At 44.8% G+C, this 65,609-nt stretch overlaps 1 protein-coding gene across 1 annotated transcript; it reads right to left on the bottom strand.

The window, feature by feature from the left end:
• Nucleotides 1-22,044: 22,044 nt before the first annotated feature.
• LOC123999506 (protein sprouty homolog 4-like) lies at nucleotides 22,045-27,939 on the bottom strand. Its single transcript, XM_046305366.1, has 2 exons — nucleotides 27,792-27,939; nucleotides 22,045-25,722 (listed from the first exon to the last, which is right to left on the bottom strand). The coding sequence occupies exon 2, from the start codon at nucleotides 25,688-25,690 to the stop codon at nucleotides 24,734-24,736; it is 957 nt and encodes a 318-aa protein (XP_046161322.1). The 5' UTR covers nucleotides 25,691-25,722; nucleotides 27,792-27,939; the 3' UTR covers nucleotides 22,045-24,733.
• Between the last annotated feature and the right edge of the window lie 37,670 nt (nucleotides 27,940-65,609).

Below are 65,609 nucleotides of genomic sequence, written 5' to 3'. Positions count from 1 at the left end.
GCGCAAAGAGGAGATGACCTGTTTGGACAGAACTCCAGTGTTTTCTCCCCCCCCTCTCTCTCTTTCTGTCCTTCTGTAGCGGAAACAGTGTAAAGTTAAAAAGGGAATAGTAAAATTACTCAATGAAACATCTCTTGGTGTGTGTTGGCTACATGGTGTTTATGCCTAGTGAGGGAGGCCTGTTCTGCTCTCTTCAGCTCTGTGCTGTGCTGGTCTGACCGTGTTTGCTCTGGTTCAGAACCTGCTCAGGCCTCCTCTGGGACCACAGCCATGTGCTTTGGAGGCCCTCAATAAGGAAACCACACAAGAGAGCATTGCAGGGGGGAGAATGTTCCTGAAAAAGCCCTGCTGCTCCCAGCCAGGACACCAGTGAGAAAACCAAACTGGATGTGGTGAAAATGTCAAATTACTAAAGGAAACTAAAGGGAAACCTCAGGCGAGTGAAAAAAGACGAACGTGTTTGTGTTTTACAACATGCTGTTCAAAGCAGTGGAGGAGAAGTAAGCAAGAGGGGATGAGAGAGGAGGAGATACACTGAAGTGGGGGGAAATAACATTGAACACAAACAAAAATGGACTAGGAGCCTGTGTCTTCATACCATGTTAAATAAAGTGTTTCAGTAGTACTGAGGAAGGGTTAAAAGTGTCTGGTGTTTGCTGCATGTGTTTGAAGAAAACAGTGTCTGCCTCTGCACTGGGCTGGCTCCACAAAGGCTCCATTCCCAGCAGTTATGGAGGACAGAGACCGCTAACAGCTTCCTCCTCACTTCATAACAAACAGTGCGAGGCCAGGCCCCCGAGGCTTCCTGTGTCCCACACACAGCCCACAAATAAACACAATCACGTTAATTTACCTCTAGCCTCAACCCCCCCCCCTCCCCCAACCCCTCGATCCACGCCGCTGCACGGAAAATAACTCAAATTGCTATAACTATTTTTTTTCTCTCATTAGAAGGGAGATTCTCCATATCCCCGTGTTTCATGCAGCTGCCAAGGCTGCAAATGTCTGCTAATTGGATCAGAGAAGTAGAGTTTCATTCTTCTTACAAGATAATCAAGAACACAAAGATAAAGAAAACACTGTACAGGTTCTTTATCCATACCCTTCATCCATATCTTCACTTCATAAACATTTGTTCACTTTCCTCTATGGGGAACAGAGGGGTAACTTGAGCCACCCTTGTTTCTGGGAAACCATACACAAAAGGAATCATTTCACCAAATATTTAGGAAGATGTCATCATTTAATGGAGTCTGTCAAGGAAGAAACCACATGGAAAAAGTGGTATGCAAGTTAGGTCCAAAAAATGATTTTCATCAAGTCAAATGAATGTATTGTGTTAGAGGTTTCATGATGCTTGTATCTAAACCAAAGTAGATCATTTTAAGATTGTTCTATACATCAGTTGGGGTCTCTATAAGCTTCAATAATGATGTCTGAAACCTAGCATGAAAGTGCATCCTTGTAGCTGTGTGGGTTAATATTGTCAAAATGTTTGCCTTGGGGTAAATTGAGCCAATGGCCATGGGGTAAATTGAGCCAATGGCCATGGGGTAAATTGAGCCAATGGCCATGGGGTAAATTGAGCCAATGGCCATGGGGTAAATTGAGCCAATGGCCATGGATAAGTTGAGCCAATAGCAAGTGTCTTCTTCCCAAGTGTATTGCAGGGCATTATCGCTGGAATATGAGGTAAAATGTGGCCTATGTAAAAAAAAAAAGTACAAAGTGTTTTTTTAGGTGTTACGCCTATGTTTAAAATATATTTAAAATTATTAAAATACAAAAAAGCGATTGTGATTGTGTTTGGGAAATAGATAGGCATGGTTTTAAAAAGGTAGTGGTAATATTTCAATCAGTACAGAAATGTCTAGGCGGCTTAATTTACCCTTTCCCTTGGCTCAACTTACCCCATACGTAAACATAGACAGTATGTACATAGTAAGTCGTGCCAAGAGACTACATTTTTGAACAGGCTATGTTTTCAAAACTGTAATGTTTGGCATTAGTTCTGATTAATTCCAGTTACACACAACATGCTGAAACATATGTAAATATCTTGGTTAGAGAGAATACTATATTTTCCTTGACAGAGTGATGCTGAACGTAAAAAATGTCTCAACTTACCCCACTCTCCCCTATGACCAATGGAAAGGCTGGAATTTAAACATAGCAAGTGATAAATCACATCCTGCATCGGTAAGGATACAAGTCTCATTTAAGTGATTTAATAAATTGGACAATTTTTTTATTTTACCTTCATTTAATTAGGAAAGTCAGTTAAGAACAAATTCTCATTTTCAATGACGGCCTAGGAACTGGCTGTTCAGGGGCAGAACGGCAGATTTGTACCTTGTCAGCTCGGGATTTGAACTTGCAACCTTTCGGTTACTAGTCCAACACTCTAACCACTAGGATACCCTGCCGCCCCAACAATGTTTACTGGGTCAAACATAACGAGTGCAAACTTTTTCACACATTTCCTTTATCGTACAAACACAGCCGTTGAGACTGGCGTAAGGTAATGTATTCTAATCCAATAGGTTGTACTGACTGAGCCATAGACTCGATCAAAGAGAGCCCTCAGTGTGCAATAACAGCAAATAAGATTCAATGGGTTAATCAGTCACTGGTGCCATATTCAGGAGGAATTTGGCTGCCATGCGGTGAGCTCTAGAGGCTCTAATGTGGTGGACGGACAAGTCTGAAAACTCTGCAGGGAATCACTGCAGATAGCTAGCAAGAGCACAGAGGGAAAGAGAGAGAGCCATACTGCCATTATCATTCAGCACATCAAAGTTTTACTTAATGACTATGATATGTGGTTGTCTTACCTACTTTATTTTAATGCACTGACTGTGAGTCGATCTGGAAAAGAGTGTCTGCTCAATGTGCCCCACAAGACCGTGAGGAGCTAGCGCAAGTCTTAGGCAAATGATGCATCACGCGAGCGAGTTTCCCTGAACCACCTCTGTTACATGGACCAGATCCAGTCTGACGCAGGGAAAGTACAGTAGTGCACACTCCAGAGAGGGGGCCAGAAGTCCTACACGGCTATGACTGTTCATTTTCCATCCCGCACGCTACCACAACGAACCATTACTTACCCTGTGCTCTTGTGTTCACACTGCGTTGTACTGTGTTCATAATTGAATTACACCTCCTCTCTCCCGTTGAGAGCTCAAGCCAAGTCCTTGATGTAAAACAAAACCGCATACGGCCACATCAGCACACATAAATAATATCTGCTCCATGAGGCACTATGGTTTCATACAGAAAAGAAAAACTGCGGATATACTGTACACTCGCACATAAATCAGCCTCAACTTTCCACAAACTCCAATGAACTATGCAACACTTTCTAGACATTATTCAGCCAACCGTGGTTGACCGCCAACCCGAGTAGGCCAATGTAGACACAATTTTAAACACCTTCATCATTGAGAGAGAGAGAGAGAGAACATGACCAGCACTAGCTTATTGGCTAAACTGCGCATTTGTGTTGGCATGGCGTGCATCACCTTCAACCAGCGTGGATTGTCTTTTTGGAGACGATTTTATTGATGATAGAAGACGAGACAGTGCACGTGAGCTAAGCTATGTACATACTGTCTATGTTTACCCTTATAGATGCATGTGAGCCTTCCTAGAGCCACCCCTCCCTTCCCCCCTTCCCCACCCTCCCGACCCCCTCCTCTTCTTCCCTGGGTCGGATGAAAGACAGAGGCACCGGTTTAGGAAACCTAGTAGGCGCATAATTAGCAGACAGGATCAAGCGCTGCTTACAATCCCTCCCCCGATTAGCAATCACATTGTATACACCTCCGCTAATTAAACCAATCATCTGGCATGTCCATGTAACGTTCACTTCCTTGTTTCCGTTCGCTATTCATTTCCAGCAGAACCTCATCTGGGTGCCATTTGAGCAGGCAGGGGGAGAGTAATACCCAGTGTCACCCAGCTCAGGGGGAAAGGAAAGAGAGAGACGCTAATATTAATTCATTCGGGGGACTCTCTCGCTCTCTCTCAAAGCTGATTGACAGACATGGTTCTGTTTGCAGGAAAGACTGCTGGAAAGACATTGAAAAATGTGGTGATATACAGGTGCTGCAATAGGGATATGGGACCTATTGGACCTCCTGCATGTGTTTGGCCTTTGCCTCAACTTCATGCACTGTTATGGGAGGACTATTATGAATGGAATATACCATAAAGCCAAGGACAGAGAAAAGTTAGTCCCTCAGAGTATACCCTTACAAAAAAAAAACTTTTTAAAAAACCACATGGTTTTTGGACATGCGTGAATATATCACGTGAGAAATCGATTGGGTTTAATTCCAGAACGCGATAAACGTCAATTTTTCACATTTACATAAAAATACATCTTAAACAAACGTTCATGGGTCCCTTTCGATGTGTATTAATTGTGGCTGTTCTCATACTTTCAAACATTTACTTGACTTCGTCTGGGGCCGCACAACACCCGTGCCAATATATCCTCCAAATACGGACTTCTCGGGCATTATCACTTAATTATTCCCAAATACATTTATAACTGTAACTTTAGTGTTCGTTTCCTTACATTTTGCATCATTCCATTACTTCGTTAGTTTACCTTTCGTTCCTCACTGACGTTTGTGTGGTTGTTCCTGAGGTTCGCTAGCAATGGTGGATCATATTAGGCTAACGTATTACAAGTTGTGCAATAATTTGGGACATGTAGCTTATTTGAATCATTATTGAAGGCAGACCATACAGAGCCATTTAAACCTGGAGCCTGGCACACAGTTGACGAGGACTGGACCGTTGTCGTCGCAGTTCCATGATTAGTGAGGATTATTAGGGTAGATTTATAGGACTGCTGTTCAACACCTATTGTACACTTTTCACCTTCCAATATTTAATGGACTGAACAAGTGAATATGTCAACTTTCAGGATGAATCAAACCACTGTATTTTTGATTCACCAATATATTTAGGGCGTAAAGGCTCCACAAACCTGTAGGGCCTTAATACTTTCCTAACCCGAAATAATATACGTGATCAGAGTATTTTTTAATCTACCAAATTTTAAATGAGTGGAGTTATTGTCTTACTGAAAAATCCACTTGCGGACAAGTTTCAGCCTCCTGGCAGAGGCAACCAGGGCTAAAATGTCCTGGTACTGGGTAAAGTTCACGATGCCATTGATCTTAACAAGGGACCCGAAAACATCAAAGATCCACCACCATACTTTACCGTTTAGTATGAAGTACTTTTCTGCTGATCATAGCTTCCGGGTTCCAATCCAAGTGCCAATGCCGTTTAGCAAACTCCAGGCGGTGCTATGGTCAGATGACATGAAAATAGAGCTCTTTGGTGGGTTTGGCATTGAAACAATGAAATATGTGCAGAAAAGTTCCTCATACGTATGGTAAGATATGGTGGTGGATCTAGGATGTTATGGGGCTATTTTGTTCCACTGGTCTTGGGGCCCTTGTTAAGGTCAATAGCATCATTCATTTGACCAAGTACTAGGACATTTTAGACAAAAATCTGGTTGCCTCTGCCAGGATGCTGACACTTGGCAGCAAGTAGATCTTCCGGCAAGACAATAACCCCAAGCACGAATCAAAATCCACAGAGAAATTGTTACTCGACCACAAAATCTAAATTTCGCAATGGCCATCTCAGTCTCCGGACTTGAACCCCATTGGAAACCTGTGGTTTGAATTGAAGAGGGCAGTCCATAAGCGCAGACAAAGGATATCAAGGATCAGGAAAGATTCTGTATGGAGGAATGGTCTAAGATCATTGTGACCTGCCTACTTTTGCCCGTAACAAAAAAAAAATCCTGTCTAAAATTTGAGCAGGCTCTCTGTTTGTGTGTGTGTGTGTTTGTGTGTGTGCGTTTGTTTGTGTGTGAATGTGGAGGTGCTAGGGGGGGTTATGAAACCTTAAACATGAACTCCAGTGAGAGGCAGACCTTGGCTGAGTGAAAATTCCTTCATGCATTATTAGGAGCCGCTGCTCAAGAAGAAGTAATTTCACCACCACTTCAAAACTAGACCCAGTGGCCAGAAATCAATTCCCTGGGCTGCTTCCACCCAGTGGCATCTTTGAATCCAAACAAAGGCCAGAGGGCCAGAGACAGAGAGATATAGTGGTCAGTGCTGCGGCTCCACACTCTCTGCCAGTCACTCAGACCATCAGCTCTCCCTCACGCCGGCCCAAGGCACCATCCTATTGGACAAACTGTGTGGGGTACACCACCAACCATTCACTCGACCAGAGATCAGCCTTTACTATGCTATAAAGGAAGGGTTTCAGGCCAAATATGAGGGACCCTGGGAACAACAGTCAGTCATTGTGCAAGGGCTGTGGAGGGGTTTATACATGAGGACTGTAAGGATGGCTTGCTGTGGGGCTGCCAAAGCAGGCAGGCAGGGGCAGCCATTGTGAGGCCTGGACAGAGGTACCTTTGTCTGGGGCACCGTCGCCTAGCAGGTGCTGTCTTACCCACTCTCCTCTCGCTGTGGGGAGCTCCTGTATCCAGCCCCCCAGGGGCAGGAAAGAACCTTGCGGGTGGGCGGATGAGAGCCCCCTCTCTCCCAGCTGGCCCCCCCCTCTCCCATGGTATAGAGAGAGATGGAGGGAGAGAGCGCGATGGAGAAATTATAAAGAAAGATGGAGAGAGTATGATACAGAATAGAGTAGAGAAAGAGAGAGATGCGCTCTGATCGTCAAACGGGAAGGGCATTATTGATCATCTCTCTCTCACAAATTAAGGAAATCCTCAAGCACATGAACTGGACTTTATTAAACCGACCCCCTCTCCTCTCTCTGCACCCTAATACCAGGAGAGGAAAAGAAGAAGGGGAGGAGGGAGGGATGGGAATGCGGAGTGTGGGTTATTGAAGAGAGAGAGAGAGAGAGAGAGAGAGAGAGAGAGAGAGAGAGAGAGAGAGAGAGAGAGAGAGAGAGAGAGAGAGAGGGCGAGAGAGCGGAGGATGGGCTAAGAGGTTAAGATGGATCAGGGGAGGGGTGATTAGAGGGAAGAAGAGAGAGAAAGACACAGGAAAAAAGAATGTGAGAAAAGAGTAAGGGAGAGATTAACACACTAATCCAATATCCGATGCTCCTGGACGACAGGGCGGGCGCTGAAGGATGTGTCTCGTAAGCATTTCATCGTGACACACCACATCCTACGCTAGGAGCCGCAGGAGCAGCAGCCTAGGCCAGGGAAGCACGCTGCCAGCCCGCCCTTCGGCCAGCTCCAGACCAGGCCACCGCTCGCTCATACGCAACACACACCACCTACCCTACCCCATTCACATCCTGGATTTACAAACCTCTCTGTGTTCTCTGGAAACCAACCACTCTCTCTCTCTCTCTGAGGCATGGTCACTCCCATCCTCAAACAGGGCTGGGGCTATTTTTCAACATTATATGTTATGAGACTTAAGGAAGATTTGTCCTCATGGACCTAGTTACTGTACCCTAAATGGCACCCTATTCACTTTATAGTGCACTACTTTTGACCAGGACCCATAGGGTCCTTTGTATCCCTTACAAAAAAAAAACGTTTTCACGTGTGAAATGGCTGTATTCGCATGTTGAGCTTGAATTTCACATGTATTACAATTTGAATTAATAAGCTAACACCACCTTTTCATGTTAGGAGAATAACATGGTTTCACCTCAAATGTGAATTGTAGTTTCAACTTGTGAAAGATGTTTACACGTGAAAATCACATTTGCATTTGGGTCATTCCACCAATTCGGTGCCGTTTAAGAAATGTATCTTGGTAAAAGAAAACACAAGGTTGACACTGTCATGTTTTGTCTTATATTGTCTTGTCATTTTGCTTTCCCTTCTGTTCGTTTTCCCCCTGCTGGTCTTATTAGGTTCGTTCCCTTTTTTCTCTCTCCCTCCCTCTCTCTCTTCTCTCTATCGTTCCGTTCCTGCTCCCAGCTGTTCCTATTCCCCTACTCAATCATCTAGTCTTTTCACACCTGTTCCTTATCTTGCCCTCTGATTAGAGTCCCTATTTCTCCCCTTGTTTTCCGTTTCTGTCCTGTCGGTTCCTTGTATATTGTTCGCCGTGCTGTGTCTTTGTCTCGCCCTGTCGTGTCTTGTTTCCCTCAGATGCTGCGTGTGAGCAGGTGTCTGAGTCTGCTACGGTCGGTGCCTTCCCGAGACAACCTACAGTTAATGGTCGAGTCTCCAGTCTGTCCTCGTCACTACGAGTGGAATTAAGTTTTTTATGTTTTGTTTTCTGCTCTGATTGTCCAGGAGTATTGCCTATTTCCTTTACTGGAATAAAGACTCTGTTTTCGCCAAGTCGCTTTTGGGTCCTCATTCACCTGCATAACAGACACAGGGTTGACACCGGGTTGACACCGGGTTGACACAGGGTTGACACTGGTTTGACACCGGGTTGACACAGGGTTGACACCGGGTTGACACAGGGTTGACACAGGGTTGACACCGGGTTGACACCGGGTTGACACGGTTGACACCGGGTTGACACAGGGTTGACACCGGGTTGACACAGGGTTGACACCGGGTTGACACAGGCACATGTCAAAATGCTGAATTTTGGCACTTTAGTAAGTCTTTATTCCTATTAAAACACTGATTTATTGAATTCTCCATGTCATCTAAAGTGCCTTCAAAAAGTATTCACACCCCTTGACCTGATCCACATGTTGTTGTGTTACAGACAGAGTGAAAAATGTATTAAATTGGGATTTTTTTGGGGGGTCACTGGCTAACACCTCAATGTCAAAGTGGGATTTCACCATGATACCAATGGTGACTTTAAAACAGTTACATAGTTTAATGGCTGTTACAACATTGTTGTTACTCCACAATACTATCCTAATTGACAGAGTGAAAAGAGAGAAACCTATACAGAATACAAATATTCCAAAACATTCATTCCGTTTGAAACAAGGCACTAATGTAATACTGCAAAATATTTGGCAAAGCCATGAACTTTTTTTCACTGACTACAAAGTGTTATGTTTGCGGCAAATCCAATACAACATGTTTCTGCGTACCACTCTCCATATTGTCAAGCATAGTGGTGTCTGCATCATGTTATGGGTACGCTTTTAATGGTTAAGGACTGGGGAATGTTTCAAGGATAAAAAAAAAACGCAATAGAGCTAAGCACAGGCAAAATCCAAGAGGAACACTTGGTTCAGTCTGCTTTCCACCAGACACTGGGAGTTGAATTCACATTTCAGAGGGATAACAACCTAAAACACAAGGCCAATTCTACACTGGAGTTGCTTACCAAGAAGACAGTGAATGTTCCTGTGTGGCAAAGTTACAGTTTTGACTTAAATCTACTTGAAAATGGATGGCAAGACCTTAAAATGGTCATAGCAATGATCAACAACCAATTTGACAGAGCTTGAATCATTTTGAAAAGAACAATGGGCAAATATTGCCCAATTCAGGTGTTGAAAGCTCTTAGAGACTTACCCAGAAAGACACTGGGTAATCGCTGCCAAAGCTGCTTCTACAAAGTGTTGACTCAGGAGTGTGAATACTTATGGAAATGAGATATTTCTGTATTTAATATTCAATACATTTGCAAACATTTCTAAAAACATGTTTTCACTTTATGGGGTATTGTGTGTAGAGGAGTGCTGCTTTTTTAAAATTTTAATTCAGGCTGTAACACAACAAAATGTGGAATAAGTCAAGGAGTAATAATACTTTCTGAAGGCACTGTATATTAACGTTGGCTTCTCCCGTGGGAGATGCAGGTTTAAATCCCACCGATCACAAGAGTACTCCAATAGAAATCTCTGATCACAGTTATAGATGATGTCATGGCGAAGTTGGCTATTAAAGCTCATGGGTATAACGGTCGTCTCGCTCCAAACTGTGCAAGCTGTCAAATCAAAGGCAATCCTTGGATATTAAGTTGTTTTTTACTCAAATTTAAATGAGTCAGTTTGTCACATTCACAAGGTTGGAGTAATAACATGTTCAACTATTTAAGACATTGGCTCGAATCTAGGTTGTGCCTTTAAATTTCGAGAAAATGAACAACTAAGGAAGAATTTTTCACTTTTTTCATTGACTTCTCAAACACCAAACCCTGGCCTGGTCTGTTTGGTCTGTTTCGCAATCTTTTTTGGGATGTTTTTTACATTTTTTACATACAGGGGTCCTAAAATTCTAATGAAATAGCTAAATGATCCATGGTATGACCATCTTAAAACAATTACATATGTCAGCTTATAACTCTCTCACTCTTGCTTTTCCTGCATTTTTTATTTGTTCAAAACTGTTAAACTATTGTCTTTCTCTTTCTTCCAGTCAACTACTCACCACATTTTATGCAAAGAGTGCTAGCTAGCTACAGCTTATGCTTTCAGTACTAGATTAATTCTCTGATCCTTTGATTGCGTCGACAACATGTCAGTTCATGCTTTAAGAGCTCTGATAGTTTGGAGGACGTCCTCTGGAAGTTGTCATAATTACTGTGTAAGTCTATGGAAGGGGGTGAGAACCATGAGCCATGTACCAAGAGGAGGACAAAAACTAGCTGTCCTCCAGCTACACCATGGTGCTACCCTACAGAGTTGTTGTTGAGGCTACTGTAGACCATCATTGCGAAAGTTTTTAGTATAAAACAGATACATTTTCTATGTTTCACTATTTTTATTTTTATGAAATTCACTGAGGAGGATGGTCCTCCCCTTCCTCCTCTGAGGAGCCTCCACTGGTTGAGATGTTGAGCTGTTTTATATTACACACACACACACACACACACACACACACACACACACACACACACACACACACACACACACACACACACACACACACACACACACACACACACACACACACACACACACACACACACACACACACACACACACACACACACACATAGAACACCTCCTTATCCCCCGGCAGTAGACATCTCAGCCAACTGCAGAGCTACATCTATCTAGGTGAGGAGGACAGACACAACAATGTTGACCATTCACCTCAGGAATCCTCCCCCTTTTGTGTCCTGTTCACAATGCAACCACAGCAGCCAGGCTACATACACCTCCTCAGTCAGGTTTGGTAAAAATAGGAAACACAATAGAGTGCAAGAGACATTAGTAGTGAAGACAATGTGGCTGAGGATCCCATTGTCACGCTCTGACCTTTATTTCCTTTGTTTTGTATTAATTATTTAGTATGGTCAGGGCGTGAGTTGGGGTGGGCAGTCTATGTTTGATTTTCTATGATTTGGGGATTTCTATGTTTCGGCCTAGTATGGTTCTCAATCAGAGGCAGGTGTCATTAGTTGTCTCTGATTGAGAATCATACTTAGGTAGCCTGGGTTGCACTGTTTGTTTGTGGGTGATTGTCTATGTTGATTGCTTGTTTCAGCACAGTTCTCATTAGCTTCACGGTTGTTATTGCATTTATTGTTTTTGTATAGTGTTTCAGTGTTCAGTGTTTTCTTTATTAAAATTCAGGATGAACACATACCACGCCGCATTTTGGTCCTCTTCAGATGAAGAGGAGGAAGACTGTGACACCCATAGTACAGCTGCCGGCTTTCTGAGTAGAGGAGCCACTGAGGGCTGCATAAATAGCAGATCATATCTTCTGACTGGTTATCCTTCTATTTATGGGCCTCATATACAGGACCTCAGGGCAAACTGGAAAACTACACTTCCCATACTCCCTCAGGGTCTAGAGCAAGCAGCTTCCTGAGTCTATGGCCTTGGAGTCTCTAGCCTACTACTATGGTAGGTCTGCAGTGCAGCAGTATGGGAAGAAAGATTAAATAAAAAACTGATTTGCATCATGCAGCCAGGCACATACACTAAATTCCTTTATCCTTATGGAATGTACTGAGAGAGGACAAGAGAACGAGAATCACTAGACTGGTGTCATCACTCCCTTTTTCCATGTTCCCAAACATGGGTTCAAAGTAGTTACCAACATAACGTAATGGAACTAACAACACCTGGGAACAACATAAGAAGAAGTCAGTGAGAGTTGGACTGAGTGTGGGAGGGAGAGGAGAGAGGGGAGGAGAAGAGAGGAGACATGGAGAGGGAAGGTTTTGCAACAGTGTTCTCTGTGAGAAATAAATGTATGAAATGTTATTGCGGTTGTTTTGGCTGAGCTCCAGAGGAAGTGTTGGGCTTTGACAATGCGCTTACAAAGAATTCACTGCAGCTAAGTCCAAGTGGGCGTGTCAGCGCTGTGGGGTCGGAAGCCAAGTTTGGTTGGCTCTGGCCCCTATGGCGCCTCGGGGGACTGCTGCGCTCTATGGAAGAGCTGTTATTCACGCAGCACAGAGAGTGCATAGACAGAGAATTGTGTGTGTGTTTTGAGTATCTGAATGAGTGTGTGTGTGTGTGTGTGTGTGTGTGTGTGTGTGTGTGTGTGTGTGTGTGTGTGTGTGTGTGTGTGTGTGTGTGTGTGTGTGTGTGTGTGTGTGTGTGTGTGTGTGTGTGTGTGTGTGTGCGTGCGTGCGTGTGTGTGAGTGTGTGCATGCGTGTGTGGGTGCGTGCTTGTGTGTGTGCACTTGTGTGTGTGTGTGTGCTTGTGTCACAGAAATGCTCTTTTACACATGTCCTCCTCTCAGGCATAAGACATGCAAGTTGAAAGATTCATCCACGTGACATATACAACAGTTTCAGGTATTAAATAGTCAAACTACATGGTCTGACTACTTATAATGGTGGTGGGCCGAAGAGCCTCATTAAGATTCCTGTCCCCTACCATTCACCTCAATTCACTTTTGTTACCATTCCTTGAGCCATTTAAAAGATGAAAAAAAATCCAGTTTACTGGGCTACGACTTTGATCCACCAGTTTATAGGCTTTGTGTGTGAATATGCTGCATCTCTTTGCACACAAACATTGACTGAAATGGTTGGCTTTCTTGGTATAATGTTTTCCTTCTGCACAAAGTAGTGAATGTAAGAAATCATATAATGGGAACAAGAGGACATATTTATAGGATGAAATGCTCTTGCAAGACACCAGTGCTATGCGTTTTACAACTGTCTGTGTTTTGAGCAGTGCAAATCCATTTGGAATGGGTGTTAGCAGAGTGGAAGCTCTGATACAGGGTCGGCAATAAATGGTGATAAGAAGTGCTGGCCTGACCAGCCTCGGGAAAGGGGAAATGATGCAAGACAGTAGCTCTTTGTTTCAAGTTGCTGCTTGGTCAGATGCCATGGAGTTCGGATAATGAAGGAGTCTGGCTGGTGCACTCTGAAACTTTTGGCCAACTCTGAATTCCATCTCCCGTTCTCTCTATCTCTATCTCCCTCTAGCCCCCCCCAAACCCCCGCACTCTCGCCCCAATTTCCCTCTATTTTCTCTCCCCAACTCGCTCCCCTATTTCCTCTCTCCCACTTACAGTGTTGAAGTGTGTTTCTCTTGCGCTGAAGTCTTCCTGTCACACTTGGTTCGTTGGGCTCTGAATACCAGTAAAAGAATGGTGCAGGATGGCTTTCGCAATCTCCAGGTCTAAATGTCAAAGTTACATTTCCAAACAGCGTGCACTTGCCATTTCCTCCCATCTGAGCGTGCATTCCTGCAGACCTGCACATGTCCCGTAGGAAAACCCAGAATGATCTCTCCTCCAATTCCCTGACCTCACAAATCATTCAGAGGCACTTTGTTTGACTCTCTCTCTCTAGTGCATGTCATTTGTATTCACTACTAGTAGAGAGTGGGAGAGAGAGGGGAAGGGGAGAGGGAGGGAGAGAGGGGAGAGGGAGGGAGAGAGGGGAATGAGTACTACACCAGATGTGGAAAGGACTTTTGCAATATGTCATCCAAACTGCAAGGGGACATTTACTTGAACCAAATCAACATGGATGAGTTTACTTGAGAAATGTGCAGACAGGTCTGTTCCAGTCACAGCACGAACTGGCTGGCTGCACAAAATGGCTGCTGAACATGAGAAACACCAAGCAAAGAAAACAGTCCAAAAAAAGAGAAAGATCAACGGATGTTATGTGGCCAAAGTTGGACAGGGTGATCTGTTTTGACCGTCCAACTGTGTGTCTGCTGTGGCTGTGGCTTTCTCTCTCTGTGACTTCCAGAAAGGTGTGGCCTTACAGTAGGGCACATGTGGCCTGAACAGAACAAAGTCCTCTATAGGTGGAGGACTGGTGACACATTTCTGTTGAAAGGTGGGCTTTGCTATCTCCTAAGCTAACATATGGAATTATTTTAAGATGGTCATACCATGGATCATTAAGCTATTTGATTTAGAATTTTAGGACCCCTGTATGTAAAAACAATATATATATGCAAAAAGTATTTGATAAAATATAGAAATGCACTGAATAACATAAATGTCAAAAAAGACAGTCCTAAAATATTTTACATTTTTTTAATTGAACCCCCTTTTCTCCCCAATTTCGTGGTATCCAATTGTTAGTAGTTACTATCTTGTCTCATCGCTACAACTTCTGTACGGGCTCGGGAGAGACGAAGGTCGAAAGCCATGCGTCCTCCGATACACAACCCAACCAAGCCGCACTGCTTCTTAACACAGCGTGCATCCAACCCGGAAGCCAGCCGCACCAATGTGTCGGAGGAAACACCGTGCACCTGGCGACCTGGTTAGCGTGCACTGCACCCGGCCCTCCACAGGAATCGCTAGTGCGCAATGAGAAAAGGATATCCCTACCGGCCAAGCCCTCCCTAACCCGGACGACACTAGGCCAATTGTCGCCCCATGGACCTCCCGGTTGCGGCCGGCTGCGACAGAGCCTGGGCTCGAACCCTGAGTCTCTGGTGGCACAGCCCTAGACCACTGCGCCACACGGGAGGCCCAAAAATATATTTTAAGGAATAAGGTTTCAAAGTTTCTCTCCTATATCTAAGAGATATGAGAAAGCTCCGGAAATATATAATTCTTCTTCTTTTTTTTTTACCCCTTTCTCTTGTTGGCAAAACTACCTCCATACTTCCATTCATTTGTAATTGTTATTTTCAGACGAGTCCCGTGACACTTGTGGGGTCATAGAGCAAAACGGAGAACACCATCGTGTTCGTGAGTCTCATCTTTCCATAGTGTCATAATAGTTAGTAGGCCAAACTGTTTGAACGCTACAGCTACAGACGTTTTCAGCTACAGACGTCTCCTGGTCTGACAAACTGTGCTGTAGCTCTGCCACTTCCCACTGCAGATGCGGAAGGCCGATAGCGTCTGGGATGGATTGAGTTCAAACTGACAGATTTTGAAGGGAATTTTTTTAATAATGTTAATTAGATTGACGCACAGGATTTAAAATGATTACCCAGACAATCTACATACGCACACACACACACACATGCATACGGACACAACACACACACAGACATACATGCAAACACAAAAACACACGCACACACTTTCACACTCATCATATTACTCTTATTACTCTTCATATTACTCTTATTACTCTTCATATTACTCTTATTACTCTTCTCTTTTACTCTTATTATTTTCTATCCTGGTGCCTAGTCTCTTTGCCCCGGTACCAGTACCCCCTGTATATAGCCTAGTTATTGTTATTCTTATTGTGTTACTTTTTATTATATTTGTTTTACTTTAGTCTATTTGGAAAATATCATCTTAACTCTTCTTGAACTGTACTGTTGGTTAAGGGCTTGTATTTGGCGCATGTGACAAATAAAGTTTGATTTGATTTGATGTACATACAGTGCATTCGGAAAGTATTCAGACCCCTTGACTTTTTCCTCATTTTCTTTACGTTACAGCCTTCTTGTAAAAATGGTTTAAATAAATAAAAATCCTCAGCAATCTACACACAATAGCCCATAATAACACCATTTTTTTGGGGCAAATTTTGAAAACAAAAAAACTAGCATTCAATTCCTATGAGATTCGAAATTGGCGTCAGGTGCATCCTGTTTTCATTGATCATCCTTCAGATGTTTCTACAACTTAATTGGAGTAAGATGGTGCCAACAGAGATGGTCACCTCGCTTTGAGTCCTTAGGAAACTATGCAGTATTTTATTATTTAATGTATTCTTTCTTACATTGTTACCCCAGGAAATGTTTAGTCTTATTACATACAGCCGGGGAAAACTATTCCATATAAGAGTGACGTCAACTTACCAACATTACGACCAGGAATATGACTATCCTGAAGCGGTCCTCTGTTTGGACCACTACCCAGGACAATTGATCTAATCCCAGAAGCCGACCCAAGACAACTGCGCCGGAGAAGGGGCAGACGGAGCGGCCTCTTGGTCAGGCTCCCGTAGACGTGCACATCACCCACCGCTCCCGAGTATACTACTCGCCAATGTCCAATCTCTTGACAGCAAGGTAAACAAAATTCGAGCAAGGTTTGCCTTCCAGAGAGACATCAGAGATTTTAACATTCTCTGTTTCACGGAAACATGGCTCTCTCGGGATATGTTTTCGGAATCAGGTCAGCCACCCGGCTTCTCCATGCATCGCGCCGACAAAGATAAACACCTCTCATGGAAGAGGGGGTGTATGCTTCATGATTAACGACTCATGGTGTAATCATAACAACGTACAGGCACTCGAGTCCTTTTGCTCACCCGACCTAGAATTCCGCTCAATCAAATGCAAGCCATATTACCTTCCAAGAATATTCTCATCAGTTATCATCACATCTGCGTACATCCCCCCTCAAGCAGACACCAAGATGGTCCTAAAGGAACTTCACTGCACTCTTAAGTAAACTGGAAAGCATATATCCTGAGGCTGCATTTATTGTAGCTGGGGATTTTCAAAAAGCTAATTTGAGAACAAGGCTACCTAAATCCTATTACCATATTGATTGCACTACGCGCGGGAGTAATACACTCGACCACTGCTACTCTAACTTCTGCGATGCATACAAAGCCCTCCCCCGCAAGACAAGATTGTTTTGATCACGCGGATTGGGATATGTTCCGGTCAGCCTCAGAGAATAACATCAACCTATACACTGACTCTGTGAGTGAATATATAAGGAAGTGCATTAGAGACTGTGTCTACCCTAACAAGAAACCATAGATGGATGGCGGTATTCGTGCAAAACTGAAAGTGCGAACCATTTAATTTGTTTTGATTTGATTTGATCTAACCATGGAAATAGGTCTGGGAATATGGCTGATTATGAACAGTGTAGTTATTCCCTCTGTGAGGCAATCAAACAAGTAAAATGCCGGTGCAGGGACAAAGTGGAGTCGCAATTCAACGGCTCAGACATGAGACGTATGTGGCAGGGTGTACAGGAAATCACGGCCTACAAAAAGAAAACCAGCCACGTCACGGACACCGACATCACGCTTCCAGACAAACTAAACACCTTCTTTTCCCGATTTGAGGATAATACAGTGCAACCGTCGCAGCACGCTAACAAGAACTGCGCCCCCCTCCCCACTCATTCTCAGCGGCTGACGTGAGTAAAGCAGTTAAATGTGTTAACCCTCGCAAGGCTGCTGGCCCAGACGACATCCCCAGCCGCGTCCTCAGAGCACGCGCAGACCGACTGGCTGGTGTGTTTATGGACATTCAATCGCTCCCTATCGCAGTCTGCTGTCCCCACATGCTTCAAGATGGCCACCATTGGTCCCTTACCCAAGAAGGCAAAGATAACTGAACTAAATAACTACAGCCCGTAGCATTCACTTCTATCATCATGAAGTACTTTGAGAGACTAATCAAGGACCATATCACCTCCACCTTACCGGCCACCCGAGACCTACTTCAGTTTGCACACCGCCCTAATAGGTTCACAGACAATGCAATCTCCATCACACTGCACACTGCCCTATCCCATTTGGACAAGAGGAATACCTATGTAAGAATGCTGTTCATTGACTACAGCTCAACATTCAACACCATAGTACCCTCCAAGCTTATCATCAAGCTGGAGACCCTGGGCCTCAACCCCGCCCTGTGCAATTGGGTCATGGACTTTCTGAGGGCCGCCCCCAGGTGGTGAAGATAAGAAACAACATCTCCACCTCGCTGATCCTCAACACTCGGACCCAACAAGGGTACATGCTCAGCCCCCTCCTGTACCCCCTGTTCACCCACGACTGCATGGCCATGCACGCCTCCAACTCAATCATCAAGTTTGCAGATGACACAACAGTAGTGAGCCTGATTACCAACAACAACAAACAGCCTACAGGGAGAAAGTGAGGGCACTCGGAGTTGGGTGTCAGAAAAACATCCTCTCACTCAACCTCAACAAAACAAAGGAGATGATTGTGGACTTCAGGAAACAGCAGAGGGAGCACCCTATCCACATCAAAGGCACAGCAGTGGAGAAAGTGGAAAGTTTTAAGTTCCTCGGCGTACACATCAACGACAAACTGAAATGGTCCACCCACACAGACAGTGTGGTGAAGAAGGCGCAAGAGCGCCTCTTCAACCTCAGGAGGCTGAAGAAATTTGGACGTCACCCAAAACCCTGACTAACTTTTACATATCCACAATCGAGGGAGAGCATCATGTCATGCTGTATCACAGCCTGGTACGGCAACTGTTCCGCCCCTCAACTGCAACGCTCTCCAGAGGGTGGTGCGGTCTGCGGGGGGAAACTAATCTACCTGCCCTCCATGACATATATAGCACCCAATGTCACAGGAAGGCAAAAAAGATAATTAAAGACAACAACCACCAGGAGCCCACTGCCTGTTCACACCGCTACCATACAGAAGGCGAGGTCAGTACAGGCGCATCAAAGCTGGGACTGAGAGACTGAATTACAGCTTCTATCTCAAGGCCATCAGACTGCTAAACAGCAATCACTAACTCAGAGGCTGCTGCCTACATGGCTACATACATATACAATCACTGGCCACTTTAACCATGTTTACATATCTTACATCACTCATATCATATGTATATAATATATTTTATACCATCTATTGCACCTTGCCTATGCCACATGGCCATCGCTCATCCATATTTTTATATGTACATATTCTCATTCGCCGCTTTTAGATTTTTGTGTATTACGTAGTTGTTGGGGAACTGTTAGATTACTTCTTAGATTTTACTGCACTGTCGGAACCAGAAGCACAAGCATTTTGCTCCACTCGCATTAAACATTTGCTAACCATGTGTATGTGAAAAATAAAATTGTTTTGATTTGAATCCACCTGTGGTAAATTCAATTGATTGGACATGATTTGGAAAGGCACACACCTGTCTACAGTATATAAGGTCCCACAGTTGACAGTGCATGTCAGAGCAAAAACCAAGCCGTCGGGTCGAAGGAATTGTCTTTAGAGCTCCGACACAGGATTGTGTCGAGGCACAGATCTGGGGAAGGGTATCAAAATATTTCTGCAGCATTGAAGGTCCCCAAGAACACAGTGGCCTCCATCATTCTTAAATGGAAATAGTTTAGAACCACCAAGACTCTTCCAAGAGCTGGCTGACCGGCCAAACTAAGCAATCAGGCGAGAAGGGCCTTGGTCAGGAAGGTGACCAAGAACTCGATGGTCACTCTGACAGAGCTCCATAGTTCCTCTGTGGAGATGGGAGAAACTTCCAGAAAGACAACCATCTCTGCAGCACTCCATCAATCAGGCCTTTATGGTAAAGTGGCCAGACGGAAACCACTCCTCAGTAAAAGGCACATGGCAGCCCGCTTGGAGTTTGTCAAAAGGCACCTGAAGACTTTCAGACCATGAGAAACAGGGTTCTCTGGTCTGATGAAACCAAGATTAAACTATTTGACCTGAAGCGTCTCGTCTGGAGGAAACCTGGCACCATCTCTATGGTGAAGCATGGTGGAGGCAGCATCATGCTGTGGGGATGTTTTTCTGTGGCAGGAACTGGGAGACTAGTAAGTATCGATGCAAAGATTACCGGAGCAAAGTACGGAGATCCTTGATGAAAACAACCTGACAGAGCTTGATAGGATCTGCAGGGAAGAATGGGAGAATCTCTCCAAATACAGGTGTGCCAAGAAGACTCGAGGCTGAATAATTCTGTCAATGTGATATAAAGTTCGTTTTTTTTATAAACGTGCAAACATTTCTAAAAACCTTTTTTCGCTTTGTCATTTAGGGGGCTTTGTGTGTAGATTAATGAGGGAAAAAATGATTTAATCAATTTTAGAATAAAGCTGTAAAGTAACAAAGTGTGGAAAAAGTCCAGGGGTCTGAATACTTTCCGAATGCACTGTATTCAGACCCTTTACTCAGTACTTTGTTGAAACACTTTGTTGAACCACTTTCGGCAGCGATTACAGCCTCGAGTCTTTCTCCCATTATTCTCTGCAGATTCTCTTAAGGTCTGAATACTTTCAGGAATGCACTGTATCTACCTCAAATACCCCGTACCCCTGCACACTGATCTGGTACTGGCACTCCCTGTATACAGCTTCATTCTTGTGTATTTCATTCCTCTTGTGTTGATATTTTTCTTTCAATTCATATTTTATTAACACTGCATCATTGGGAAGGGCTTGTAAGCAAGCATTTCAAGATAAAGTCTACACCTGTGCATGTGACAAATAAAACGTAGGATAATTATACTATCAGAGTAAGGACAGACCGGAATAAAAGTTATAGGAACTGGTACTGTATTTGATGAAGTCCGGCATAACTGTTTGTTTTTGTTGTCATGTAACCCCCCTTTTACAGATATTTTCACAGCTTTGATCGTAATGGAATTTAGGAAGTGCTGCACATGGGACCCATCAGCAAGAAAGCACAGGCTCTCTAACCTGCAGGGTGAGAATATGCTGTGTGAAGGGGTGTGACGACCTTATTCTCAAACATTGTGCACTGACCTTAAGCATGAAGCAGCACACTTCCTAACAGCTCAGCCAAGAAACACTGGGGTTACCTAAGATAATAATACTGCCCCTACCAGTATTACGGTTTCACCCTCCTGTATGAGAGAGGTGGGTTTGTTCACTTTACTTGCTGCAATTTAAAATGCCTGAGCTGATGATGTGGTGGAGGTGTGTGGGAGGGAAGGAGGGCGGGAGGGAAGGAGGGCGGGAGGGTATTGCAAGGTGGGGAGATGACAGGCAGGCAGGTAAACAGGCAGGTTTGTCTCAGATCTCACCTGTTCTAACAGACAGGCTCCAGCGCCACAGGCTGCAGCGGAAGCCCCAGCTCAGCCAGGAGGGGAAGTCAATTCAGCTCCTCACTCATCTCCCCCAGGTGCTCACAGGGCCCTGCCTCGCCTTGGGGGGGGGGGGGGGGGGGGGGGGTCGGGAAAAGTCGGCCCAGGGAAAGGGGGTGGAGTGGATATTCCAGCCACGTACGGTGGTGTGCTTGTTGGGAGATAAGGAATGTTTCACATCTAGACAGAGAATACCACCCCTTAATTATGCAGGCAGTCAGCGTTTGCACGCACAACTTGGGAGGATAATACCCTCTCATGTTGTTGTTTTTTTCCAAATTGAGGAAAGGATTTGCTCAGTACGGTTTTTCCTACTTACAGTTACACACAACCAAGACCTTATCTTTGACTTTGATTGAAAATGTGAAATTTGACCAGGGCATGTTCCTGTCTGACTGAGGAAGGAAATATCTGAATTATTAGCTGTAAAATGTAATATTTTCTTGCAGAAAAATGTAGGGACAAACTGCTTTTTCTGGCTTGAATTGGAGTGTGGCTTACCGCTCGTTTATACAAGAATAATACAATTTAAACTAAGAGGAAGGAAATTCAGAAAGTGGAAACATTCAAATGAAACAGTGACTACCACTAAATGTTTTGATTTAAAATTATTAACAGTTTTAATTTGGTCCTCTGAGAATGAGCAGGAAACAGCCTTTTTCCGACCTACGTTTTTATTCCGTAACATTCAACCATAACTCTCCAGCTCCAAATCAACAAAATGACAAACTAAGTCTACTATGGAAACTGAACTCCTTTGTAGCTTTAAACCATCTTCCTCTAACCATGCGCATCTTGGAAAGACATGGCAGAAGGCCAGAGCATGTACTGATATGGTTCCGGTCTGTCTAAGAGTTCAGTTTGTGTATGATTCAAGTAGATGAAGATCAGTAACAAGAGACAAAAACAGACACCACAACTTGTTTATATTTAACAATATATATTTTCAATGTCAATGTACATTCCGTTTCGACATAAGCTTTCTTCAAACAAAAGTTGGCATCTAAATAAATACTATATAAAATAGAACTTCAAAATAAATATATCTATAAAAGGGAAAATGTTATATGTGAGAATTTTTCTTTTTGTTATATTTTAACAAAACAAAAGCTCTTTTTCAATCAACATTGACATGGCAAAGGCAAAGAAATTGAATAGCAGAAGCCAGCCGTTTAAAAGGTTATTTTGATTGAGTTGAAGAAAATTCTAGTGGCCACAGTGAACCACAAAATGGAGTTTAAGTCACAGCATTCTAATAGAAAAAAAGTTTAATCATTGAGTTGTCATGGTTGGTCATCATTCAATACCTTAACAGGCCAGCAAACACATGGCATAAACATAAAGCTAACGCGGTTTGGAGCTAAGGGTTTTACCCTAGCCACAGTGAGAGACAGACATAAAACAAATAAGCAGAAAAGCAAAAGACGACCACTATTAAACAAGATGGAATGTAGCTTGAGAGAGTTCTCTTTCCCTACCGGTGGTTTTGACAATTTATGCACAGCAGCTGTATTTGTCAATCAAGGCAAGGGTATTTGTCGGACAACTTGGGAAGGGAAAAAATAAAAAAGTTGTGACACCGAGCACAAAAAGGACCAAATGGGTTGATCCGGATAGGCCGAAATTGTATTCCTTCAGTGGATTCAATGAGTCCACAGTTTCAGGGGCACTGGGGGACTGGGAATTAGCTTCGCCTCTCTCCTGCTAATGAGGCATGAATAGCATAAACAGAGGTATTTTTATTGCAGGGCACACTTCCCCTCAACCTCAACATTACCCCCAAAATATATATCTACATTACTCTATATATTTTGTACTGAATTGTAGTTATAATGTACCATGCAATTTTTCGAGGACATTTAAAACTCTTCTAAAGAACACGTGTCTTGAAACTATTTACAACAGCATGTCACCTGCATAGGTCTATTTCTATAACATATTGTCAACACATTTGCAATTTTTTCCCCCTGGCTTTGCCAGCCACATAATCATTCCCAATTTTGGCACCTTTTCCTTGGATTGAATTGCAAACGTTTGAAAGTAATATTGCCTTATACATTCAAGACTAAGAACAGTGTTTTTTCCTGTACGTTTTATGCTTTGTGCAACAAGACAAGTACAAACATGAGAAGGTGACAGGTCCTAATGTTATTAGGGGACCTTAGAACAAACGTGACAGAATTATGCCAAACTGAAGCAAACTGCAAAAAGGGCACCGTACCTTTAAGAACAATTGCCTTCCGACCATTTGGCAAGTGCATAACACATAAGATCCATTAGACAGCTAAACAAGCTATGCTAAACTCCTTTTGGCAAAGTCATTGGAACTCCATGCAAGACACAAAAAATAGATTGAGAAAATAAAAGGTCAAGAATATTTCTAACATAAGACAAACTCTACTTTTTTTTTAGTAGTGGGGTATACAATGTAGACTCAAAGTAGTTCACAGAGTAATGCAAAATACATTAAGCCTTTATATACTTAATACTGTGCTTTAGTCCATCATAAGAGGTTTGCTTCATCTAAAAAGGTTGTGCAAGTGGCAGATTGCATTGAACTAAGGCTGGCTAGATACGCTACAACTTCGCTCTACCTTCTCCCTCTTCCTGAAAATGCTATTTTTCCAGCCATTTCCTCTCACTCTTCCTAAATAATTCACAATTGCCCTTTTGCCCTTTTTAAAATGGTTCTTCGCCCCTTGTGCAAAGTGAAGTCAACTGGGCTCTCAAGCAGTTCTTACGTGCTAGACCAAATTCTACGGATGAGGAACAATCCCTGAGGAGGTTTTTCTACAACACATCCACATCTAGCACTGGGGTTAAGCACTAAGTTACATCATGCAGTGCATGACATGCCATTTCTGAAGTGATTGGTAAAAGCTAGGTTAAAATCCATATTACGTTTCCCCTTAAGGAAATAGAAAGTGATCAAGTCAGGCAATCCTAAACACAGTTTTTCACTCACTTGTGGCATGACCTTACATATCGTACGAGCACACAAACAAGAATATAAAAAACAGACTATCGCTCCAAAGCCACATGACTACCTCTCACTTTGTCACCTTGACCTAAAGAGCTCAACGTCAAGCTAGCAACAGGAAAGCTGGTGTGGGACTGAAACCTCAAGAATGTTCATATATAGGGGAGAGTGGGTGGTAGTTCCACTTCAAGTATCTTAAACTACCGAAAAGGAAAACCAACAGTTTGCAAAGAAAAATAGAGGGAAACTGCTTTGGAACAGGCTTATTTTCTCAAACATATATCTTTATGTTAGGGGAAAAACAACTGGTGTCCAATTTGTCATGGAGTAGCTAGCTATCATGAAGCTATAAATTCAGAGCCGTATAGGAGGGGAGTATGACTTGTGCCTTCGGCCATTTTATAAAACAAAATCCACCAGTCTGTTACACTCATAAGGATGGGTTCTGAGGCAAGCAGTTGTCTAGGCCAACAGATCTATCAGACAGACCTATTTTAACTTGCGTGGCATAACATCACTAGAATTGAAAAGGACAGGTGTGAACACTTCTGTAAGTACCATAGTTTTTGGGAAGTCTTTTAGCGGGTGGGGGGCTTGGTCTATCCAAAGGGTATTGATAAGGCAACAGCCAGTTAGTATCATGAGGACGGTTTCCCCTGGCCTCCAGCCTTGGCTTCCATACTCTTACAGGCCTGCTGGGAGTTCTTGCAGCGGCAGCCCGGGCGGCTGGTTTTATCGTAGCACTTCTGCGACAGTTTGACACAGCCCATGGCGGGCAGGTAGCACATCATACAGGGCAGCACCAGGGACATGGCCGTCATGAAGGACCAGCGTGCGCAGCAGTTAGACTGTTGGCAGGAGCATGGGCGGTCGGCGCAAGAGCCCTCGTCGTCCTCATCCTCGGTGCAATGGTAGAAAATGCCCTTGACCAGGCACATGCAGGTGGCCGAGTCCACCAGGCTCTGCACCGAGCACAGGCACTCCTGGTTGCACACCCAGCAGGAAGGCAGGGTTCGGGGCAGGGTGCATTCTGTGCAGCGGCACTTACCACATGTCTCACACAGCAGTATGTGCTTCTTGTCCACCGCCATGGCCCCCTGGGCAGCAGCCTTTAGGTCCAGAGGCTTGGAGGTGAGCACCTTGGGCTCGCAACAGGGGGTCCTGGTGGTGACTACTGTGGACCTGTGGTCCACCACAGGGGTAGGGGCTGCGTGGTCCAGCAGCCTCTGGTCTGACGAGGTGCTGCTGCTACTGCTGATGGAGCTGGGTCGCCCGCTGAAGGAGATCCAGGGGTGTGTGGTGGCGTCGTTGGGGTCGCAGCGTGCCAGCTGGGGGGCTCCTAGCAGTGGCTCGTGGGGCCCCCTTTTGGCAACCTTCTGGCTGGGGGGTTGCTGGGAGACCACAGCCGGACTGTCAATATAGTCGTTCTCCATGTGAGAGGACTTAATCTGGTCAATGGGGAAGATGGTGAGCGGGTGCTGTAGCCTTCCATAGGGGACACTACTGTCCAGCAACGGCTGGGATATAATGGAGGAAGACACTCCAGGGATGTGGTGGGGAACCCTTGACTCCATCTGTGCAGTTGTGTCCCTCATACAGCAAACAGAGAGCTCAACGTCTAGCAGTCCTGAGGAAACAGAGAGATAACAGTCAGCCTCCTGGAATGGCTACCCTACTTACGCAAACCCATATCTAACACGAGGCTCTCAGTCGGTGGTTGTACAAGATATGAGTCAGCATAAAATCTATATTCTCAACAATGACTCATAGCAGTAGATGGTACTGATGAAAGTTACATTCAGAGAACGTCCTGTATCGGTTTCTGACTAATATTCACAAGCACGCCATTTCAAATGAATTCTAAATAATACATTGTTTTCGAATGCAATTACAATCAACATTAATATGTCATTTACTCAATTCACATTGCACACTTTCTCATGAGACAAAAATACCACAAGGCCAATATTAATTGGAAGACTTGTATTACAACCAAGGCCAAATTAGACCAAGACCAAGAGGGGCCCCATAGACCAGATTGAGACTAACACATGACTTCAAGTGCTATAAATACATTCACCAAAGGACCAGTCATAGATTCAATAGATATAGCTTTTTTTTTAAATGTATTTTTAAAGATGATTGGTGAGAAGACATAAATCCATGTGCAATGTTGATTTTATTGCATTTGATCTGTGTTCATTTTTCCTGAAAAGGTTGTAAGTTATTCTTAATGTACTGATTGCATGAAGTAGGACTATGGTATTTCACAGGGCTAGACAATGTGTGCAGTTAAAAAACGAACAAGTATTCATGGTAGTAAAAACAAAATAACAAATGTACCCATCTGATCTTCACAAAAGGCAGACACTGGTGTTTGGAGATGATCTCTTTTGGCGCATGCAGACTACAGTTCCATATGACAACGAGCCAGTGCGCAGAAACTAGAAAACTAGAATGAGTAAGTAGACTAGACAATAACTACAACTATTTAACTATTTAACAACAACAGTTGCTACTCAGTAATTACTCTATAGTAGCCACTACAAGGAAGTAGGAATGCAGTTAAGCATGAAGTAATTAAAGAGTTGTTTGAAAATCAACCTATATCCTATATGTCAAGAATGATGGAGTATGCTATGTAGAGAAAATAGCATGTATAAGGGAATTCTATCAACTTTATAATATTTCATATAGTGTTGACCAATGCATATCTCAATAGATTATTTCATTGAAATAATTATGTGATTGTCAGATCATTTGCCAGAGAAATACTCACAGAACCTGATTATAGCCTAAGTGTGACTATAATGCTGTGTCTCTCAGATCTGCCAAAACCAGCGTATGAAGAACAAACCTGAACAACTGAACAAACCTGTTGCGACATTGCTGGCAGGGGGACAAATGCTCCTGATCAAACGTAGGACCCTAGTGAATCCACAGAAGGTACACGTGTCCCCCTCCCCTCAATGCGGGTGAATATGAGTGATTGTAATCGGAGGCGACGCGGCACCACAGTCGCTCGAAATATTAAATGAATGTAAAATCGGATTAAATATTAATCGAGACACGATGATAGCATTTCATTCGACAAGTAACGTTAATTCACAATAATAGCCAAATCGCATACAGAACATAGGCTTTTTTTTAAACGCGCAAGTCGCTATTGGTTTATAAAAGGAGGGTGGCAGTTTAGACCAAAACACTGCTTCATTTTATTGGACAAACGGTTTCTTTTAAAACGTTGAGTTATTTAAAGGAATAGATGACACAACCACCTGACATATGATGTGCCAGCCCAAACGCTGCAGAGAAGCGTCACGCAAAGATCCTCAATAATGCGAATGGTGAGCAGTCCGTTACTTACACCTTAGACTGTTTGTTTTTAAACACAACATCACAACATCATTTCTCAGATGTGTATAAACGGTTTACAACCTAGCCTATAATAATGAACGATTATTCGTATTATCATTCATCTCTCGCCCACAACCTTGTAGGGTCCATGGTTAAATATTGACAAAGTGTAAATACGGGAACAGCTTGTTGCAAAAGAACAAGCTTTTTTTTCAGTGCACCCACATATACCACAAAACGGAAGGTAACACAACAGTATTCTCTCACCAAAACGTGATGGGATACCCATACCCGCCTAGCCTATGTCGAAAACGTCATACATCCGAGAGAATAACTTACTTTTCCAGACTAGCAGCGCATTTCTCTGTTGAGCTTGACGACTGCATGTATATTCCAAATATATTACTCCCAAGTAAAGAAAAAATACCAAGGCGCAAAATTATTAAACACTATCCACTCGATGGGTACTGCGGTCAGGACACGGGCTTTTTGATACGATGTTGCAACTACATGGGGAAATGGGTTTTTATGAATGGGAGGGTAAAGAACAAACTGCGCAGATGCATTGACCGATTTTTTTTGTGAATGGGAGGGCAGAACGACTCAGGGCTCAAATGCAGGGGTTACATTTTTATGAATGGGAGGACTCCGAATTTCATTGCGCAAGCGTAATACCAAGATTTCATGAATGGAAGAATTGGGAGCTTTTCGTCACAAGGGCAATGTCTTAGAGAATTAAATGAATGAGGCAGCTATGAGTCTCACACACCATGCTACTTATTTATGTATGCATTCACTCATTCCTGTTTCCCAATGGGCCTTCGACCTGAAAAGGAATGCTAATTTACGAATATTTAACCTCATGTTAGGGCCATTGTGACCATTCTGAATTGTGTAATGGGAAATAACATTAGGAAAATACATATTTGATGTCATTTCAACCAAAGAATTCAATATAAAGTTGAATCAACGTGGAAAACTGATTGATTTGTAAAAAAAAACAAAAAAACTTACACTTAATGTATTTTTTGTATTTTTTTCACCTTCCTTTTAACATAAATCCAATGACTGGGTGACATTTTTGGTTGAATTCACGTTAGTTGACAACTCATCCAAATATGAATCAAAGCTAGACATTTAACTGACGTCTGTGTCCAGTGGGACTTGTCATTATGTGGCACACTATTGTAGTGTAAAGAAGGTTACGTTTATTTTATTGTTATTGTAGAGTAGGCTATAGAAAATGTATTCACATTCCACACTAATTTATCTAAGTATGTTCTCCAGAAAACACACAAACATTAGCATATGGAGAGCTGCGTAAACTGGGAATAAAATTCTATGCAGGAGAGCTTTGTTCGATCAAAGCTTGTCACCAAATTTAAAACCTCTAAATTAATATGTTTGCTCAACCTAGATTGTGGAAAACTGGCTACAATATCGTATTATATCACTCACTTTAGTAGGCCTACATGTAGGCTACATTGTGGATCACAATTCAAAGGGCAGAACAACGACATTTTTAGATTGCTTTTGCTTAACCTAGTTCTTGTGTTTATATTTATTTACATGTACGAATAAGGTCATTTTGCTTTCTCCATTTAAGTGCAGTTGCAGTTTGAGTCGAGTCCTTGCGCAGTAAAAGGCTAGTTTATGACGCCCCAACTGTGAAACGCAAACAGCATGAGGGAAGGCAGGATTCACAAAAGAACAGGATGTTGTTGATTTGTACTGAAACCACAAGAAGGAAATTAGTGTGAATGTCCTTTTTAACACCCCACTGTCTGCCCTTCCCCCACGGATAGCAGCTTCCAGCTTGTGCCTGTAATGCTGGGTCAAAGGTTAATAGTCCACTACATTAGCACAGATTTTCATGACATCCTAACCAACGTAACCATCATTTTAACTGTCAAATTGTAATTGTTTGTGAGTGCTTGCTCATTGGAAAATAAGTAGGCAATGGTTTGAATTGATTTCATTCATCTGAGACCATGCAGAAATTGGGAATCACTTAGATTCATCATTTTGTGAGATACGCTATTTTATATCAGTTTATGTGAATAAAAGGTTATGTTATAGAGCAGCAGTTAGGTCGGTGCACAATTGACCCAGTGTAATCCGGGTTAGGGTTTGGCCTGGGTAGGCCATCATTGTAAATACGATTTTTTTCTTACCCGACTTAAATAAAGGTTAAATAAAGAAAGAAAAAAGTTACATCTTCTGTAAGGTGGCAGGCGGCAGGTAGCCTAGTGGTTAGAGCGTTGGACTAGTAACCGAAAGGTTGCAAGATCAAATCCCTGAGCTGACAATGTAAAAACATCTGTTCTTCTGCCCCGGAACAAGGCAGTTAACCCACTGTTCCTAGGCCGTCATTGAAAATAAGAATTTGTTCTTAACTGACTCACCTAGTTAAAGAAAGGTCACATAAAAAATGGTGTGAATACACATAGACACAACTCCTGCCCAGTCTGTAATCATTTCTATTCAGTGCTAATGACCACACATTCGAACCAGGATGTCACTTGGGAAATGATGGTCTTTCACAGCTCCAATTGTGTTTTTGGATAGCAGGCACTATCACACATGGCTATGGAATTCTCTTCCTGCCTGGTGGCACCTACTGAGCTCTCTCTCTCTCTTTCTTTCTCAGTCTCACTTTGAATAGTTAGGATTTTCCATCTGTAGATGGTCATACTATCAACCAACTATCTGTTGATAAGCAATTGCTCGCTTAAGTTACGGTTAGGGTTAGGTTTAGAATAATGTTTAGGGTAAGGGTTAAGGTTAGGTCTAGGGTTATGTTTAGGGTTAGGATAAAGGTTTAAGGTTATGATTAGTAGGTAGTTAGTTGAAATATTACTGATAGACTGTAGATAGTCTGTAGAGCATCTACAGATGAACTATCCAAATATGGTGTTACCTTTCTATCTTTGCAACTGTGTAGCTTGCATGCATGGGTGCCTGTTGAATTGCAGATAGCTTTGTCAGTGTGATCATCTTTATGGTCACTCCCATATCCTCTTGGTACCTCCATTCTGTTGTACAGAATAAACTATTTGTCACGTTCTGACCTTAGTTCTTTTATTATGTCTTTGTTTTAGTATGGTCAGGGCGTGAGTTGGGTGGGTTGTCTATGTTCCCCTTTTCTATGTTTTGGGATTTCTGTGTTTGGCCTGGTATGGTTCTCAATCAGAGGCAGCTGTTTATCGTTGTCCCTGATTGAGAACCATATTTCGGTAGCCTGGTTTCACTTTTGAGTTGTGGGTGATTATTTTCCGTGTTAGTGTTTGTTACCACACGGGACCGTTTAGTTTGTTTCACATTGTTTTTTTTATATTTGTGTAGTGTTCAGTTTGTCTTATTAAAATGGACACATACCACGCTGCAAATTGGTCCGACCTCTCTTACTCCTCATCAGAGGAAGACGACGAATGTTACACTATTTTAATGAATAAACAATGATAGGGTGTTCCAGGGCTGACCCAATGACAACATGAGAGTGATCATGCATTCCGCAGTAAGTTCCTTGCAGTAAAGACATATCTCAAACACGGAGGCGGGTAATTTTAACTCCTCAAATATTGACTTCCTGAATTTGCAGAAACAGGGTTTTCAGAATGTGTGTTTGTGTGCTTTGGAGTGGAGGAAGGTCTGTGGGAAGTAGGAAGGGGAGAAGTATGTGTGTATATTTTTGTATGTGTGTGTTTGGAGTATGTGTGTGTGTGTGTGTGTGTGTGTACACACAAGTGCATGTGTCCTGCCATCCTGTCTGTGTGTCGCTACCATAATTGTAAGTGTCTCATGTGAGATTGATTACTTTGGCCAAAATATGCATTTCCTCTCAATCTGAATTCAATGAATACTAATATGATGAGCCTTGCCATTTTGAAACGAAAGCCGAATATAGCACCTTATGGTAGAATTGAGATAGATTGATTATGATTACTTCAATACCTTTAATCAGAGAGCATTGAATGACTCTTGACCTAAATTGTGGTCTATACACATTTTAGAAACAGTAGCACTATCTTCCCTAGAAATTGCTCAAAATGTAATTGTCATTTAGATGTGAGAATAGGTAATATAGGGAGAATGTTCTTGTGTAAATATGAGTTTTGACCAAAGCCCAATTCATTGGACCTGTAAACACTGTCTCATTTCATAACACTCAGCAACGGACTGTAGTAATCATGCAATAAGCATGGTATGTTTATTGGTTTTATAGCTAGAACACACAGCAGACAAACTGTCCTCTCCTCAATGTAGAACTATAACTTTTGTTTGTTCAATCTATTCAGATCCATTATACATAAGTTCAAATAACAATAGCATATGATAGAAAATCCATACTAAATGAACACAGCTTTGACCACCTACAAAAATGTACGGATCTTTGGCCACCTACAGATATTTTGGAGGGCCTCTGTGGTCATGGACATAGCCCACAGGAAGAGGGGCTGTTATGGACAACGTATGTTGGAGATGTGGGCCTTTGGTGAGCTCGGGGCGATGTGGGAAGACTGGAGGCAGTATCCCTTATCCCCCTGCAGTGACAGAGGGGAAAGCTGAGACCCGGGACCCGGAAGACCAAATAACGCTGAAGCGAGAATGTCCTGCTGGGGACGTGGTGCAGCAACCTTCGCGCCACTCACATTCTGGGCATTTCACGCATTGCTCCATGCACATATCATCCATGCCCCCTGAGACCCCACCCCAGTACCCCCTCATCCACAACACAAAACAACGCTGGCACAGATGGTCCCATCTCTCACCCTGAAAGAGGGACGTCTCACACTTCATTCTCCAGTCGTACTCATGATTCATTACGGCACATCCCACTTGGAGAGGAATAGAGACCTATGAGCTACGTATGTGCTGCCCTACATCGGTGCCTTCACGGACATGGTGACTGCTCACACTGTATGGCATGCACATCTAGACTGTTTTCACTGCTACAGACAACTTGGTTTGTGTGAGGGCTGTACTCGCCTGTGGTTGTCTGGTAAAGCCTGTTGGCCTGTGTCTGTGTGTTTGTGTGTGTGTGGTTTATATTTATCCTCCCTGTGTGGCTCAGCCCAAAGTGGTGCTCTCCACTTCAGATCTTATGGCGCTGGATAGATTCAAGTCCAACAATGGGCTGGCCCAGCCCAGCCTAGCAGCCCAGACCAGGAAGTAATTACATGGCTGGAATTATACATCAAATCAAACAGTCATCAGGCTGTGTAAAATGGGCACCCCAATCAGGGCAGCATGGCTGTCCTACTGTACATTCACAGCACAGGAGGCTGGTAATAATAATACCTGGAATTGAATGAATGGAATGGTTTGATTTGTTTGATACCATTCCGTCAACACTGTTCCAGCCATTACTATGAACCGTCCTCCCCAATTAAGGTCCCACCAGCCGCCTGTGATTCACACGAATGCCTGCTTAATGCAATTATGATTTAGTTTGATTTATTAGTCAGGAAAAGCATGCTGGCATTCTGCGCTTACCTTCAAGACATTTTGAAAAGCTGAGTTACTAACGTTTGTTAGAAGGTTATGTAAACTCTTAGTCAAATGTGTGTGGGGGTGTGTGTAGTCATGGGCTTGCTGTCAGCAGTTTCAATGCTTACGCGTATCATGATGTAGATCCACTTGGTCCCTTGTGACACCTCACTAATAAAGAATTCAGAGAATAGAAAAGTACTTTTACAGTTCCATTTCAGTCATTTAGCAAACACACTTATCAAGAGTGACTTCAAGTAAGACATCCTTCTCAAAACCTCATTCACTTCAATCCTGTTGATGACTATATCAAGGCAAAGGGTCTCTGAGCTCTAGTGTTTGTCCATCAAGTGACTCATCCCCGTTGTCATCACGTTAAACATTCGGAGCTTTCATGTTAGCATACAGTGGGTACAGTAGGTGTGAATATAGTACCCTCTGCCTCACAGAGGCAGGGAAGTGGGGGAGGGGTGAGGGGAAGCTAGAGCTTGGCCGTGGTGTGGGTGGGAGGCAGGCAGTCAGAGGAGAGGAAGTGACAGTTTAGTGTGTACCTCAGCAGTCAGTCAGTCGCGGAGACATGAGACGTGCTGACCTTCATTAAGCCCCACAGCAGTAACAGCATCATAGAGTCACCAGGGGCTATGCTATATTTAAGACCTGATTCAGCAGCGCAGGCCTGGCTCGTGTACAGAGCATCAGCACTACCCATCCCCTGAGTGCTTCTGTTAACAGGCTAACAGCAACAAAAAAAAGCTCCATCTGGGAAGAGTACACTTCAACATCAGCAGCTTGCCCACTTCCTGTGAGGCAGAAGGTTTGAGGAGGGTGAGGGGGCGAGGTGCTCCACCCTCGGATGTGACGGGCTGCTCTCTCTTAATCTGTAGCTGGTTCATGCTAAATACAAATGCATCATGTGTTTTTAAATGGTAATAGAGAGTTGTAGAGGAGGAAATATAAGATGAGGAATGGGTTGACTGACTCAAGAGTTATTTTGTTCAAATGTGTTCTGTTCTGTATCATCATGGGGTTGGTGAGATGACTGTCACCAATCCGTCTCAACTCCTTCCCCTGTTACTCCTATGTTGTTCACTGAAACCCCATTGCCTGCATATCAATCAGATGGGCTGTTGGTGAGCAAGGTAAAGGGCAGTGTGTGGGAGCTGGTTTACCCAGAGTAAAGTGTCCCCTTTGATCTGAGCTAATGAGCTGCCAATACTGCCTCCAGGACCGCATCCTGCAGCCAGCTGGGGGCCTGTGAGTTTGTCCACCTGAAACAACATGTAGCCTAGAACTGCTTAGAGTGTCACTCCGTCATCTAGCCCCCTTCTTCCCTATCAGCCTTCCCTGACACCCATCCGACCCGACCCGACCCGACCCAGGCTAAATGTGGGGTGGCAGGGTAGCCTAGTGGTTAGAGCGTTTGACTAGCAACCAGAAGGTTGCAAGTTCAAACCCCCGAGCTGACAAGGTACAAATCTGTAGTTCTGCCCCTGAACAGGCAGTTAACCCACTGTTCCTAGGCAGTCATTGAAAGAATTTGTTCTTAACTTATTTGCCTGGTTAAATAAAGGTAAAATAAAATGTGGCCTCTACCCTATCTGAGGGGGCTCACACTTTGTTCCTTGCCACCCCTACCGCCCCCACACCACCCGCAGTGACACGGTGTCATTATGGGTGGTGAGGGTTGGGGATCGGCTATTCAGAGGAGTGCAGTCACCCGGTGACCATTTGTCCTCCTTTGTGGACAGTGGCTCTGTGACCCAGTGACCTGAGGCTTGATTTCGCAATGAAATCCTGCTTGGGTGATGTCAAACCAGTCATGTGCTTTGATGTGTATTTATAAAGGTTAACTCATAACTTCCGGTTTTCATGGAAAATAGATTAGATGTGATGTTATTGTCATCTATTGTCATCTCAGGTTTGTTTTGATTAATCTTTTGATATCTGTGTTTAATGACATATTATTAAATGAGAAGCAGGCTGACTTAGTGAATGAACCCCATGCACCAAGAACTGAAGTGAGTTGAACATGTCCTTACTTGTGTTTTGTTGTAAGTCAATGTTCTCCACTCCTTAGTCACAACTAACTAAACTGTTAATTTACCCTGGTCTAGAAATACACAGATAACATTGTGGCAATCAAGGTGAGATGGCTCTTAGGATGTTTTCAGAATCTGAGTGTGTGATTTAAGGTCATTCGAGACAGACGAGGCCTCACAGCCTTCATATGGAGAAGACAGACAAAACAGCAAGGAAAGGAAATCCTCCCACCCAGCAGAAAACAGGTTGCTTATCAAACTGGTTTAACAGAGAAATTATGTGCCAGTAGTACCTTTTCACATCTGTTTAGCATACTCTTGGAGTCATAGCTCCTGAGTGTAACTGTCTGAACATGAAAGTAATAGGATTGTCAGCAGTGAAAATGAATCTTTTAAAAATGGATACTTTTATTTTTACAGGTCAAATCTGGTTGGAAACTGACACTCAGGGAGCTCAGGTTGAATGTTCGGAACTCCTTCTTGCCCTTTTTCTCTCTCTCTCTATATATCTCTCTCTCAATCTCTCACTCTCTCTGCTTTGGAAACCAGCGTTTCCAACTGAGAGGAGTTTGTCCACTCCAACCATTGTTGAAAATTTGTCTTGAATAACAAAGGTTCCTAAAAGGTCCTTGTTTAAACCAAATCCTGGTGTAACACAGTCTGCCGGCACGTCTTTCCAAGAGTGTTTCTGTTTGTCATTCATTTCCCTCCTTTCCAGTGCAGCTCAGGTGGACAGAACAGAACAGGAGCTTGGGAACAAGCTAATGGCAGCAGGTAATGGCCCTCTCTTGACGGGCCTGCCCATGGGCCCCTGCCTGGCCTGGGCAGATGGAGAGCACATAGCAGGCCCTTTGATGGGCCAGGGGACAGTGCGACATGGGACACTTCCTGGGCTGAATGGCGCCTCGTAACCCTACACCTGGGTCGGCTGGGGCTCCGCCACTGGACCTGTGCCAGCTCATCCAGCCACCTTTGTGTGGCGGGAACGTAGGGAGAGGAGAGCCATCCGGACAGGTCTGTCCTTGGAAGTTCCCAGGCACCCCTCCACACCACCATTCCACACCCCCTTTGTTCTCTCTCACTTTACCCCAAATACTGAGAGGACATACAGCTAATATTTTGTTACTTTCCTTTGTACAGCACTGCCTAATTACATACAGTAACAGTCAAAAGTTTGGACACACGTACTCATTCAAGGGTTTTCCTTCATTTGTAAAAATATTTACATTGTAGAATAATAGTGAAGACATGAAAACTATGAAATAACACATATGGAATCATGTAGTAACCAAAAAAGTGTTAAAGAAATTCAAATATATGTTATATTTTAGATTATTCAAAGTAGCCACCCTTTGCCTTGATGACAGTGTTGCACACTTTTGGCATTCTCTCAACCAGCTTTACATGGAAGGCTTTTCCAACAGTCTTGAAGGTGTTCTCCCATATTCTGAGCACTTGTTGGCTGCTTTTCCTTCACTCTGCAGTCCAACTCATCCCAAGCCATCTCAATTGGGATGAGGTTGAGTGATTGTGTAGGCCAGGTCATCTGATGCAGCACTGCTTCACTCTCCTTCTTGGTCAAATAGACCTTACACAGCCTGGAGGTGTGTTGGGTCATTGTCCTGTTAAAAAACAAATAAAGTTTGACTGTGCCTCTAAACAGCTTAGAAAATTCCAGAAAATGACATCATGGTTTTAGAAGCTTCTGATAGGCTAATTGACATCATTTGAGACAATTGGCGGTGTACCTGTGGATGTATTTCAAGGCCTACCTTCAAACTCAGTGCCTCTTTGCTTGACATCATGAGAAAATCAATAGACCTCAGAAAATAATTGTAGACCCCCACAAGTCTGTTTCATCCATGGCAGCAATTTCCAAATGCCTGAAGGTACCACATTCATCTGTACAAACAATAGTACGCAAGTATAAACACCATGGGACTTCACAGCCCTCATACCGCTCAGGAAGGAGACGCGTTCTGTCTCCTAGAGATGAGCGTACTTGGGTGCGAACAACAGAACAACAGCAAAGGACCTTGTGAAGATGCTGGAGGAAACAGGTACAAAAGTATCTATATCCAAGTAAAATAAGTCCTATATCGGCATAACCTTAAAGGCCACTCAGCAAGGAAGAAGTCACTGCTCCAAAACCGCCATAAGAAAGTCAGACTACGGTTTGCCACTACACATGGGGACAAAGATCATACTTTTTGGAAAAATGTCCTATAGTCTGATGAAACAAAAATAGATCTGTTTGGCCATAATGACCATCGTTATGTTTGGATGAAAAATGGTGAGGCTTGCAAGCCGAAGAACACCATCCCAACCGTGAAGCACGGGGGTGGCAGCATCATGTTGTGGGAGTGCTTTGCAAATCGTCCTAAAGTATCTACAAATTGACTGTTTAACTCAATAAAGATACTTATAGATGATTTGGACATGAAGTGCGAAAATGTTAATATACAGAGCATTAGGAAAGTATTCAGACCAATTGACATTTTCCACATTTTGTTACGTTACATCCTTATTCTAAAATTAATTAAATAGTTTTCCCCCCTTATCAATCTACACACAATACCCCATAATGACAAAGCAAAGACAGGTGTAACAAATATATATATATTTTTTACAAATAAAAACATATAAAAAAAACATATTTTTAAAATCACATTTACATAAGTTTTCAGACTCTTTACTCAGTACTTTGTTGAAGCACCTTTAGCAGCGATTACAGACTCAATTCTTCTTGGGTATGACACTTGGATATGACACTACAAGCTTGTCAGAATCTTGTTTCTTGAATCTTGTTTCTTGTTTCTCATGGTCTTTAGGCCTTTTGGCAAACTCCAAGCGGGCTGTCATGTGCCTTTTACTGAGGAATGGCTTCTGTCTGGCCACTCTACCATAAAGGCCTCAATTGTGGAGTGCTGCAGAGATGGTTTTCCTTCTGGAGATCAAAATAACACTTTGAAACCTCCCGAGTGGCGCGGCGGTCTAAGGCACTGCATCTTAGCGTTACGGCATCACTACAGCCTGGGGTTTGATCCCAGGCTGTGTCACAACCGGTTGGGACTGGGAGTCCCATAGGGCAGCACACAATTGGCCCAGAGTTGTTATAAGAGGGTTTTTGTCAGGGAGGCGTTACTTGGCTCAACTCACTCTAGCAACTCCTTGTGGCGAGCCGGGTGCCTGCAAGCTGACAACAGTCGTCAGTTGAACAGTGTTTTCTTCTGACACATTGGTACAGCTGGCTTCCAGGTTAAGCGAGCAGGTGTTAAGAAGTGTTTCAGAGGACGCATGACTCGACCTTCGCCCCTCCCGAGCTCTTTGGGGAGTTGCAGCGATGAGACATGATCGTAATTTGATTGCAAATGAATATCACGAAATTGGGGAGAAAGGGGGGGGGGTGTTAAATATGAAATTGTGAAAATTATGATAATGCACTTTTAGTTGAAAGAGCTATAAAAGAATTGCCCTGTTTAGGTGGGTGATTTTATCCCACAACATGACATCACAATTTGATCTGATTATTCTGACCAATTACCAGTCATCTTTATTTGCATATGTATCCTCCTACTTTGAAGGGGTAAGCGGGGTAGGATCTATACTCTAGATGATAATATATATTTTTTGTATTAACACGCCAACACGATCAGACTGAGCATTTCATTGGCAAAAGAAGGCTCAGGGAAATAAATGATTGCAAATATATTTGGATTTATTTTCATGAAATAAAGTCACACAGTGATTTATTAGACTTACAGTGATGATAAAATAAATAAAAAGACGGCATGGGGGCTTTACAAATCAACCTAGAATGATTTTCAAAAATGCCATTCTCAAATGTAAAGCGCAGAAAAAAGTAGGCTACCGTTATGTCAGAACGTGAAATGCAATTTTTTTTCCAAATACATTTTTACATGGCCAAATTCTTAGATTGGCTGCAAAAAAAATAGCTTTTTTTAAATGCTATGAAAAAATTGGAATAGACCAGAATGACGCGCTCACCCAACAAATGTTTGTTTCTGCAGTGAGGATTCACAGTATTGAGAGAATTAATGTGTAATTTATCAGCAGACTCTTGTTGTCTAGAGCTCAAAAAGCAATAGTAGCAGAATGCAAATCAGGGAGCCAAATGAACGGCTCTTTCACCGATGTGATTCGGTTCGAGACGTTCACCAAAAATAACTTTTCAACAAGAGCCGTTCGTTCGCGAACGACCCATCACTAGTTGTGGGAAGAATGTGAATAATACATCTCCTGATTATTCTGTTCCAAAAATGTCAACAAGTGCCTTCATTCAGGAAAAAAATAATTACTCCAATCCAGTCTGGACCGAGAAAAGATAACAAAGAGAATAAAAACAAGAGTAGAATACCGGAGCCGTGATTAAAATGAGTGGAAATGAATAGAAAGCAGGTGACGAGAGACTGATGAGGTATAATTTACAGTGAGCGACCACAACACAGGGTCCAATGGTAAGCATGTGTGCTGGTGGAGGGCGGCGCTGTCTGCTGTCTCTAACCCAGGATGGGTTGTCACAGTTCCTGGGTTTGGCTGGCTATGCTTCTGGGGCCTGGGCCTGCTTGGTTGGTCCTACTCTGAACCCATTGGCCTGTCTGGTCTGCCAGACACACAGGCCTGTCTCTCCCTGCATGGGAAGGAAGGTTCAGAGCACTGTACAAAGTGACAACCCCATCAAATAGGCCTGAATAAAAGGGATTTTTATGACTTTCCATCAAAGAGCAGTTGGGAGATCAAAGCACACAGAGAGTGAGCACGAGTGGATGGAAAGTTCAGAATCATACAGGGAGAGAGAGAGATGTGGAGAGAAGGAGGGGGACCCTCAAAGGGAATTTGATATCTCTCATGAAAGGCCTAGCCTAACCTGCCACACTTTGCGTTCCCCTCGGCAGTAAATCTCCAACATGAGGTTGTCATTCACCCCTACACATCTACCATACCTATTTTACAAACGTGGCACACACCTTATGGTCATATGCAAAGCACCATAGATAGTATAACGGAAATATAAGTCATGATTTACCGTGTTATACTCGATCAATTAAAACTAGAAGAGAACTTGTGTGTATCCTTCATCTATGCAAAAGTATTACATACACCACCGGTCAAAAGTTTTAGAACACCTACTCATTCAAGGGGTTTTCTTTATTTTTATTATTTTCTACATTGTGGAATAATATTAAATACAGCAAAACTATGAAATAACACACATGGAATCATGTATTTACCAAAAACGTGTTAAACATTTCAAAATATATTTTATATTTGAGATTCTTCAAATAGCCACCCTTTGCCTTGATGACAGCTTTGCACACTCTTGGCATTCTCTCAACCATCTTCACCTGGAATGCTTTTCCAACAGTCTTTAAGGAGTTTTCACATATACTGAGCACTTGCTGGCTGCTTTTCCTTCACTCTGCGGTCCGACTCATCCCAAACCATCTCAATTTGGTTGAGGTCGGGGATTGTGGAGGCCAGGTCATCCGATGCAGCACTCCATCACTCTCTTTCTTGGTAAAATAGCCCTTACACAGCCTGGAGGTGTGTTGGGTCATTGTCCTGTTGAAAAACTAATGACAGTCCCATTAAGCCCAAACCCGATGGGATAGTGTATCACTGCAGAATGCTGTGGTAGCCATGCTGGTTAAGTGTGCCTTGAATTGTAAATAAATCACAGACTGTGTCATCAGCAAAGCACCCCCACACCATAACACCTCCTCCTCCATGCTTTACGGTGGGAAATACACATGAGATCATCCGTTCACCCACACCTCGTCTCACAAAGACACGACGGTTGGAACAAAAAATCTCCAATTTGGACTCCAGACCAGAGGACACATTTCCACCGGTCTAATGTCTGATGCTCATGTTTCTTGGCCCAAGCAAGTCTTTTATTCTTATTGGTGTCCCTTTGCAGGCACCATGAAGGCCTGTGTAACTATCGTTGTAGGTGGAAGAAGGAGAGGGCCAATTTACATTTACATTTAAGTCATTTAGCAGACGCTCTTATCCAGAGCGACTTACAAATTGGTGCATTCACCTTATGACATCCAGTGGGACAGTCACTTAACAATAGTGCATCTAAAACTTAGGGGGGGGGTGGGGTGAGAGGGATTACTTAACCTATCCTAGGTATTCCTTAAAGAGGTGGGGTTTCAGGTGTCTCCGGAAGGTGGTGATTGACTCCGCTGTCCTGGCGTCGTGAGGGAGTTTGTTCCACCATTGGGGGGGCCAGGGCAGCGAACAGTTTTGACTGGGCTGAGCGGGAGCTGTACTTCCTCAGTGGTAGGGAGGCGAGCAGGCCAGAGGTGGATGAACGCAGTGCCCTTGTTTGGGTGTAGGGCCTGATCAGAGCCTGGAGGGACTGAGGTGCCGTTCCCCTCACAGCTCCGTAGGCAAGCACCATGGTCTTGTAGCGGATGCGAGCTTCAACTGGAAGCCAGTGGAGAGAACGGAGGAGCGGGGTGACGTGAGAGAACTTGGGAAGGTTGAACACCAGACGGGCTGCGGCGTTCTGGATGAGTTGAAGGGGTTTAATGGCACAGGCAGGGAGCCCAGCCAACAGCGAGTTGCAGTAATCCAGACGGGAGATGACAAGTGCCTGGATTAGGACCTGCGCCGCTTCCTGTGTGAGGCAGGGTCGTACTCTGCGGATGTTGTAGAGCATGAACCTACAGGAACGGGCCACCGCCTTGATGTTAGTTGAGAACGACAGGGTGTTGTCCAGGATCACACCAAGGTTCTTGGCGCTCTGAGAGGAGGACACAGTGGAGTTGTCAACCGTGATGGCGAGATCATGGAACGGGCAGTCCTTCCCCGGGAGGAAGAGCAGCTCCGTCTTGCCGAGGTTCATCTTGAGGTGGTGATCCGTCATCCACACTGATATGTCTGCCAGACATGCAGAGATGCGATTCGCCACCTGGTCATCAGAAGGGGGAAAGGAGAAGATTAATTGTGTGTCGTCTGCATAGCAATGATAAGAGAGACCATGTGAGGTTATGACAGAGCCAAGTGACTTGGTGTATAGCGAGAATAGGAGAGGGCCAAGAACAGAGCCCTGGGGACACCAGTGGTGAGAGCGCGTGGTGAGGAGACAGATTCTCGCCACGCCACCTGGTAGGAGCGACCTGTCAGGTAGGACGCAATCCAAGCGTGGGCCGCGCCGGAGATGCCCAACTCGGAGAGGGTGGAGAGGAGGATCTGATGGTTCACAGTATCGAAGGCAGCCGATAGATCTAGAAGGATGAGAGCAGAGGAGAGAGAGTTAGCTTTAGCAGTGCGGAGCGCCTCCGTGATACAGAGGAGAGCAGTCTCAGTTGAATGACTAGTCTTGAAACCTGACTGATTTGGATCAAGAAGGTCATTCAGAGAGAGATAGCGGGAGAGCTGGCCAAGGACGGCACGTTCAAGAGTTTTGGAGAGAAAAGAAAGAAGGGATACTGGTCTGTAATTGTTGACATCGGAGGGATCGAGTGTAGGTTTTTTCAGAAGGGGTGCAACTCTCGCTCTCTTGAAGACGGAAGGGACGTAGCCAACGGTCAGGGATGAGTTGATGAGCGAGGTGAGGTAAGGGAGAAGGTCTCCGGAAATGGTCTGGAGAAGAGAGGAGGGGATAGGGTCAAGCGGGCAGGTTGTTGGGCGGCCGGCCGTCACAAGACGCGAGATTTCATCTGGAGAGAGAGGGGAGAAAGAGGTCAGAGCATAGGGTAGGGCAGTGTGAGCAGAACTAGCGGTGTCGTTTGACTTAGCAAACGAGGATCGGATGTCGTCGACCTTCTTTTCAAAATGGTTGACGAAGTCATCTGCAGAGAGGGAGGAGGGGGGAGGGGGCGGAGGATTCAGGAGGGAGGAGAAGGTGGCAAAGAGCTCCTAGGGTTAGAGGCAGAAGCTTGGAATTTAGCGTGGTAGAAAGTGGCTTTAGGTCTGGAGAAGCATAGCAAATGATAAGAGAGACCATTTATGACAGAGCCAAGTGACTTGGTATAGCGAGAATAGGAGAGGGCCAAGAACAGAGCCCTGGGGACACCAGTGGTGAGAGCGCGTTTCTCGCCACGCCACCTGGTAGGAGCGACCTGTCAGGTAGGACAGAGGGTGGAGAGGAGGATCTGATGGTTCACAGTATCGAAGGCAGCCGATAGATCTAGAAGGATGAGAGCAGAGGAGAGAGAGTTAGCTTTAGCAGTGAGCGCCTCCGTGATACAGAGGAGAGCAGTCTCAGTTGAATGACTAGTCTTGAAACCTGACTGATTTGGATCAAGAAGGTCATTCAGAGAGAGATAGCGGGAGAGCTGGCCAAGGACGGCACGTTCAAGAGTTTTGGAGAGAAAAGAAAGAAGGGATACTGGTCTGTAATTGTTGACATCGGAGGGATCGAGTGTAGGTTTTTTCAGAAGGGGTGCAACTCTCGCTCTCTTGAAGACGGAAGGGACGTAGCCAACGGTCAGGGATGAGTTGATGAGCGAGGTGAGGTAAGGGAGAAGGTCTCCGAAATGGTCTGGAGAAGAGAGGAGGGGATAGGGTCAAGCGGGCAGGTTGTTGGGGCGGCCGGCCGTCACAAGACGCGAGATTTCATCTGGAGAGAGGGGAGAAAGAGGTCAGAGCATAGGGTAGGGCAGTGTGAGCAGAACCAGCGGTGTCGTTTGACTTAGCAAACGAGGATCGGATGTCGTCGACCTTCTTTTCAAAATGGTTGACGAAGTCATCTGCAGAGAGGGAGGAGGGGGGAGGGGGCGGAGGATTCAGGAGGGAGGAGAAGGTGGCAAAGAGCTTCCTAGGGTTAGAGGCAGAAGCTTGGAATTTAGCGTGGTAGAAAGTGGCTTTAGCAGCAGAGACAGAGGAGGAAAATGTAGAGAGGAGGGAGTGAAAGGATGCCAGGTCCGCAGGGGCGAGTTTTCCTCCATTTCCGCTCGGCTGCCCGGAGCCCTGTTCTGTGAGCTCGCAATGAGTCATCGAGCCACGGAGCGGGAGGGGAGGACCGAGCCGGCCTGGAGGATAGGGGACATAGAGAGTCAAGGGATGCAGAGAGGGAGGAGAGGAGGGTTGAGGAGGCAGAATCAGGAGATAGGTGGGAGAAGGTTTGAGCGGAGGGAAGAGATGATAGGATGGAAGAGGAGAGAGTAGCGGGGGAGAGAGAGCGAAGGTTGGGACGGCGCGATACCATCCGAGTAGGGGCAGTGTGGGAGGTGTTGGATGAGAGCGAGAGGGAAAAGGATACAAGGCAGTGGTCGGAGACTTGGAGGGGAGTTGCAATGAGGTTAGTGGAAGAACAGCATCTAGTAAAGATGAGGTCGAGCGTATTGCCTGCCTTGTGAGTAGGGGGAAGGTGAGAGGGTGAGGTCAAAAGAGGAGAGGAGGGAAAGAAGGAGGCAGAGAGGAAAGAGTCAAAGGTAGACGTGGGGAGGTTAAAGTCGCCCAGAACTGTGAGAGGTGAGCCGTCCTCAGGAAAGGAGCTTATCAAGGCATCAAGCTCATTGATGAACTCTCCGAGGAACCTGGAGGGCGATAAATGATAAGGATGTTAAGCTGAAAGGGCTAGTGACTGTGACAGCATGGAATTCAAAGGAGGCGATAGACAGATGGGTAAGGGGAGAAAGAGAGAATGACCACTCCGGTGCCACCACCCCGCTGACCAGGCTCTCGGGGTGTGCCACGTGGGCGGACGAAGAGAGAGCAGTAGGAGTAGCAGTGTTGTCTGTGGTGATCCATGTTTCCGAGGGCCAAGAAGTGGGGACTGGGGGAGGCATGGGCTGAGATGAACTCTGCCTTGTTGACCGCAGATTGGCAGTTCCAGAGGCTACCGGAGACCTGGAACTCCACGTGGGTCGTGCGCGCTGGGACCACCAGAGTAGGGTGGCCGCGGCCACGCGGTGAGGAGCGTTTGTATGGTCTGTGCAGAGAGGAGAGAACAGGGATAAACCGACACATAGTTGACAGGCTACAGAAGAGGCTACGCTAATGCAAAGGAGATTGGAATGACAAGTGGACTACACGTCTCGAATGTTCAGAAAGTTAAGCTACGTAGCAAGAATCTTATTGACTAAAATGATTAAAATGATACAGTACTGCTGAAGTAGGCCAGCTGGCAGTGGGTGCGTTGTTGACACTACACTAATCAAGTCGTTCCGTTGAGTGTAATAGTTTCTGCAGTGTTGCTATTCGGGGGCTAGCAGGCTAGCTAGCAGTGTTGTTTACGTTACGTTGCGTTAAAAGAACGACAATAGATGGCTAGCGAACCTAGAAAATCGCTCTAGACTACACAATTATCTTTGATACAAAGACGGCTATGTAGCTAGCTAAGTAGCTAGCTACGATCAAACAAATCAAACCGTTGTACTGTAATGAAAATGAAGTGAAAATGTGATACAACCAATTGAGAACCATACTTACTTAGTACCCTCCCAAAGGTGCGGACTCCGGCCGCAAAACCTAAACCCATAGGGGAGGGTCTGGGTGGGCATCTGTCCGCGGTGGCGGCTCTGGCGCGGGACGTGGACCCCACTCCGCCTTAGTCTGGGCCCACTTAGGTGGCACCTTTGGAGCGGCGCCGGAGTGAAGGGCGACTTTGGCAGCGCCGGAGTGAGGGGCGACTCTGGCAGCGCCGGAATGAAGGGCAGCTCTGGCAGACTGACGGACGGGCGGAGAGACAGCCTGGTGCGTGGGGCTGCCACAGGAGGCCTGGTGCGTGGAGGAGGCACCGGATGTATCGGTCCGTGGAGGGGCACTGGAGGTCTCGAGCACCCAGCCTGCACAACCTGTCCTGGCTGGATACTCCCTGTAGCCCGGCAAATGCGGCGGGGTGGAACATACCGCACTGGGCTGTGCTGGCGAACCGGAGACACCGGGCGTAGGGCTGGTGCCATATAACCCGAGGAGACGCACTGGAGACCAGATGCGTTGAGCCGGCTTCATTACTCCTGGCTCGATGCTCACTCTAGCCCGGCCAATACGTGCAGCTGCGATGTAGCGCCCCGGGCTATGCGTGCGCACTGGGGACACCGTGCACCTCACCGCATAACACGGTGCCTGCCCGATCAACCTCTGGCCACGGTAAGCACGGGGAGTTCGCTCGGGTCCCCTACCTGACTTAGCCACACTCCCCGTGCCCCCTCCCCAAAATTTTTTGGGGGCTGCTACTCGCACGGCAGCCTGTTGCGCTCATATCCCCCAGCCTGTGCCCAGGGTCCCTTACTGTCCAAAATCACCTCCCATGTCCAGGAGTCCAGAACACTCTGCTCCTGGTTACCACACTGCTTGGTCCGGTTGTGGTGGGTAGTTCTGTAACGATCATCGTAGGTGGAAGAATGAGAGGACCAAGGTGCAGCGTGGTACGTTTTCATGATCTTTTAATTACACTGAACACTATAACAAAAACGGAACAAACGAAACAGTCCTGTTTGGTACAGAGACAGAGACAGAAAACAACTACCCACAACTCAAGAGCGAAAACAGGCTGCCTAAGCATGGTTCTCAATCAGAGACAACAATTGACAGCTGCCTCTGATTGGGAACCACACCAGGCCAAACACATAGAAAAACAAACATAGAATGCCCACCCCAACTCACCAACCTAAAATAGAGACATAAAAAGGGAACTAAGGTCAGGACGTGACAGCCTGATTCACACAGTCTCCTCTGAACAGTTGATGTTGAGATGTGTTTGTTACTTTGCAATTTCTGAGGCTGGTAAACTCTAATTAACTTATCCTCTGCAGCAGAGGTAACTCTGGGTCTTCCATTCCTGTGGCGGTCCTCATGAGAGCGTCATTGCGCTTGATGGTTTTTGCGACTGCACTTGAAGAAACTTTTTTTTTTTAACTCTCAAAGTTCCTGAATTTTTTTGCATTGACTGACCTTCATGTCTTAAAGTAAGGATGGACTGTCTTTTCTCTTTGCTTATTTGAGATGTTCTTGCCATAATATGGACTTGGTCTTTTACCAAGTAGGGCTATCTTCTATATACCCCTCCTACCCTGTCACAACACAACTGATTGGCTCAAACACATTAAGAAGGAAATACATTTCACAAATTCACTTTAAAGAAGGCACACCTGTTAACTAAAATGTACTCCAGGTGACTACCTCATCAAGCTGCTGGAGAAAATGGCAATAGTGTGTAAAGCTGCCATTAAGGCAGATAGTGGCTATTTGAAGAATCTCAATTATAAAATGTATTTGGGTTTGTTTAACACTTTTTTGGTTACTACATGATTCCGTATGAGTTATTTCATAGTTTTGATGTCTTTACTATTATTCTACAATGTAGAAAATAGTAAAAATAAAGAAAAACACTTGAATGAGTAGGTGTTCGTAATCTTTTGACTGGTAGTGTACATTGTAAAATAGGATAAGATAAGGCATTAGTTCTTGTATAGTCTGCAGTTCTTGTATGGTCATCAGTTCTTGTATGGTCTGCAGCAGGTTGTGTAGTCAACTTCTGCTCTCTCTCCTATTATAAGTCTTATTGACAGGCTAATTAAGAATCCGATCGGGGCCATATCCTTCCACTCTATATTTACGGAAAGGAGAAGAATGCAGCCAGTGCTGCAGAGAAACTAGTGTAGATCTTTAACAACACCCCTGACAACAAAGCAGGCCCTCAAGACATTGTCTAATGTCCAAAGATTCCATCAACACAGAGTGTGCGTACAGGACCACTTTTCTATAAGGCTCAGATCTATGTACAGCTATTTTTTTATATATTTTTTTTATTTCACCTTTATTTAACCAGGTAGGCTAATTGAGAACAGGTTCTCATTTGCAACTGCGACCTGGCCAAGATAAAGTATAGCAGTGTGAACAGACAACACAGAGTTACACATGGAGTAAACAATTAACAAGTCAATAACACAGTAGAGAAAAAAAAGAAAAAGAAAAGGGGAGTCTATATACAATGTGTGCAAAAGGCATGAGGAGGTAGGCGAATAATTACAATATTGCAGATTAAAACTGGAGTGATAAATGATCAGATGATCATGTACAGGTAGAGATATTGGTGTGCAAAAGAGCAGAAAAGTAAATAAATAAAAACTGTGGGGATGAGGTAGGTGAAAATGGGTGGGCTATTTACCAATAGATTATGTACAGCTGCAGCGATCGGTTAGCTGCTCAGATAGCTGATGTGACTGGAACGAATTGCAAAAATCGCTGAAGTTGGTGAGGGAGATAAAAGTCTCCAGCGATTTTTGCAATTCGTTTCAGTCACAGGCAGCAGAGTACTGGAACAAAAGGCGGCCAAATGAGGTGTTGGCTTTAGGGATGATCAATGAGATACACCTGCTGGAGTGCGTGCTACGGATGGGTGTTGCCATCGTGACCAGTGAGCTGAGATAAGGCGGAGCTTTGCCTAGCATGGCCTTGTAGATGACCTGGAGCCAGTGGGTCTGGCGATGAATATGTAGCGAGGGCCAGCCGACTAGAGCATACAAGTCACAGTGGTGGGTAGTATAAGGTGCTTTAGTGACAAAACGGATGGCACTGTGATAAACTGCATCCAGTTTGCTGAGAAGAGTGTTGGAAGCAATTTTGTAGATGACATCGCAGAAGTCGAGGATCGGTAGGATAGTCAGTTTTACTAGGGTAAGCTTGGCAGCGTGAGTGAAGGAGGCTTTGTTGCGGAATAGAAAGCCGACTCTGGATTTGATTTTCGATTGGAGATGTTTGATATGGGTCTGGAAGGAGACTTTGCAGTCTAGCCAGACACCTAGGTACTTATAGGTGTCCACATATTCAAGGTCGGAACCATCCAGTGTGGTGATGCTAGTCGGGCATGCGGGTGCAGGCAGCGATCGGTTGAAAAGCATGCATTTGGTTTTACTAGCGTTTAAGAGCAGTTGGAGGCCACGGAAGGAGTGTTGTATGGCATTGAAGCTCGATTGGAGGATAGATAGCACAGTGTCCAATGACGGGCCGAAAGTGTACAGAATGGTGTCGTCTGCGTAGAGGTGGATCAGGGAATCGCCCGCAGCAAGAGCAACATCATTGATATACACAGAGAAAAGAGTCGGCCCGAGAATTGAACCCTGTGGCACCCCCATAGAGACTGCCAGAAGACCGGACAACATACCCTCCGATTTGACACACTGAACTCTGTCTGCAAAGTAATTGGTGAACCAGGCAAGGCAGTCATCCGAAAAACCGAGGCTACTGAGTCTGCCGATAAGAATATGGTGATTGACAGAGTCGAAAGCCTTGGCAAGGTCGATGAAGACAGCTGCACAGTACTGTCTTTTAGCGATGGCGGTTATGATGTCGTTTAGTACCTTGAGTGTGGCTGAGGTGCACCCGTGACCGGCTCGGAAACCAGATTGCATAGCGGAGAAGGTACGGTGGGATTCGAGATGGTCAGTGACCTGTTTGTTGACTTCGCTCTCGAAGACCTTAGATAGGCAGGGCAGAATGGATATAGGTCTGTAACAGTTTGGGTCCAGGGTGTCTCCCCCTTTGACGAGGGGGATGACTGCGGCAGCTTTCCAATCCTTGGGGATCTCAGACGATATGAAAGAGAGGTTGAACAGGCTGGTAATAGGGGTTGCGGCAATGGCGGCGGATAGTTTCAGAAATAGAGGGTCCAGATTGTCAAGCCCAGCTGATTTATACGGGTCCAGGTTTTGCAGCTCTTTCAGAACATCTGCTCTCTGGATTTGGGTAAAGGAGAACCTGGAGAGGCTTGGGCGAGGAGCTGCGGGGGGGCCGGAGCTTTTGGCCGAGGTAGGAGTAGCCAGGCGGAAGGCATGGCCAGCCGTTGAGAAATGCTTGTTGAAGTTTTCGATAATCATGGATTTGTCGGTGGTGACCGTGTTCCCTAGCCTCAGTGCAGTGGGCAGCTGGGAGGTGGTGCTCTTGTTCTCCATGGACTTCACAGTGTCCCAGAACTTTTTGGAGTTGGAGCTACAGGATGCAAACTTCTGCCTGAAGAAGCTGGCCTTAGCTTTCCTGACTGACTGCGTGTATTGGTTCCTGACTTCCCTGAACAGTTGCATATCGCGGGGACTATTCAATGCTATTGCAGTCCGCCACAGGATGTTTTTGTGCTGGTCGAGGGCAGTCAGGTCTGGAGTGAACCAAGGGCTGTATCTGCTCTTAGTTCTGCATTTTTTGAACGGAGCATGCTTATCTAAAATGGTGAGGAAGTTACTCTTAAAGAATGACCAGGCATCCTCAACTGACGGGATGAGGTCAATGTCCTTCCAGGATACCCGGGCCAGGTCGATTAGAAGGGCCTGCTCACAGAATTGTTTTAGGGAGCGTTTGACAGTGATGAGGGGTGGTCGTTTGACTGCGGCACCGTAGCGGATACAGGCAATGAGGCAGTGGTCACTGAGATCCTGGTTGAAGACAGCGGAGGTGTATTTGGAGGGCCAGTTGGTCAGGATGATGTCTATGAGGGTGCCCTTGCTTACAGAGTTAGGGTTGTACCTGGTGGGTTCCTTGATGATTTGTGTGAGATTGAGGGCATCTAGCTTAGATTGTAGGACTGCCGGGGTGTTAAGCATATCCCAGTTTAGGTCACCTAACAGAACAAACTCAGAAGCTAGATGGGGGGCAATCAATTCACAAATGGTGTCCAGGGCACAGCTGGGAGCTGAGGGGGGTCGGTAGCAGTCGGCAACAGTGGGAGACTTATTTCTGGAGAGAGTAATTTTCAGAATTAGTAGTTCGAACTGTTTGGGTATGGACCTGGAAAGTATGACATTACTTTGCAGGCTATCTCTGCAGTAGACTGCGACTCCTCCCCCTTTGGCAGTTCTATCTTGACGGAAGATGTTATAGTTGGGTATGGAAATCTCTGCATTTTTGGTGGCCTTCCTGAGCCAGGATTCAGACACGGCAAGGACATCAGGGTTAGCAGAGTGTGCTAAAGCAGTGAGTAAAACAAACTTAGGGAGGAGGCTTCTAATGTTGACATGCATGAAACCAAGGCTTTTTCGATCACAGAAGTCAACAAATGAGGGTGCCTGGGGACATGCAGGGCCTGGGTTTACCTCCACATCACCCGCGGAACAGAGAAGGAGTAGTATGAGGGTGCGGCTAAGGGCTATCAAAACTGGTTGCCTAGAGCATTGGGGACAGAGAATAAGAGGAGCAGGTTTCTGGGCATGGTAGAATATATTCAGGGCATAATGCACACACAGGGGTATGGTGGGGTGCGGGTACGGCGGAGGTAAGCCCAGGCACTGGGTGATGATGAGAGAGGTTTTATCTCTGGACATGCTGGTTGTAATGGGTGAGGTCACCGCATATGTGGGAGGTGGGACAAAGGAGGTATCAGGGGTATGAGGAATAGGACTAGGGGCTCCATTGTGAACTAAAACAATGATAACTAACCTGAGCAACAGTATACAAGGCATATTGACATTTGAGAGAGACATACAGCGAGGCATACAGTAAACGCAGGTGTTGAATTGGGAAAGCTAGCTAAAACAGTGGGTGAGACAACAGCTAATCAGCTAGCATAACAACAGCAGGTGAGATGGCATTGACTAGGCAACTTGGCCGACAGATAAAACAAACAAGCAGAATGGAGTACCGTGATTAATGGACAGTCCAGCGTGCATCAGCTATGTAGCCAAGTGATCAGAGTCCAGGGGGCAGCGGTGGATGGGGCAGGGGGGCTGGGCTGGCGAGTGTTATCCAGGTTAAGAAAACTAACAATGACTAAATAGCTTGTAGCTATTTAGCTGGTTAGCTTCTGGGGGTTCTTGAGTGTGTTCTAAAAATAAAGATAATAGCGATTCCGTATCACATTGGGGGTGAGGCAGGTTTCCGGAAGGTATAAACAAATTTTTAAAAAATCGGGAAGAGATAGAGTATATATGGGCCACTGCGTTTTTGGGACGCGGCGATGCAGACGGTTAGCAGGCCTGTGCTAACAAGCTAACAGATTAGCAGGCCGGGGTAAACAAGATAGTAGTTAGTGGACCTGGGCTAAACAAGCTTGCAGTTAGCATGCCGAACTAACTAGCAAGGAGATAGCTAGTTAGCCTTTGGAGGACGTCGCGATGGGGTGAGTCTGTTTATTCCTCTTCATGCAGTGATATCGATAGACCGGTCGTAGTCAAGGTATTGTAGCCCAGGAGTATGCTAGGAGTTCTGGCCGGGCTAGCTTCAAGCTACGTGGGTGGAAATGCTAGCCAGGAGTAATCAACCAGGGTTTCTGTTTAGCTCGATAGCTAGTTAAGAAGATCCAGCAGAAGAATGTTCCGTTTGTGGTGGGAATCCGGGGGTAAGTTAATTTTTTAATACATTTTTTTTTAATAGGTCCGTTATGCTCTGGTTAGCGTCGCGTTGTTCGAACTGGCGAGAACTTTTCGAACTGACCGGTTAGCTGAAGACCGCTAGCATAGCTGGTAGTTGGCTGGTAGTTGGCTGGCTAGCTTCAGTTGATGGGGTCTGGTTCCGAAGTAAATATAACTACTTTAGGAAAAGTAGCTACATTGGCGGGTTGCAGAAGAGTATTTGGAAGCTGAGGTTTAGCAAAATGTTTTTAAAGATATGCGAAGAAAAAAATATCTAAAACGAAAAAGAGACGATATTTACAGAGAGACGATACGAGAGGACAACTTACTGCTACGCCATCTTGGGACACAAGTCATTACTTTTATGTAAAACATTCTCTTTTATCATGATCCTTCTCCATCTTGACAAAAAGTTGAGTATATGTTTGGGTCCCTAAAGTTGCTGTTGTCCAGAGTTGCTCAGCACCCATGGGATAGAATCAATGGATTGCTGGATGAATCAGTGAGAGAAGAGACAACTGGCCTGCAGAACTTTTGAAAAAGTGCAAAAGTAAAGCAATTAAATTATTATAACGGTTTGTCTTATAAGGATGACAGTGTTATTTTCAGATATGTTCATACTCGAAGAACAAAACAACTTTCCCAGGTATCCTGTTACTTGCTGAAAATGACAGATCTGTCTAAAATGTGTATTCACATCAACATCATTTCTCAATCTGATCTACTAGTATACATCAGGTGTACACACGTACTATTTAAGAAGGTCCTGTCACACAAATGCCCTAGGTTGCAAAGGTCCATATGGATATTGTCATTTATCGGCCTGGAAACAAACCCCCACCTTGTAACCCATGTTACCTCAAACTGTTCAAGCTCTTCACACCCCTCTTGTTGGCGGAGAGAGAAATATACATTTTTAAAGATCTTTTTGCACTAAAAACTCCCTGTCCTTGTCGATGAAAAGCATACCCATAACAGGATGCAGCCACCACCATGCTTGAAAATATGAAGAGTGGTACCCAGTATTGTGTTGTATTCAGGACATAAAGTAAATTTCTTTGCCACATATTTGCAGTTTTACTTTAGTGCCTTATTGCAAACAGGATGCTTGTTTTGAATATTTGTATTCTGTACAGGCTTCCTTCTTTTCGCTCTGTCATTTAGGTCAGTATTGTGTAGTAGCTACAATGCTGTTGATCCATTCTCAGTTTTCTTTTATCAAAGCCATTAAACTCTGTAACTCTTGTAAAGTCACCATTGGCCTCATGGTGAAATCCCTGAGCGTTTTCCTTCCTCTCCGGCAACTCGTTAGGAACGATACCTATATCTTTGTAGTGACTGGGTATATTGATACATCATCTAAAGTGTCATTAATAACTTCACCATGCTCAAAGAGGTATTCAATGTCAGCTTTTTTTCTCCATTTTTAACCATCTACTAATAGGTGAACTTCTTTGCGAGACATTGGAAAACCTCCCTGGTCTTTGTGTTTGAATCTGTATTTGAAATTCACTGCTCGACTGATGGACCTTACAAGTAATTGTATGTGTGGGGTACAGATATGAAGTAGTCATTCAAAGATCACGTTAAACACTATTATTACACACAAAGTGAGTCCATGCAACTTATTATGTGACTTGTTATGTGACTTGTTACCCCTGAACCTATTTAAACTTTTTTTGACAAACGGGTTGAATACATTTCAGCTTTTCATTTTTAATGAATTTCTAAACATTTCTAAAAACATAATTCCACTTTCACATTATGGGGTTTTGTGTATATGTGTTTGTATTTATTATGGATCCCCGTTAGCTGCTGCCAAGCCAGCAGCTACTCTTCCTGGGGTCCGGCAAAAGGAAGGAAGTTAAGGAAGGAAGTTATACATTTTTAAAAACATTGCAGTACATTCACAACAGATTCCACAACACACTAAGTGTGTGCCCTCAGGCCCCTACATATCTACAACACAAAATCCATGTGTACGAGTGTATAGTGCATATTTTATCGTGTGTATGTATGCATGTGTCTCTATGTGGAATAGAGTTCCATGTAGTCATGGCTCTATGTAGTACTGTGTGTCTCTCATAGTCAGTTCTTGACTTGGGGACTGTGAAGAGACCTCTGGTGGCATTTCTTGTGGGGTATGCAAGGGTGTCTGATTTGTGTGCTAGTCATTTAAACAGACAGCTTGATGCTTTCAACATGTCAATACCTCTCACAAATACAAGTAGGGATGAAGTCAATCTCTCCTCCACTTTAAGCCAGGAGAAATTGACATGCATATTATTCATGTTGGCTCTCTGTGTACATCCAAGGCCCACCTGCCTACACAACTGAACAGTAGTCCATGTGCAACAAAACTAGAGCCTGTAGGAACTGCCTTGTTGATAGTGCTGTTTTAAGAAGGTAGAGCTACGCTTTATTATGGACTGACTTCTCCCCATCTTAGCTATTGTTGTATCCAATTTTTTTGACCGTGACAGTTTACAATCCAGGGTTACTCCAAGCAGTTTAGTCACCTCAACTTGCTCAATTTCCACATTATTTATTTCAAGATTTAGTTGAGGTTTACGAATAAGTGAATGATTTTTCCCAAATACAATTCTTGTAGTTTAATTTCTTTTAAATTTAAGACTGAATAAAGCTTCAGTTAGTTTCAGAATCGGTGGCAAGGAATAAGTCAAGCCTAAATTTTCTAATCTTGCCAATGAAAAAAATCATTAAAATAGATGGCAATATCAATCAGTTTTGTGATGAATTAGTCATCTGATTCAATGAAGGATGGAGTTGAGTTTTCCTTATTTTCCCAAAATGTCATTGATGGTGCTCCAAAGCTTTTTACTATCATTCTTAAGTCATTTTATCAGTTTCATAGTGTAGTTTCTTCTTTTATTCAGTTTAGTCACATGATTTCTCAATTTGCAGTACTTTTGCCTATCGGTTGTACAGCCACACATATTTGCCATTCCTTTTGCCTAATCCATCTCAACCATACAATTTTTCAATTCCTCATCAATCAATGGGGACTTAAATTTTTTTACAGTCATTTTCTTAATTGGTATATGCTTATCAGTAACTGGGATAAGCAATTTCATAAATGTGTCAAGTGCAACGTCTGGTTGTGTCACACCCTGATCTGTTTCACCTGTCTTTGTGATTGCCTCCACCCACCTCCAGGTGTCACCCGTTTCCCCCATTAGTCGCTGGGTATTTATTCCGGTGTTCCCTGTTTGTCTGTTGCCAGTTCGTCTTGTCAAGTCCACCAGCGTGTTTTTCCGTGCTCCTTCTTTTTCATATCTCTCTTTTGCTGGTCCTCCTGGTTTTTACCCTTGCATGCCTCGACTCCGCCTGCCTGACCATACTGCCTGCCCTGACCTCGAGCCTGCCTGCCACTCTGTACCTCCTGGACTCTGACCTTGTGTATGATCTTCTGCCTGTCCACGACATTCTCTTTGCTTGCCCCTTGGATTATAATAAATATCAGCGACTCTAACCATTTGCCTCCCGTGTCTGCTTCTGGGTCTCACCCTGTGCCCTTATAGGTTGCGCCTCATTACACACCACAGACCAACAAATATTTTTACATCAACAACAGAGTAGGAATCACTACTAAACTTCTTGTATGATCTCTAAAACACTGTATTAGGCCCAGCCTTTGGAACTTTGATTTACATTTACATTTAAGTCATTTAGCAGACGCTCTTATCCAGAGCGACTTACAAATTGGTGCATTCACCTTATGACATCCAGTGGAACAACCACTTTACAATAGTGCATCTAAATATTTTAAGGGGGAGGGGGTGAGAAGGATTACTTTATCCTATCCTAGGTATTCCTTAAAGAGGTGGGGTTTCAGGTGTCTCCGGAAGGTGGTGATTGACTCCGCTGTCCTGGCGTCGTGAGGGAGTTTGTTCCACCATTGGGGAGCCAGAGCAGCGAACAGTTTTGACTGAGCTGAGCGGGAACTGTACTTCCTCAGTGGTAGGGAGGCGAGCAGGCCAGAGGTGGATGAACGCAGTGCCCTTATTTGGGTGTAGGGCCTGATCAGAGCCTGGAGGTACTGAGGTGCCATTCCCCTCACAGCTCCGTAGGCAAGCACCATGGTCTTGTAGCGGATGCGAGCTTCAACTGGAAGCCAGTGGAGAGAGCGGAGGAGCGGGGTGACGTGAGAGAACTTGGGAAGGTTGAACACTAGACGGGCTGCGGCGTTCTGGATGAGTTGTAGGGGTTTAATGGCACAGGCAGGGAGCCCAGCCAACAGCGAGTTGCAGTAATCCAGACGGGAGATGACAAGTGCCTGGATTAGGACCTGCGCCGCTTCCTGTGTGAGGCAGGGTCGTACTCTGCGGATGTTGTAGAGCATGAACCTACAGGAACGGGCCACCGCCTTGATGTTAGTTGAGAACGACAGTTTGTTGTCCAGGATCACGCCAAGGTTCTTAGCGCTCTGGGAGGAGGACACAATGGAGTTGTCAACCGTGATGGCGAGATCATGGAACAGGCAGTCCTTCCCCGGGAGGAAGAGCAGCTCCGTCTTGCCGAAGTTCAGCTTGAGGTAGTGATCCGTCATCCACACTGATATGTCTGCCAGACATGCAGAGATGCGATTCGCCACCTGGTCATCAGAAGGGGGAAAGGAGAAGATTAATTGTGTGTCGTCTGCATAGCAATGATAGGAGAGACCATGTGAGGTTATGACAGAGCCAAGTGACTTGGTGTATAGCGAGAATAGGAGAGGGCCTAGAACAGAGCCCTGGGGGACACCAGTGGTGAGAGTGCGTGGTGAGGAGACAGATTCTCGCCACGCCACCTGGTAGGAGCGACCTGTCAGGTAGGACGCAATCCAAGCGTGGGCCGCGCCGGAGATGCCCAACTCGGAGAGGGTGGAGAGGAGGATCTGATGGTTCACTGTATCGAAGGCAGCCGATAGGTCTAGAAGGATGAGAGCAGAGGAGAGAGAGTTAGCTTTAGCGGTGCGGAGCGCCTCCGTGATACAGAGAAGAGCAGTCTCAGTTGAATGACTAGTCTTGAAACCTGACTGATTTGGATCAAGAAGGTCATTCTGAGAGAGATAGCGGGAGAGCTGACCAAGGACGGCACGTTCAAGAGTTTTGGAGAGAAAAGAAAGAAGGGATACTGGTCTGTAGTTGTTGACATCGGAGGGATCGAGTGTAGGTTTTTTCAGAAGGGGTGCAACTCTCGCTCTCTTGAAGACGGAAGGGACGTAGCCAGCGGTCAGGGATAAGTTGATGAGCGAGGTGAGGTAAGGGAGAAGGTCTCCGGAAATGGTCTGGAGAAGAGAGGAGGGGATAGGGTCGAGCGGGCAGGTTGTTGGGCGGCCGGCCGTCACAAGACGCGAGATTTCATCTGGAGAGAGAGGGGAGAAAGAGGTCAGAGCACAGGGTAGGGCAGTGTGAGCAGAACCAGCGGTGTTGTTTGACTTAGCAAACGAGGATCGGATGTCGTCGATCTTCTTTTCAAAATGGTTGACGAAGTCATCTGCAGAGAGGGAGGAGGGGGGAGGGGGAGGAGGATTCAGGAGGGAGGAGAATGTGGCAAAGAGCTTCCTAGGGTTAGAGGCAGATGCTTGGAATTTAGAGTGGTAGAAAGTGGCTTTAGCAGCAGAGACAGAGGAGGAAAATGTAGAGAGGAGGGAGTGAAAGGATGCCAGGTCCGCAGGGAGGCGAGTTTTCCTCCATTTCCGCTCGGCCTTCCGGAGCCCTGTTCTGTGAGCTCGCATTGAGTCGTCAAGCCACGGAGCGGGAGGGGAGGACCGAGCCGGCCTGGAAGATAGGGGACATAGAGAGTCAAAGGATGCAGAAAGGGAGGAGAGGAGGGTTGAGGAGGCAGAATCAGGAGATAGGTTGGAGAAGGTTTGAGCAGAGGGAAGAGATGATAGGATGGAAGAGGAGAGAGTAGCGGGGGAGAGAGAGCGAAGGTTGGGACGGCGCGATACCATCCGAGTAGGGGCAGTGTGGGAAGTGTTGGATGAGAGCGAGAGGGAAAAGGATACAAGGTAGTGGTCGGAGACTTGGAGGGGAGTTGCAATGAGGTTAGTGGAAGAACAGCATCTAGTAAAGATGAGGTCGAGCGTATTGCCTGCCTTGTGAGTAGGGGGGAAGGTGAGAGGGTGAGGTCAAAAGAGGAGAGGAGTGGAAAGAAGGAGGCAGAGAGGAATGAGTCAAAGGTAGACGTGGGGAGGTTAAAGTCGCCCAGAACTGTGAGAGGTGAGCCGTCCTCAGGAAAGGAGCTTATCAAGGCATCAAGCTCATTGATGAACTCTCCGAGGGGACCTGGAGGGCGATAAATGATAAGGATGTTAAGCTTGAAAGGGCTGGTAACTGTGACAGCATGAAATTCAAAGGAGGCGATAGACAGATGGGTAAGGGGAGAAAGAGAGAATGACCACATGGGAGAGATAAGGATCCCTATGCCACCACCCCGCTGACCAGAAGCTCTCGGGGTGTGCGAGAACACGTGGGCGGACGAAGAGAGAGCAGTAGGAGTAGCAGTGTTATCTGTGGTGATCCATGTTTCTGTCAGTGCCAAGAAGTCGAGGGACTGGAGGGAGGCATAGGCTGAGATGAACTCTGCCTTGTTGGCTGCAGATCGGCAGTTCCACCTGGAACTCCACGTGGGTCGTGCGCGCTGGGACCACCAGATTAGGGTGGCAGCGGCCACGCGGTGTGGAGCGTTTGTATGGTCTGTGCAGAGAGGAGAGAACAGGGATAGACAGACACATAGTTGACAGGCTACAGAAGAGGCTACGCTAATGCAAGGAGATTGGAATGACAAGTGGACTACACGTCTCGAATGTTCAGAAAGTTAAGCTACGTAGCAAGAATCTTATTGACTAAAATTATTAAAAATGATACAGTACTGCTGAAGTAGGCTAGCTGGCAGTGGCTGCGTTGTTGACTTTGTAGGCTAGCTGACAGTGGCTGCGTTGTTGACACTACACTAATCAAGTCGTTCCGTTGAGTGTAGTAGTTTCTACAGTGCTGCTATTCGGGGGCTAGCTGGCTAGCTAGCAGTGTTGATTACGTTACGTTGCGTTAAAAGAACGACAATAGCTGGCTAGCTAACCTAGAAAATCGCTCTAGACTACACAATTATCTTTGATACACAGACGGCTATGTAGCTAGCTATGTAGCTGTTTGATGTTCCTAGATATGGCTACTATATTGTGATCACTACATCTGATGGATCTGGATACTCTTTTCAAGCACATTTTCCAGCATTAGTAAAGATGTAATCAATACATGTTGAGGATTTCATTCCTGTGCTGTTTGTAGCTACCCTGGAAGGTTGACTGATAACCTGAACACGTCTGTAGCCATGAAGTGCTTTGAAAGGCTGGTCATGGCTCACATCAACACCATTATCCCAAAAACCCTAGACCCACTCTAATTTGCATACCGCCCCAACAAATCCAAAGATGATGCAATCTCTATTGTGCTCAACACTGCCCATTCCCACCTGGACAAAAGGAACACCTATGTGAGAATGCTATTCATTGACTACAGCTCAGCGTTCAACACCATAGTGCCCTCAAAGCTCATCACCAAGCTAAGGTCCCTGGGACTAAACACCTCCCTCTGCAACTGGGCTTCCTGACGGGCCGCCTCCAGGTGGTAAGAGTAGGTAACAACACATCCGCCACACTGATCCTCAACATGGGGGCCCCTCAGGGGTGCGTGGCTCAGTCCCCTCCTGTACTTACTGTTCACTCATGACTGCATGGCCAGGCACAACTCCAACACCATCATCAAGTTTGCCCGATGATAGGCCTGATCACCAACAACGATGAGACAGCCTATAGGGAGGAGGTTATAGACCTGTCCATGTGGTGCCAGGACAACAACCTCTCCCTCAATGTGATCAAGACAAAGGAGATTATTGTGGACTACATGAGAAGTAGAACCGAGCAAGCCCCCATTCTCATCGACGGGGCTGCAGTGGAGCAGGTTGAGAGCTTCAAGTTCCTTGCTGTCCACATCACCAACAAATTATCATGGTCCAAACACACTAAGACAGTCATGAAGACAAGGCCTATTTTCCCCGAGGAGACTGAAAAGATTTGGCATGGGTCCTCAAATCCTCAAAAGGTTCTACAGCTGCACCATCGAGGTATCGCAACTGCTCAGCCTCCGACTGCAAGGCACTACAGAGGGTAGTGTGTAAGTCCCAGTACATCACTTGGCCAAGCTTCCTGCCATCCAGGACCTATATACCAGGCAGTATCAGAGGAAGGCCCTAAAAATTGTCAAAGACTCCAGCCACCCTAGTCATGGACTGTTCTCTCTGCTACCGCACTTTCAATCATCACATTCCCAGTGGTCAGAAGTTTATGTACATTCAATTAGTATTTGGTAACATTGCCTTTAAATTGTTTAACTTGAGTCAAACGTTTCATTTAGCCTTCCAAAAGCTTCCCACAATAAGTTGGGTGAAATTTGGCCCATTCCCCCTGACAGAGCTGGTGTAACTGAGTCAGGTTTGTAGGTACACACTTTTTCAGTTCTGCCCACAAATTTTCTGTAGGTTTGAGGTCAGGGCTTTGTGATGGCCACTCCAATACCTTGACGTTGTTGCCCCTAAGCCATTTTGCCACAACTTGGAAGTATGATTGGGGTCATTGTCCATTTGGAAGACCCATTTGCGACCAAGCTTTAACTTCCTGACTGATGTCTTGAGATGTTGCTTCAATATATCCACATAATTTTCCTGCCTCATGATGCCATCTATTTTGTGAAGTGCACCAGTCCCTCCTGCAGCAAAGCACCCACACAAAATGATGCTGCCAACCCCATGCTTCACGGTTGGGATGGTGCTCTTCGGCTTGCAAGCCTCCCCATTTTTCCTCCAAACATAAGGATGGTCATTTTGGCCAAACAGTAACATATTTGTTTTATCAGACCAGAGGACATTTCTCCAAAAAGTATGATCTTTGTCCCCATGTGCAGTTGCAAACTGTAGTCTGTCTTTTTTATGGTGGTTTTGGAGCAATAGCTTCTTCCTTGCTGAGCGGCCTTTCAGGTTATGTTGATATAGGACTCATTTTACTGTGGCTATAGATACTTTTTTACCTGTTTCCTCCAGCATCTTCACAAGGTCCTTTGCTGTTATTCTGGGACTGATTTGCACTTTTGTTACCAAAGTACGTTCATCTCTAGCAGACAGAACATGTCTCCTTCCTGAGCAGTATGAGGGTAATATGTTCCCATGGTGTTTATACTTACATACTATTGTTTGTACAGATGAACGTGGTACCTTCAGGCTTTTGGAAATTGCTCCCAAGTATGGAACTGACTTTTGGAGGTCTACAATTTTTTTCTGAGGTCTTGGCTGATTTCTTTTGATTTTCCCATGATGTCAAGCAAAGAGGCACTGAGATTGAAGGTAGGCCTTAAAATCCATATCCACAGATACACCTCCAATTGACTCAAATGGTGTCAATTAGCCTATCAGATGCTTCTAAAGCCATTTCAACATTTTCTGGAATTCTTCAAGCTGTTTAAAGGCACAGTCAACTTAGTGCATGTTAAACTCTGACCCACTGTAACCCTAGATGCAGTCGCACCCCTAAAAACAAAACACAGAAACTAACTCCCTGGTATACAGAAAATTCCCGAGCTCTGAAGCAAGCTTCCTGAAAATTGGAACGGAAATGGCGTTACACCAAACTGGAAGTCTTCCAACTAGCTTTGAAAAACAGTACCGTGCAGTATCGAAGAGCCCTTTCTGCTGCTCGATCATCCTATTTTTCCAACTTAATTGAGGAAAATAAGAACAATACAAAATGTATTTTTGATACTGTCGCAAAGCTAACTAAAAAGCCGCATTCCCCAAGAGAAGATGGCTTTCACTTCAGCGGTGATAAATTCATGAAATTCTTTGAGGAAAAGATCACGATCATTGGAAAGCAAATTACGAACTCCTCTTTAAATCTGCGTATTCCTCCAAAGCTCAGTTGTCCTGAGTCTACACATCTCTGCCAGGACCTAGGATCAATGGAGAGATTAAAGTTTTTTAATACTATATTTCTTGACACATTGATGAAAATAATCATGGCCTCTTATCCTTCAAGTGGCATTCTGTACCCTATTCTAATTAAATCTGCTTCCTGTGCTTGGCCCTCCTATGTTGAACATAATAAACGGCTCTCTGTCCACCGGATGTGTACCAAACTCACTTAAAGTGGCAATAATAAATCCTCTCTTGAAAAAGCCAAACCTTGATCCAGAAAATATAAAAAACTATCGGCCTATATCGAATCTCCCATTCCTCTCAAACATTTTAGAAAAAGATGCCTTCCTGAAGACAAACAATGTATACGAAACGCTTCAGTCTGGTTTTAGACCCCATCATAGCACTAAGACTGCACTTGTGAAGGTGGCAAATGACTTTTTAATGACTTCAGACCGAGGCTCTGAATCTGTCCTCGTGATCCCAGACCTTAGTGCTGCTTTTGATACCATCGATCACCACGTTCTTTTGGAGAGATTGGAAACCCAAATTGGTCTACACGGACAAGTCCTGGCCTGGTTTAGATCTTATCTGTTGAAAAGATATCAGTTTGTCTCTGTGGATGGTTTTTCCTCTGACAAATCAACTGTACATTTCGGTGTTCCTCAAGGTACTGTTTTAGGACCCCAATTGTTTTCACTATAGATTTTACCTCTTGGTGATTCGGAAACATAATGTTAACTATGTGTTATATGTTAACTATGTGTGGACGACACACAGCTGTACATTTTGATGAAACATTATGAAGCCCCAAAATTGCCCTCCCTGGAAGCCTGTGTTTCAGACATAAGGAAGTGGATGGCAGCAAATGTTCTACTTTTAAACTCGAACAAAACAGAGATGCTAGTTCTAGGTCCCAAGAAACAAAGAGTTATTCTGTTGAATCTAACAATTCATCTTGATGGTTGTACAGTTGTCTCAAATAAAACTGAAGGACCTCGGCATTACCCTGGACCCTGATCTCTCTTTATACATATCAAGACTGTTTCAAGGACAGGTTTTTTCCATCTACGTAACATTGCAAAAATCAGAAACTTTACGTCTAAAAATGATGCAGAAAAATGAATCCATGCTTTTGTCACTTCTTGGTTAGTCTACTGCAATGCTCTACTTACCGTCTACCCGAATGAACCACTAAATTCAACTTCAGTTAGTGCTAAACATGGCTGCTAGAATCTTGACTAGAACCAAAATAATGTATCATATTACTCCAGCGCTAGCCTCTCTACACTGGCTTTCTGTTAAGGCAAGGGCTGATTTCAAGGTTTTACTGCTAACCTACAAAGCATTACATGGGCTTGCTCCTACCTATCTTTCGATTTGGTCCTGCCGTACGCAGGCCTCCTTACTGTCCCTAGAATTTCTTAGCAAACAGCTGGAGGCAGGGCTTTCTCCGATAGAGCTCCATTTTTATGGAATGGTCTGCCTATCCATGTGAGAGACTCAGACTCGGTCTCAACCTTTAAGTCTTTATTGAAGACTCATCTCTTCCGTAGGTCCTATGATTGAGTGTAGTCTTGCCCAGGAGTGTAAAGGTGAACGGAAAGGCACTGAGCAATGATACGCCCTTGCTGTCTCTGCCTGGCCGGTTCCCCTCTCTCAACTGGGATTCTCTCCCTCAAACCCTATTACAAGGGCTGAGTCACTGGCTTACTGGTGCTCTTCCATGCCATCCCCAGGAGGGGTGTGTCACTTGAGTGGGTTGAGTCACTGATGTGATCTTCTTGTCCGGGTTGCCCCCCCCATTGGGTTGTGCCGTGGGGAGATCTTCTTGGCTTTGTCTCGGGATGGTAAGTTTGTGTTTGGAGCTATCCCTCTAGTGGTGTGGAGGCTGTGCTTTGTAGTAAGACAAGAGTATTTCTCTTGTCTTATCCGGTGTCCTGTGTGAATTTAAGTATGCTCTCTCTAATTATCCCTCTCTTTCTCTTTCTCCTTTCTTTCTTTCTCGCTCTCTCTCTCTTTCTCAGAGGACCTGAGCCCTAGGACCATGCCTCAGGACTACCTGGCCTGATGACTCCTTGCTGTCCCCAGTCCACCTGGTCATGCTGCTGCTCCAGCACCTGTTCACCGGACATGCTACCTGTGCCAGACCTGCTGCTTTCAACTCTCTAGAGACAGCAGGAGCGGTAGAGATACTCTGAATGATCAGCTATGAAAAGCCAACTGACATTTACTCCTGCGGCGCTGACCTGTTGCACCCTCTACAACCACTGTGATTATTATTATTTGACCCTGCTTGTCATCTATGAACATTTGAACATCTTGGCCATGTTCTGTTATAATCTCCACCCGGCACAGCCAGAAGAGGACTGGCCACCCTTCGAAGCCTGGTTCCTCTAGGTTTCATCCTTGGTTCTGACCTTTCTAGGGAGTTTTTCCTAGCCACCATGCTTCTACACTTGCATTGCTTGCTGCTGTTCGTGGTTTTAGGCTGGGTTTCTGTACAGCACTTTGTGACATCAGCTGATGTAAGAAGGGCTTTGTAAATACATTTGATTGATTGAAATACATTTTAATGAATTGTGATACAGTGAATTATAAGTCAAATAATTTGTCTGTAAACAATTGTTGGAAAAATTACTAGTCATTTGTTACGCACGCCTCTATGAAGAGGGAACGCGACACCCTGCTACAACTAAACTCTCCATGAAGTGAAAAAGGTATGGACTGTAGGTGCGAGTAAGGATGACAACAGACAGAATGTGGTACCGTTTACAAGGACTTTATTCCTTTACACGGTAATATGGGGAAAAGGGGCTGGACAGAACCAAAGCAAAGAAAGTAAATCTCAAAGCCCCCCTCTCCTATCTTACCTGCCTACCCACTACTTACCTAATTTAGCACCACCTGGTGCCCTAACCAAAATACAGGGGGTGGTCCGCCCAGGTCTTACCTTGTGTGCCTAGACAGCGAATATGCTACGGGTATATGTATGCCCGCGGGCCTCTTGCCTAAGCACTCCCTAGGTGCCTTCCCCTTCCCCCCTGGGAACAAATGAAACAGAATATTAAACAATTTCACAAACAAACTAAGAAACAAACAAAGGACATCAAATAAGCTCTATCTGAGCAACAAACTCACAAAACATACCAACTCTCAGCAATGAACTCCCTAGCAAAATCTCTAGCAAAATCTCTAGCAAAATCTCTTTCCTACAAAATTCTCTCTCCTGAACAGAACACTGGCATTTAGATATCTTCAGATGGAATGGGTAATTGGAGACAGCTGTCTTGACGAGGGGGCGGGGTCAGCTCTCCAATTAGCCATGGAGTTGACCAATCAGCTGCTTGAGGGATTTCAGGAAGCCATTTCCTGAAATAAACACATGCAAATACACAAAC

The sequence above is a fragment of the Oncorhynchus gorbuscha genome, linkage group LG16, assembly GCF_021184085.1.
Source record: "Oncorhynchus gorbuscha isolate QuinsamMale2020 ecotype Even-year linkage group LG16, OgorEven_v1.0, whole genome shotgun sequence".
Taxonomy (NCBI): Eukaryota; Metazoa; Chordata; class Actinopteri; order Salmoniformes; family Salmonidae; genus Oncorhynchus; species Oncorhynchus gorbuscha.
Note: the sequence above shows the minus strand (reverse complement) of the source record. Positions and strands in the feature narration are given on the sequence as shown.

Coding starts and splice junctions, on each gene's coding strand:
- LOC123999506 (XM_046305366.1), bottom strand. CDS start 25,690: ATGAGGGACACAACTGCACAGATGGAGTCAAGGGTTCCCCACCACATC.